The sequence below is a fragment of the Hyalella azteca genome, unplaced genomic scaffold (assembly GCF_000764305.2).
Source record: "Hyalella azteca isolate HAZT.00-mixed unplaced genomic scaffold, Hazt_2.0.2 contig8696, whole genome shotgun sequence".
NCBI classification, from domain to species: domain Eukaryota; kingdom Metazoa; phylum Arthropoda; class Malacostraca; order Amphipoda; family Hyalellidae; genus Hyalella; species Hyalella azteca.
Window position 1 is genome coordinate 239,376 of NW_025938782.1, and position 72,089 is coordinate 311,464.

Here is a 72,089-nt window from a genome sequence, read left to right on the forward strand (position 1 = left end):
GGCATGCGCTGCTCGAAAATGAAGTTTTTCTAACTCCATTAACAAGCAGCATTGTTTATTATTAACCATTGAAGCGATAAAAATATTATATATTTCCTTACGTAATGTTTCAAAATGAGTACGCAATTTAAATTTTTCTCCAACTCTTGATTTGAATCTTCAAAACTGATTCATACGAATAAGACATAAGAGTGCGACATGCATGAAACGTAGGCGTATTTCATCCCTCGCGTTCACATCAGCGGTTGTGGAATAGTGATTCAGATTATTAAGCATTCACACTGAGATTAAAACGATATTATCAGGATTTCAATTAGTTATATTTGATATATTATATTCTATATTCATTAATGATACTTAAATAGATAACATTGTTTAAATGATACGTGTCGTACATGACTCATACGTGTCGTATCATTTCATACTCGCGACTTACCACAAGACATAATATCATTCATATATTATTTCAGGTGACCAAGCTCAAACATCGCTCGTTGTCCAGCTGCTACAAATACCGCCGCTGTATGGTATTTAAATCTAACACTTGTGCCGAGCGTCTGTGCCACGAAGTCAACACTTTAGTTTATAAAACTCGATGCAAATGAAGTTCAGGTCAATAAAAGAGACTGACATGGGCCCCACAACCTCAACATTGGGACACGAATTTCAAACAAAGCTTCAGACAACAGAACTCTTGCATCGTAATTATCTGGGGTCGTTCACTTGTAAGCAATTCTTTCCATTTTATGCGTGTAATTATCAACCGGATAAGAAAGCGATTAACCGCGATAAGTATAACCAAAGACCTCTCACTGGTATCTTTGAGTTATTTTTCTAACCTTTCTACAAGAAATTTTTTACATTTTTGATGTGACAACAATGCACTACTTTTTATTTCAAAGATGCACAGTTCACTTAGTTTTTCGGCAAAATTATTGAGTTATTTATCTTACTCATGAAAGTTTGTTTTTATTCCTATTTATCACAACAATTTTGTGATTTTCCTTAAAAGCATTAAATTATTGATGTTATAACAAAAATTTTAGACCGTAGAATTTACCGTAAATGAACTGACGGCAACAAACTTTAACCTAAATGTATACAGCCATGAGTTCTCTTGAAAATGGTCATTTTAGCTATAACTAATGGCTATAATATGTCCTAGTGATTTCATGGTTGTCATACAAACTATCCGCTATCACAAACGTCAATCATAGGTCGAGGCATGCAAAATTCCGGAGACGGGCCGACAATGAGCTTGTCGATCCGATGTGAAGCGCTCTTCCTTGCAACATCGACTGCGCCTGGTCATCTTCTAGCCATTGGCAGTCTTAAAATGTGTGAGTATTTTTAGGTATAGTTTACGTGGAACAGAGCGGTGTTCGAGCCTCACACTGTCTTGGGAAGCTTCTCTTGTTTTCAAGTGGCGGAAATGAGGACTGCATAGGTAACGTTTACTGTATGATTATTAATAATCATTGAGCACTTTATCTGTGATAAACTATTTAGAAATTACTTGGTTATATATAATGAGCAAAACACAATTCCAGCCTATATGTTTAATTTTAGTGTATATGTCTGATGATATTTTATATCATCACATATAAAATTTTATGTCATCACGTACAGATCCTATATAGTAGGTAAAATATTTGATGTTGATCAAATGAAATCTTTGATAAAGATCTCTTGAATAACGATAGTATTCACTGGCTCTCGACAACAATTTCACTCCAGTACAGGAGCTACAACGTTAAGAATGCGCCTGCTTCTCTGCGACCATGTGAAAACCGTGAATGTATTTTAAATAATATACGTTTAAAAATTACTTTTTAAAGACAACACTTCTAAAGAATCCAGTGTCTCCAATGTTAAAGATGTACAATGAATTTCTCATTTCATTTTCGAATATTAAAAAATAAAATTTTCTTTTTTTTATAATTTTTTTTTCAAAATAATTTATTTTGTCATTTGATTCGTACATTGCCTCCGACTTCACACAAGTGTGCAAAATTTCAGATCAATTAGACAGGTAAAAGTGTCTCAAATATCAGTTATAAGATTTGTAGCTGACAAAATTTGTTCTCCAATTTTTTTAATATACATTTTTTTTTAATTTTTACAATCATTTATTTTGCCATTTGATTCTTCCATTGTCTCCAACTTTACGCAGGTGTGCAAAATTTCAGATCGATAGGATAAGTAGAAGTGTGTTAAATTTCGATTATAAGAATTGTAGCAGACAGACAGACAGACAAACAAGAAGTGAAGTTAAAGAGAAGTGTTGTAAAAATAATTTAAACATCTTCTTGTTGTCTATTCGGATGAATATTCTTAACTTAATCCCAAAGGGAGTAATTTGTATTCGAACCCACAAATTCGTCTTGCTTATGACACTTGCGAGTGTGGCAAATTCCTAATCTGTATTTCACAGCGTTAATTCCACCCTGGGACGAAATGTAGTTACGCAACATTGTGCGCAGTCATGCTCGCCTCATTGATCGAACGGCTCCGCACTTTGTGGTCAAACGATCGCCTATTTCTTGAGCGCTGTTGGTCGATCAGCTGTCGAGCAGCACTGCGGGGCACGAGCTCAGAGCGGCAGTGGAAAAATTTGGACACCAAGAAACTTTTATACGTTATGAGATATGCCAAACTTTGGAAATCGAGAAACTTTTATTCGTTATGAGATATGCCAAACTTTGGAAATCGAGAAACGTTTACTCGTTATGAAATTTTCCGAATACGTAATTCTGGTCTCTAAAATTTTTGTACGGCTGATGTTCATATCTAAGAGACAATCATTTAGTTGCACTAATTCATGTCACCCGCTGTCACTCCAGCCGATGCGACCAAACTAAGTTTCAAAGAAAATTTCGTTTCAAGCTTGAAGAAATATTGATAATTTTAACTTACAATTACTCTTATTAAATAAGCAGACAGCTTAAATTTGAAGCAGCCCGCAGAAAAATGTAATACTATTCAAGTTACTAGTTCTTGGATGTATCAAGTAAGAAATCATTTGAACTTGCAATCAAAAAATGCGTGTTTCAACTCTTTCTAAAATTCGTTCAACTCATATTTCCTCATTCACAGAAGATTGCCAACTCTTTTTATGCACAGACCAAGAGCAAGCGTGTGCGCAAATCTTAATGGCATAAGCCACGTTTTAGGTCCAAATCCAAGGGTTTAGCGCAGGCTCAGTCGCGGGCATGAAGCCATGGCAGGCCGCAGGCTGGAGACTGACAGTGCTCATGCATACAGAGAGACACCGAGATCCCGCTTGTCGGACGTCTTGACAAATGGCGTGGCGTTCCACTATCTCCACAAGATTGTGGTGGGGGGAACGAACGCGACCATTTACAGCTTTATAAGGCCAGTCTCAGACATTTTAATCATAATTATGTAATTTAAATGCAAGATGTAACGCATGGGAGGGATTCTAGGATTCAAGACTACACATATATCTCATGTCGACTTTTTCAAGTCACATAAGCTTGTTAGAAAAATCATATCAACAATACTATTAACTCCAAGTCGTTTATGTCTTTTTTAATATAAGAATAACCGAATATGCCTCAAACGTCTATTCTAACAAGAAATTTACGCTATTTATGCATTGTGGTTGACAAAAAGCCCAGCGCAAATATTTCGAGAAACGACTCTGAATTTATCAATGGTTTAGTGGGAAACCACCGATAAACCTATTTCAATTTGATGAAATGTGCCCCCGATTTGAAATGTTGCTACAAATATAGACCAATAATGACGCATGAATAATGTTTCCAGAATATTTGAACGTCATGAAATTGAGGGTTGTGGATGGTGTGAAAAATTCGCTTAGATTTCTTATAGTTCGAGCTTTTAGTTCTTAGCATGACATCAACAATGTTATAGTTATTTTTAATGATTTTCGTTTTATTGAAAAAGTGGTGCTTCGAGTCCTTTCATTCATAAATTGGAAATTGGAATCGAATGTTCAAAAAAGTGGTTCTTGATGTCATAGTCAACAGATTTTCTTGTTTATATTACCCTATTAGAAGAAATATTCGTTAAACTCGACTTTTGACATAGGAACTCATCGAAGTACGCTCCACAGAGGATATTATTTAAATGCTCTGTTATATTATGTAAGTAAATTTTCCTCTCTCTCCTGCGCAACATAACTTTTTTCGCCATTAATACGGTGAAGATAATACGGTGAAAACTAATCAAGGTTCCCTTCTAAATTTCTAAATAAGCGCATATTATCGTACAGCACTTGTGTAACCGATTAAGCCCCAACAGTCGCATACAAAGGAAGTTTGTAAACGATAACTATATTAAAGAATATTTGTTTGACAATACACTCTCCGCACGTAGCAGTGATACCCACTTTTTCGGGCTGAAGTAGGTTCCAATGACCCACACCGGGTAAAAAGTGCATCACGACTTGTACAAACACCCACTTATTTCACTGAGTGCAGGGGGCGCCACTCCATTGGATTGACTGCTTACATTTTGTTAGCCGTTCACGGGACGGGCTTCTTCAATTCATCAGCTTCAGTTCGAGGCTACAGGAAATTATAACCAGTCACAGAGTTAAAAGCAGTCGACGCCGCCATAGTGGATTATTGTATTATTAAATGAAATTGAGTTTTCCATAACAAATGTGAGTCTTCTTTGTTTGGCGTTTTCAATATTCATTATGGTAAATTTTCATGTTAGAATTAATTTTTTAGAGTTGATCTTAGCAATACGTACGAAGAGAACGCTTCGATTGAGAGAGCGATTGTTAGTAGAACCGAAACCCTCGCACGAAAACCGCACTGAACATATTTTTTGCAACTTCAGGCGTTCAGAAAGTATTTTTATTAATTATAATTTGATAATTTAGGTTTTTGTGAACGAATTCATATAGGAACCTTCATAATCTGGGTTAATTACATTATATCGTATGGTAATTCCAACAAACCGATTACCCATCGAAACTAATTGCAACAAAGGACTAAAGCGTATGTATTGTCTCTTCGTGTCTCGAATCATCGTCCAACAGAAACTGCATCAATAAATACAAATTAAATAAATACAAATCAGTTTTAAAAACTGGTTGACTATTTATGTAGAGCTGGCTGATCGATAAAAAATTTTGAATATAGAAGCTGATGAGCTAGATTCGGAAACTTGCATGATTGCAATATACGCAAATCCGATTTGAATTGCGCTTGTTTTCTAAACATGATTATCCGTGACCGATCGATCCACACCTTAAAAAAGTGACCTCTTAAAAAAATAAAAAAAAATAAAAATAAAATCCTTCGTGTCTCTTTCCAGTCAACATTCATAATTCTGGCTACTCAAGAATATTTACAAGTGCTTTAGTTAATTACAAAATTTATTTCCTGATGTCTGATGACCTTAACCAAAAAAGATGACAGGTAAATTAGCAAATTTTTGTTGATCCAGTCTTTGCCTCTACTATTGCGACAAACATTTGAATAATCTAGGTATGTCTCGTATGAATTAAGCAGCGCAAAGATGATCTTAATTAATATTAAAAATATTCAGAATATATCTTCTAGTTAGCCCCAAAAGGAAACTGTCAATCATCAGTTATGATGATGAAATTATGCGGTGACGGTTGGGACCAATATGCAACTCCAATTAGTGTAATAGATCAATGCCTAATAATAGAGAAAATAAATTCATAATCATAAGAGCACAAGCGACCCTCAGATATACTTCGCACGGCGAAACTTTTGGCCCAAATCCAGATTTCGATCATCGTATTTGATCGTGGATCAAGCGTTCGTGCTTCTATTTTTGGGGCAACTGCCTTTAAAATTAGTATTTTTGTGCAGCGAGTAACGGGATTCATGGCAGCTTCAACAGCCTGGGTTCATTGTATTCCCGAGTTTGGTCAAAAATTGGAGCCTGGGCTCGATCTTGCAGGTCACCAGGTGTAAAAATCCTCCAACACGTAGGAGCTACTGCTCCAGGCTGGGGTACGCCACAGGTCCCAGATAGTTTTTTAAAATCTTTTTTCGACCGCGATCCCGTTTTAAAACGCACCCAAGAATCCAGGTTAGAGATCCGCAGTTCACGAAGGATCGTGAAAAAATGTCTTCGACTTGTGAACTGCACATCGATTGCCTCAGCCTGCAGACCATTGACGAGCGCTTCTTTGTATAGAAAACTTGATTAATTTTTTCGTGCTGCTTGAACGGTTCAGGATGTGGTTGTGAGAGGTCGAATTGCGCGGCCTCGGGGCATGAGAAAGAGACTTTCGATGCAGTCTATACTTTTAATCTTGAGCCCTTTGTTCATTATTAGCTGAAAACATCCAGTTATTTAAGGCGAGTGCGTTTTTTTCTTTTTCATGAACAAAATATTATTTAGGTGATTAAATAATAACGACTAGCATATTTTGATTCGCTATTTGTGTGTCAATAATCTACATCAATATGTATTTACACAACACACTGGTTGGCTCGACAAGGAATACAGATACTTTACCTATATTGATATTCGCAGCACTCTGTCTCATGCTGTTTTGCTTTTATACCTCATGATTTGATAAAAGTTTATTTGCCAACAAAATATTTATTAATGGAATCATTTGGATACAAATAAATGAGGCCAATTCTTCTGTCCTGATAAGTAATTCAATTTGATAATCAACAAATTATTTTAGAATAATTCATGACATGAATTTTTCAATTTATGAAGATAGTCAGAATATATAAAAAAATCCTATTACCGGCATACATAAGTTCAAATTATTATACTTAAAAATAAAATCAATGTCCAGCGTCCATGAGAAAATTTCCAGGAAATTACATAAAAGCGGTACCCAACTATCAACCTACGGGACTTATTCCCAATGTGTGAATCTAGTGGGGTCAACGATGGACCATCTAGTGCAGTCAATAGCCATATGGGAAGAGGTCAGTAAAGCCATTTGTTTAACCAGCCATCAGACATCTCGAGGTATACCACAAATGATTACCGAAAAACAGGTTCCGATTCGATGTGCACATAATTAACACAGAGATTTTAGGTTAGCAGCCCGCAGCTTGTTGTCGAGTGCCAATTGTAAAGTCAATTATTGTGAGTTGGTTGTTATCCACAGTCCTTTGAATAAACCATTTATCTACATCAAGGACACACGAAGGCACCGAAAACAACATCGAATTGTAAGTAGATCTCCTGTTAAATGCAAGCCAGTAGACAGCTATCGAGTACGATGATACATTTAAAATCAAAATAAGCTTTATTTATCATTCCACATCATATTAAACTTCCCACTATAGATATTTTCCAACCTACGTTAATTTAGTGCATGGCTTCTGTGTCAGCAGCCAACTGTTGTTGAGGTCAGCGAGCTCAACGGTGGGTAGAAGGAGGCTCTTACCTTGCTACTTCCCACCGTTAGATTAATGAACTGAGACAGCCAGGCCTTCCTTACACTGTAGCTACATAGCCTCACCTCGAACACATGAGTACGCACTTCCGGACGCTCGAATATCCTACAATCATTGACGACCTGAGGCCATAACATGACGCATGGTTGGCCACCGATGACTCGGCGATAAATTTTTCTTATTATAAACTCCATGCCGTGCCTCAGTCTCATCTCCAGCTCCAACAATACAGGAGATAATTTGTTGTTTATTATGTATGGATTAATTTCTAAACCTTAGAATTCACACTAAAAGAATGACCATGAGTGAAAATTCAATAATACATTTTGCGATTTCTGAGTTTTTTCATTCTTGACCTATACTTTCAAAGTCATTAATTATGCGTGGTATCTAATAGCGTTAACCAAAGTTAAGTTACAATTGATATACAAATCACAGTTAATTCAAAATTTACCTGACTTGAAGAAGAATTCCCCGTCAGTCTGGGCTTACGGGTTCAAGAGAAAAGTTGATGTAATTTTTTCGTCGACGAATGAATGTTTTTGAACATTAATCGATTCGATACTGAGTCGATAACTTCAGCGCTGAGTCGGTAAGCAATGAGGAAAACCCAATAATTTCTTACACGAGAAACAGAAAAAAATTGAATCGATTGTTTTTTCCGACATGAATGTTGGAACATGTTTGGCATGAATGTTTGTTAGTGGTAAATTAAAATTACCACTCTTGAATTAACAATTCAACAATGTAGAAGGGTAAATATTATGTGCACAACTTTACCCGGCGGCTTGCCCTCCCGTAGAATTGAATTCATTTCGTTATAATTCTGATCTTGAATGAAAGCGTTATTGAGATAAAGTGGGAAAGTTCAAAAGAGTGTTCGGTATTAGGCTGACTAAAAAAATCAAAATTGCTTAATTTAATTGATTTAACAACTAAATTGAAAATCCAAATTGAGTAATTCTCAGTCTTAATATCCTAATATGAAATATTGTTATATTTATTACTTTAATAATTAATTCAAATTTTAAATTTTAATGCTAAGAAGTGAAGTGAATTAATCTGATTTAATAAAAACATACAGTTGAACAGCTCAATAACAGTTATATTAAAAAACTCAAGGGTCACATACAGATCAAGAACTGCTCGCATTGGCACATGAATCCTCGCAGTCGCAATATTGTTGAAACAAATTTCACAAGTCATGTGCCGATTGTTTCGTGCATATTTTATGCTAATATTATATGCTATATTATTATAATATTATTATTATAATATAAAAGCAATATATCATCTCACATTGTCATAGCATGAGTTTGCTCTTTCAAATCGTAAAAATTATATATGTGCCATAACTCTCGACAGAATTTTAATTATCATTCTCGTTTTAATCGTAGACGCGATCGTAAAAATTAGACATAAGCGTTGGTTTTGCTCTTCATCATTTAATGTTCTGTTAGAAATACATCAATTATTGTTTTCATGTTTACATGTTAGTTTGTCAGCACAAAAATTATATCCACAATATAAATGAAAAAATATTGGCTTATAAAAGTCTCATTAGCTAATTTAGAGCCAAATTTTACTCTAGACGTCGAAATTTGCCATTTGAATGACTTCAAAGCATATAGATAAGAATTTATTTAATATATTTTGCCGTGGAATTGAATAGGTTCGCGATGTGTTTTTAATAAAATTGTATGAAGAGTATAAACCGTTATCAAAAGCAAACAAAAGGACGTTTAGCATGCTTATTAATATCTACATACAAGTAAGCCGAGAGAAAAGCCGCCAAATATTTTCTATATGTGAGTCTCGAGAGCGACTTTTTATTTTTAGCTATGAATACAGTTCTTTTACATGTTTTTAACGCATCGCAGCTCAAGAAGGTTCTTTAAAAGAGTCGTTCCCGACTAGAGTCTGGCGTTTAATAGTAACAAATGATGGCCGTGTTCAACCATGTGCGTTAGAACCACTAACCCTGTATATACAAAACTCGTCTAGTGCAGTACTGCTTTTAAAACTTCATTGGGGCTTGAAGGGCTCTGTTATGAACTGCTACAGCGATAACAGAAGATGATAGGTATACACTAATAGCGATAATTATCAAAAAGAAGACACATTATATTAATGCATTTTTTCCCTTCTGAAAAAATAAACTAGCAATGTAAGTTATCCATATGAGAGGAACACACTTGCAGTGTAAATTTGCATGAAGCCGGGTCCAATTTTAAGCACTGGGGATTAAAATAATTAAGATACACTACTTATTTTATCTCAATAATATTAATAAGGCCACTTGCATGATGATCCTGAACTCAATGAAACATTTGTACTGGTGGCCAGTAATGAAAATGAAACATTGTACTTTACTGGCCAGTGAAATCTTCAATCGATCTGAAATTTCAATTTCCGCGATGTTAACAGACAGGAAGTTTTGTTTACTCATATGCGCGATGAATGTTAAGAGGGAAATTTAATTATATAATGTAAACAATAAGGAAATGATGTGACGTAAAAAAACGAAGATAACCAATTACATGAAAACAGAATTTAATCTCAGTGTATTAAATAAGAAAAATGAAATATGAAAGACTAAATTTTACCAAATACATAGCGGGTACCAAATACATACAAGTACAAAATAATTCATACTCATATAAAGTTTCCATTGAAACCTAAAACACAACGACAGTTGATAGAAAGTTTACGGAACGTCTCCGGTATTTTTAACTACTTGAAGTCTTCAAATGGAAGTTAAAAAGTAATAAATATATTAAAGTGTGGTTTATACGTCGATTTTAATTAATACTTGAAGTCTTCAAATGGAAGTTAAAAAGCAATAAATCTATTAAAGTGTGGTTTATACGTCGATTTTAATTCAATTAACCTAAAAAATTCAGTGAGCAACAACATGATTAACACAAGCAAGAAATTATTTTTGATTGTTTATGAACAATCAGCGACATAGGTGAGGATGTGTAATCAAAATTGGCGAAGAACTACTCCCGTGACATGTTTAGCATTATATTCAAGATTTTCTCGATAATTGAAATAAATTTGTGTAAAAGAATTGCATGGTCGCTGTTAAAGGGCAAATTCTTCTAACTATATTTTTTCAAAAACAATTGAATGGTTCATAATTCTACATTCGTGATGCAAAATCACGCAAATACCTTCCATCATATGACCAAATTATAAATTACGGTTCTCCGGTATGTTGCCTTACGGTTTACGTTCATCTGACGTGTTTAAATACATATTAAAAAATAAAATTACTTATAATAATATATAAATAATTTTTTCCAGTAAACAGAGAATAATGGGACAAGCAGCGCAGCTCTTCTAGAAAAAGTGGCTATTACAATATTCAAGAAAAAAGGGAACTACCGTATCACATTTTCAATACAAAATGGAGAAAATTCATTTATATCTCGAGTTGAGATCTAATTAGTTTAGAACTTTGCTTCATATGATTAATTGCGTAATTGCAATAAAACCACAAAATTTGAACTATTGGAACGGCAACTGGAGCTGGAGCAGGAAGAGAATTGAGTCCTAGGCGTAAACAGCAAGCCTGGCCTTATAGATGCACCAATGCTGAAAGGAATCTCAGGTTACTTTCAAAGAAAGCTGTAATTTTCCTTCTCAGGTCCTTTCAGGAGAACTTTGGGACGTCCACAGTTATTAATGATGTCTTTAACGGCCCGGAATTCAAGGCGCTCGAAGAAGAGTATCCATGCAAGTTCTTCATTTTGAATTTCACTCAACAGAGACGGAATAATTTTAAGGCTAGGCTACATATAAAATTCAGTAAGTTCACGTTGCCTAATTTCTTACTTTTTATATTCTCCGTTTGAAAAAATTCCAATGAGTTCTACTGGATACAAATTTAAGCTTTTAATTGTCATTTTTAGGCCAAGGTGATATATATGTGGATATATGGGCCAATGATATAAGTGATATTTTCACATTTTTAAGTCAAAGTTTAATCAATCAGTCTAAGTAAGTTTTTGAATTATATTTAAATTAAAAATATTAGGTCGAAAATTTTCTCCACGAGATGAGAAGCAAAAACCTGGAAAGTAAAACTTGATCTTAATTCAACAGGTTAATTTGTTGAAAATTATTATCAATGGAAATAACTACAAATGACCAAGGAAATGGATTTTCCCAGGTATGTTGGTTAGCGCTTCTTATCTCTTGCAGGTCAAAAATTGTCTTTCACTTCAAATACCATTAAAAAATATCAAATAACCCACGCAGTTGTTGACCCAGATGCTTTTAAAATTAAATCATTCCTGAAAACAAATCATTAATATTTAATTTTAATGACATGTACGAATTTGGTTGGTGGGTTTGGTTGTAAAACACTTACTTGCCTTAGAATGCAATTACGCGTGAAAAAATTTAATCGATCTAGCAAACGGTTTTTAAAGCAAAAGCCATTCATCCAGACTTGGTAAATGTTTAGTTTATTTTGCAATACTATAAAATAATTGTTAACAACGCAGATGATGAGATATGAGTATCTAAGATGCGCTGAAAAGATTATTATTCAATTTGAAATCCGTCAAGGAAGAAATGAATTCGCTGAGCGAACTGAAAATTCAATTTTTGGACATTTCAAAACCCAAATAAATTACCTATTACTATAATGATGTGTACAAAAATGAAATTATTATCCAAAATATTTTAAAAAATTTGTGCAATGTAAAGCCATATGTTTGAGCTCGAACAGAGTTCGCTGTATATACGCAGCGAGCGCAGTTCTACTGAATAATGCGGTGCTCAACCAATGACCCCAAAATGTGCAGCCCTCACTGAATCTTAAACATAGTGTAGTAAGTTTAAGTTGAACCGTCGTGCGGTATTAGCGGTGAACATAAGTTATGTGTACTTTTGTAGAGCAAAAGCCGAGTGTGCTATGAGATGCGGTATCGCCAGACCAAACCGTCTCTCCGAACGAACAGGCGCACAGACGCAGCTTTCGAGCGACCAAAGAAATCTTCATTTATCTCTCGGAGCCTCCAAGGCTGCTGATGTTGCGGACTTTTTCTGCAAACTTCCCAGACTTTTTACGCTTCCTTGAGTTTGGTCACCAGCCCTTCGCATGTGTGTTTGGGCGCTCGAAAATCGTGAAGGCCTTGCTCAACTCAAAATTTTTTTCATTTATATTTCACAAGTTCCATGAAAATGAAAAAAATTATGTCTATGTGAATTGAAAAAGACATTAAAGAATTAATTTCTTTGACCTTATATTCTTCAAATTTATTATTCCCAACTGTAATTCCTTACAATTTCGTCAAGAAATGACTGTTCGTGAAGCTTGAACATATATACAAAGGCACATGTATGTATTCAATTATATCCGTAAAAAGTCTTTATTGAGTCAGCATTCCTGATGAAAAGACTAAGGAATTTTACTCTACGCATACACTATTTCATTGATAGCGCAGAATCTCACCACATCTTTTGAAATTCATATAATTTTGTTCTCTTGGGGAGAAATTTGTTCTCTTGGGGAGAAATTTGTTCTCTTGGGGAGAATTTGTTCTCTGGAATATTAGACCATGTGTCGGCGTGTCCCCAGAGGCGATAAATATCGGATTGCACACCCCAGCGTCTCGAGAAGCTGCGAGCCGCTATGACCTGGTCCCAGCGGCCTCTATTAAGCTTCACACTCCAGTGACGCACGCTTCTTCTTTCGCAGACGACATTTTTTAATCAGGCCTGTTTAATTGAAGCAAAAGATCCCCTGGGAGAGCCTATAAGAAATTAGAGGCGCTTCTATAATTAATCACCCGACGCCTTCTTTCCTCTTCTCTGCCACTTTTGCTCCGAGGTCCGGAATTAGTTTTGGTGGCGCTTCTGCTGCCTAAGAGGAATCTCGGCTTCATAACTTCCCCCATTTCCTAATTAAATGATATCACTTCAGAACTCGCTGGTACGGTACACGTAATTAGAGAATACCTAAAAGCTTAACGTTTAAATTAAAGTTTCTTCAAGGGTAAATCCACTTACATTTTTATGGAAATTTATCGGCATGTATTTTCTACGCAGAGTTTTTTTAGATAGGAGTAATTTTATGTTCGTAAATCTGTAGCAGGAGATTTTTTTTGAGACTGCCATGCATTATGAAACTTTCAGAGCCTGATAAAACTTTAGGGCAATATAAATTTTCAACGATGTTTCCGTAGTATATAAACAGCGGTTGAATATTGTTTCAACTGTGTAACTCATATTTTAATATTTTAAAATATATAAGCATTTTTTTGCTATCTAGTTTGTCTAAACCACTCCGACAATTTTTATCAAAAAATTATAGCAAGTTTGCTAGTCACGGAACAAAATTTCAAACGTAGTATTTCGCTCTATAAATGAATGACGATAGATTGCAGCTTGACTAACAGTTCGAGAAACTCCTATTAAAATACTTTAAAGTTTTTCGTATAATTATAGTTTGACAGCGAATGATGCATTTTTTCGTAATTTAACCATATACAGTTCAAGTGTTGAAGAACATTTTTGTGAAATTGTTTCCATCTTATACTTTCTTTATTAAATAAATCAAGTTGTTTTGAAATTATTTCGTGAAATCACTAATTTTTCCCGGTTATTAGTAAGGAAAACTGAATATTTGGTCAGTATCTTTTAATCAACAAACGCCGTTGTTGGCCAAGCTAACGAGTCTTCGTTGAAAATCCATCAACATAAAAGATGAAGAGAAGGAAATAATTAAGAAAAAGTAGAATTGTTGAATTGCTTTAATAAGAAGTGGAATGGCTGTAGAACTGTAGAATTGCATTAATAATAATGTTGCTTAAATTACTTAATTCAGTTTACTAAACACCGAAAATGTTATAGGATCAACCTGAGTCATCTACAAGGAAAGTGATTATTTTTAAAACCATATCTCTTTCGCATTATTAGAAACCCCAGTGAAATCTTTATCCGATTCTTTAGCGTGGAAAAAGCAGCTTCCTGTTCGTACTGCGATACCTCAAACATGCTAATTATCGCTCGTATCCTATGGCTGGAACACGAGTCAAAAGTTGTCGACTAGATCTTTAGTGTCGATGGACGGTCTGTGAGTTGGAAAATTAATCGTCTTGTTAGTTGCCTTTTCCAAGAAGATTGGAAAATAACTGAAAAAATATTTCAACGAATGATTTAGTGCTCCTAATCAGATATTTTGTTGTGCATGATTTACTGTTTAAACCAACAGCCTGCCTGTCTTCCCGTATCACTTATTATCATCATAACAGCGATGCAATTAAGTGTGTACAAGTTTTTGTGCATCTAAAAATTCGTAGAAAAATTCATATATTTACAATTTAAATTTTCATAGGAAAAAATGATACCGTATATTATGTGATTATTTACATATTAATGAGGTTTAGCAGAATATTAGTCTCATTGGTTAATGTTATTTATTTATGTTTTCAGTATTTGCTGTGTAATATCTTAGTTTCTAACTCTCATATGTGTGACCTAACTCGCAGAGGATAGCCTGATGGGAAATAGAAGCAAAATTCAAAAAATGCCCACCAATAGAATAAAAACCGTTAGTTAATATCCAGATTTTCATCTGCAATTCTCATACAGGTTTTAAATATTTTTGAACACATTATTTGTAAAATTTCATGGTTTCCAACGTTTTGAGATTGCAATAGAATACAACTCAATTAGAATCTTATTGAAAAGTTCGTCTGTGTGACTGGGTGTTCCTGTACAAAGAATGAGCCTGATCATGACTGAACAGTCAAGGGGTCAGTCTCTGTTCACTTCTAGGAATTGCTCATGCCTAGTTAAGATATATTTTCAGACTATAGAGCTCAATTTAATCTCAAGGAAAATGTAAACATATCAATTATATGGGCGAATAGTTTACGAGCTTGTACATAGAAATTTTACTGGAACCATACGATTGAGCCACAGTGTCGTGGGTATAGTGGTAAACAAATTTAAGGAGAATAGAAATTATTAATGAAAATTAATAATGAACAAAGTTTAGAAAAACAAATAATAAACCGTGTGTTCACTTAGCCAAAACTCATGTCCATTTAACAGTGATCTAGTCTCCGGTTCGGAGCCTTCCTGTGAATACATAAATTAACAAATTAAGGACTTTTTTCCTTCTACAATGATAAAGTAAAATTTTTTTATTTACACAAATAATTAATAAACTGAGAATAGCAACTCATGATGTCTCATAAAAACCACCACAGAATTGGTAGAATCACAATATGAACGGACAATTAATATACCGAGACCTACAGGGTGTTTCAGAATTAAGTAACCCTTTTAATTTGTTCATAAATAAAAAACTAAGAACGTTATGAAGTTGAAATCTGTTTTATTTAAAAGAAGAACATTTTTATGGTAATATTGTATCCTAGTTTTTATATATAATATATTTTAAATGCCCACCACAATTGTTTTGACATATATCATATCTTCTAGCTATTTGTAATAAAAATAAATATTGCACAACGTCCCCTAATAACAGCGTGTCATGTGGAAGAAGAGAATAATTTGAAAAAAATGCTATTCATTGATGAAAACAAATCTGGTAAATGGATTTCAATGAGAAATTAATTTTTCTAAGTAAATGAGGATATTTTCTTACATAAATTTCTGTCTTTGTAGTAAAATTTTTTGTCCAGACCATAAATCACTCTCTTCAAATTCAATATTTGAAATCACCCAATGCACTTGGTTAGTGTATAAGTGAAATTGTATAAGTAAAATTACAGAAAGCCAACAACTGCATGAAATAACTTCAATAACTTCAATCGCGATGGTAAATCGCATTATATAAATTAAATATTCGTAAATGCCAAAAATTTTTCTCCTGAAGACTTGAAATTTCCACAGCTTCTACCATTCGAACAATAAGTCCATATTCCTATGAAAACTCTTTAATAATGTTGTGCGTATGAACTCTACCATAAAAGAAAATGTTTCCAGCTCCAAAGACAACTTTGGATGAAATAAAACTGGAAAACATTTTACGTGGAACAGAGCGGTGTTCGAGCCTCACACTGTTTTTGGAAGCTCCTCTTGTTTTCAGGTGGCGGAAATAAGTACTTCATAGTTAACGTTTACTGTACGATTATTATTTTTATTTCTTTATTCTTTATTCACAGAGGAGCTCACAAAAATATACATAACAAGAGACCATCTAAAATGTAAAGAAAAAAATACAAAATGCTTCCTTGCAAATGCCTATATAAGCTAAAACGCTTCACAGGCGGCCTCTCGCTAATAATCATTGAGCAATTTATCTGTGATAAAATATTTTAAAATGGCTTGGCCATATACTATATAATGAGCAAAACACAATGCTTGACTATTTTTTTAATTTTAGTGTATATGTCTGCTGATATTTTATATCATCCCATGTAAAATTTTATGTCATCATGTACCTATAGTAGGTAGAATATTTGATGTTGATCAAATGAAATCCTTGATAATGAACTCTTGAATAACGATAATACTCACTGGCTCTCGACGACAATTTCACTCCGGTACAGGAGCTACAACGTTAATAACGAATGCGCCTGCTTCTCTGCGACCATGTGAAAACCGTGAATGGATTTTAAACGTATGAATGAATGTATTCTTAACTTAATCCCAAATGGAATAATTTGTATTCGAACCCACAAATTCGTCTTGCTTATGACACTTGCGAGTGTGATTGACAAAAAGCCCAGCGCAAATATTTCGAGAAACGACTCTGAATTTATCAATGGTTTAGTGGGAAACCACCGATAAACCTATTTCAATTTGATGGAATGTGCCCCCGATTTGAACTGTTGCTACAAATATAGACCTTTATTAATTTATAGATATAGACGCATGAATATAGTAGACGCATGAATAATGTTTCCAGAATATTTGAACGTCATAAAATTGAGGGTTGTAGATGGTGTGAAAAATTCGCTTAGATTTCTTATAGTTCGAGCCCAAAAATTCTTAGTAGCACATTTTCATTGACGCCTAAAAATTTTGAGTCAAGCCTATGAAAGAAATTATCGCTAAATTGCAAAATCCAGTCCGCTAATTTGCTAATCAGACATTTAATTTATTCGTACATGTAGGAAACTCCATTGCCGGGGATAAAATCTTATGCACTTATTCGACGATTTGTTATAATTAATTAGAGCTCTAAACCTTTCTGAAAAAATTTCAGGATATACTTTCAGCCGATGTTTATATAGAACATAATTACAATGATATTTTTCGAATTTTTCAAGAGTTCATTTTATAAGGCCTAAAACTTTCTTTTGTGAGGGAATACTGAAGCAAGGGATGACGAAACGGATACAGGGGAGGCCGAATTAATGAATTAAAATGTAATTTTTAATCGGTGCGTGTAAATTTTATTGAATAATTAAAATTTAGGTGTCCTTCAAAGATCAAAATCTGAGTTGAATTGAAGTTCCATACAAAATAAGGGTTTGAACTTTGAACCAGTCTTCTCTGACTTACTGTATTTCTACAGGAAAATAATAAACATGATCTTGCAGGATGGCAAGATTTATTTGACATGATTCACAGCGACGCAAAATAAAATTCTGATGCTGCAGTACATATCTATATATAAAGCTGGACTAAACTGAGATTTTAATATATTGAGCGATTATTATCATTCGAGAGTACAAGCCATTTGTCATCACTCACTAGAATATCAATACCAGGAATAGGGTTCCATGTGTACATTGTTCAACTCTGCGGAAACAGGAACCAACATTTAACTTACCGATTTGAAATTCTGCACTAAATTTTGCTCAAGACCATAAATGTTTAATATATTGTGGCATTGGTAACATCTTAAACTTGGAAAAAATTCTTACAGAAGGGGAGAAATATTTCACTTCTTTGTTATTTAATTTTAGCTACCTATGGTCTGAATTATAAATAGATTCATAATTAAGGCATCGTTGATAATTTTCTCCCTTAAATTCAGGAAAGAATTATTGATAATAAAGCAAGTCTTGGTCAGTAAAAATAATCCAAATTTACTCTTTTGACATAACATTACCGTTTTACCCCGATCCCGTAAATTTTAAACCTAGATTAAGAAGTCAATTATTCCTTGGCCATGCCTGAATAAGGATGTATCATTGCTCTGACATGGACAATTATGTAAGAAATAATTTATTTAGTTGATAAAAGTTATTGTTAAAAAAGCATCTTTCCTTATTACTTCTAAGCTATCGTTCGGAAGATCGAGTTTACCGTGCAAAGTTGATTGGTAGTGATTCGTCAGTCAGCCGAGCTATTTGCATGCATATTCCGAACTTTTAGTGATTCAGTAAAAATAGATTGTTCACCGTTCATTTATAGGAAATTACTTCCGATACTAATATTATCATTATATGTATATTACAGATTTATATCTTACACTTTTTTATTGAATTTCATAAACCGGCCAATATGCATTGCAAAACCACATATTCATTCAATGGCCTTCACGATTTAAGGAATCGAAAACAAGATTCTTTACAGTTGTATTTAAAAATTTGCTAGGGGGCCATTGCGAACTAAAGAAGAACTTCAGAAGGAATATTACCCAGTTTTTCTTGTAAAATATCAAAATACAATGCATTCATTGTTACATTTACATAATTACACATATTGCAGTCACATAATTAATTACAATTTTAAAACATCAATGTCGTTAAAACCTTCATTACTCAAACTCATTCACTTTGTTATTAGTGGAAGACAGCCATTAATAAAAATGAGAATCTTGAATGTTTTCTGTATTAATAGTTCAAGCTTTCAATGAGACCTTGAATAGAAATGAGAACCTTGAATAGAAATAAACAAGGTAATAAGCACCACGACCAGTAACGTCTGAGAAGCGCATGAAAGCTAACATCGCTTCATGGAGACTGATGACTCCGAGGCTCCTGAATGGCTTCATCATTTGCTTCAGTGGCTCAACCTTGTTAACAACATCCAACCTCTTCTCAAGCAATCAAACTTCCAACCTTTTATAATACAATTTTAAATGTAATATGCTTTAAATCATATGATTGATTCTGGGTTTCTGTCAGAAATCACGCATTTTTATTTGTTATTATTTAGCTTACTTATTTGACCAAAAACATTTTTGCCGTTGTTTCTGAGTGAATGTAATTTCCAAGGCAAAAAAAAAAGCTTTTACGAATGGGCTTGAAAATAAATGTTCAATTTATATAATAGCGCATTTGAACCAACAATTTCCCCCAATTTATCACCTTTATAATAAGTTTAGAACAATTCTCATGAGTTATGAGCTCTAATTGACATGACACAGTATAATCCTAGCAACTTGGATAACAACTTTACACGAAATAGATTTCTGGTTTTAAATTGAACCACTTCAGAATTGTTCGCTTGAGAATCATGTCTGAAATAAATTAATTATTCAATTTTGAGCCGAAACTTTTTTTCTTGTTCATTCGTTTTAAAAGCCGTTTGAAATTCCATTTTCAGCTGCCGAAAATTGAAAAAGATATCAATCATATCTCAACTTCTGAAGTCAATCATCAATAAAATCATGTAGACTTCTACGAATTCACGCTACACTTGGCCTAGCAAAAATATTTCTTTGAGCTTAAAACATATTCTTAATTCGTTACTTGCTGGAGTGTACAGTATCAAATTGAATTATTTTTTAGATTGTTAAATATTTATCTAACTAAATATTATCGTCCTACGGACGTATTATTCTCTCAAATTCTACATAATTAATCACCAGTTATCAGGTCCAAATCACTTGATGTCAGGTCACAAAATCAATCTTGGTCATCTAGACTAATTTTACAAGTGGAAATTCGAGTACATTTTACTGCTCATAAAGCGAGTGATTTGTTTCGCTTGGGATTGGCTGGAGTGCCAGCCAATCCCTTGTGGACTCAGAATTCAGGCTTTTGTGAGATAATTGTCTAATGAGCTATGGCGGCAGAAATAACAAAATAACAACAATTATGCTCAATCGAGCAGGTAATTTGCTTCAGACGAGGAGAAAAATAACCTTGTCAACGGACATCCAGGCAGCCGACAGACGCCATTGATATAAGGGTCTGTGCAGAGGGCCATTCATCAGCTTCAGTTCGAGGCTACAGGAAATTATAACCAGTCACAGAGTTAAAAGCAGTCGACGCCATCATAGTGGATTATTGTATTATTAAATGAAATTGAGTTTTCCATAACAAATGTGAGTCTTCTTTGTTTGGCGTTTTCAATATTCATTATGGTAAATTTTCATGTTAGAATTAATTTTTTAGAGTTGATCTTAGCAATACGTACGAAGAGAACGCTTCGATTGAGAGAGCGATTGTTAGTAGAACCGAAACCCTCGCACGAAAACCGCACTGAACATATTTTTTGCAACTTCAGGCGTTCAGAAAGTATTTTTATTAATTATAATTTGATAATTTAGGTTTTTGTGAACGAATTCATATAGGAACCTTCATAATCTGGGTTAATTACATTATATCGTATGGTAATTCCAACAAACCGATTACCCATCGAAACTAATTGCAACAAAGGACTAAAGCGTATGTATTGTCTCTTCGTGTCTCGAATCATCGTCCAACAGAAACTGCATCAATAAATACAAATTAAATAAATACAAATCAGTTTTAAAAACTGGTTGACTATTTATGTAGAGCTGGCTGATCGATAAAAAATTTTGAATATAGAAGCTGATGAGCTAGATTCGGAAACTTGCATGATTGCAATATACGCAAATCCGATTTGAATTGCGCTTGTTTTCTAAACATGATTATCCGTGACCGATCGATCCACACCTTAAAAAAGTGACCTCTTAAAAAAATAAAAAAAAATAAAAATAAAATCCTTCGTGTCTCTTTCCAGTCAACATTCATAATTCTGGCTACTCAAGAATATTTACAAGTGCTTTAGTTAATTACAAAATTTATTTCCTGATGTCTGATGACCTTAACCAAAAAAGATGACAGGTAAATTAGCAAATTTTTGTTGATCCAGTCTTTGCCTCTACTATTGCGACAAACATTTGAATAATCTAGGTATGTCTCGTATGAATTAAGCAGCGCAAAGATGATCTTAATTAATATTAAAAATATTCAGAATATATCTTCTAGTTAGCCCCAAAAGGAAACTGTCAATCATCAGTTATGATGATGAAATTATGCGGTGACGGTTGGGACCAATATGCAACTCCAATTAGTGTAATAGATCAAACCCCTTTTTTGGCCGTTTTCTAAGAATTTCACGTTTTCTTTCATTTTTTTCGAAAAATTCACACGAACAAAAATGTCTTAGAATTCTGTTTTACATATGTGTACCAAGTTTCAGAGTGATCCGTTCGTAAATAGCCGAGATAAATTTTAGGGTAGACGCTCCCCTTAAATTGTCATTTTTGTTTAGAGTTTACTGAAGGCTAAGTGCGGAAGGAGGAGGTGATAAGATTATTCTGTCGTGGAAAGCCGGAGCGGAGGTATGTACTGTGTTAGGATGTAAAAAAATTAAATATATATGTGAATGAATTAGATGCGGAATAGATTTGTGAATATTTAGGGTTAAGAAGTTTGTAATGTTTGTTTGCTATCGCTTATTTATTTATTTTATTTGTTTATTTTTAGGAAAGCCTCAGATCAATAGTTCCTCACAGCAAGAGTTAGTCTCACGAGCAGAGCATCCAAAATGAAGTAGTGAAGTGTTAATGTGCTGATAGTATTATTTATCGATTATTTAAATGTGTTCATTTGAAAGTGTGTTAATAAAGTGTTTCAATAACCATTCATCAATATCCAGAACCTATACGATCATGTAGGCTAGTTGGGTGTTCTGAGAGCCACAACAAAATCATATCGGAGCCAGTATAATCTTGGTTAATTACATTATATCGCATGGTAATTCCGACACAAACCGGTCAACCATCGAAATTAATTGCAATAACGGACTAAAGTGCATGTATTGTCTTTACGTGTCTCGAATTATAGTCTCCCAGAAACCGCTTCAATAAATAAAAATAAATAAAGAAAACAATTATTAAGAGTTAAATTTGAATACTTTTGATCACCGGTTTACTATTTATTTAGAGCTGGCTGATAAAATTTTTACTACAGAGGCTGATGAGCTAGATTAAAGAAATTGCATGATTGCAATATACTCGAAACTAATTGGAATTGCGTTTATTATCTAAAATGATTTTCCGTGACCGGTCAATGTAAAAAGTGAACTTCTCTTGAAAGTTCTTTCGTATTTTTTTAGTTACCATTCATTATTCCGGTTACGCAAGAATATTTACAAAATCTTTAGTAAATTACAAAATTTCTTTCCTGATATCTGCCTGGGCTTGAAAAATTTACGCACAAATAACCAAAAGACAATAACAGGTAAATTCGCAACTTTTTATTGATCCAAACCTGGCCCCCATATATTGCGATAAACATTTATAATATATTCTGTGTATGTCTCGTATGAATTGAGCAGCGCACTGATGATTTTAATCAATATGAAAAATATTCAGAATAAATCCCCTAGTTAACCCCAAAAGGAAACTGTCAATCATCAGTTATGATGATGAAATTATGCGGTGACGGTTGGGACCAATATGCAACTCCAATTAGTGTAATAGATCAAATTTCGTAATTTAACCATATACAGTTCAAGTGTTGAAGAATATTTGTGTGAAATATTATTTTACTCCATCATTTACTTTCTTTATTGAATGAAGCAAATTGTTTTGAAACTATTTTGTGAAATCACTAATTTTGTCCCGGTTATGAGTAATGTAAACTAAATATTTGGTCAGCATCTTTTAATCAACAAACGCCATTATTGGCCAAGCCAACGAGTCTTCGTAGAAAATCCATCAACATAACAGATGAAGGGAAGGAAATAATTAATAAAAGTAGAATTGTTACAATAATAATGTGGCATACATTACGTATTTAATCGAGTTTAAAAAACACCAAAAATATTATTAAGTCAACCTGAGTCATTTACAAGGAAAATATTTATTTTTAAGACCTTATTTCTCTAGTAGTATTAGAACCCCATTAAAATCTTTCTCCGATTCTTTAGTGTGGAAAAAGCAGCTTCCTGTTCGTATTGCGATACCTCAAACATGCTAATTATCGCTCGTATCCTATGGCTGGAACACGAGTCAAAAGTTGTCGACTAGATCTTTAGTGTCGATAGGACGGTAAAACTTAATTGGAATCAATATCTTATTTAAATGTTCGTCTGTGAGACTGGGTCTTCCTGTACAAAGAATGAGCCTGATCATGACTGAACAGTCAATTGAGTCAGTCTCCGTTCACTTCTAGGAAATGATCATGCCTGGTTAAGATATATTTTCCGACTATAGAGCTCAATTTAATCTAAGGGAAAATGTAAACATTTCAATTATATGGGCGAATTGTTTACGATCTCGTACACAGCAATTTTACTGGAACCATATAACGATTGAGCCACAGTGTCGTGGGAATAGTGGTTAACAAATGAGAATAGAAATTAAAAATGAAAACGGTAATAATGTACAAAGTTTAGAAAAACAAATACTAAACCGTGTGTTCACTTAGCAAAAACTCATGTCCATTTAACCTTGATCTAGTCTCCGGTTCGGAGCCTTCTTGTAAATACATAAATTAACAAATTAAGGACTTGTTTCCATCTACAATGATAAAGCAAAATTTTTTATTTATTCATATAAATAATAAACTGATAATAGCAATGCTCGTGATGTCTCATAAAAACCACCACATAATAGACAGAATCACAATATGAACGAACAATATACCACGACCACCATCCGTGGGGGATCATAGAGCAATGACAATGTAAAAGGTGTTGCTAAACGAGGTTATGTTACTCATATGTACGTGACTCAGAATCGAAACTAGAAAATATATTATATCTTCTAGCTATTTCAGCCTATTTGTAATATAACCAAATATTGCACAACGTCCCCTAATAACAGCGTGTCATTTGAAAGAAGAGAATAATTTAAAAAATGCTATTCACTGACAAAAACAAATCTGGAAAATGGATTTCAATGAGAGATTAATTTTTCTAAGTAAATGAGGATATTGTTTTCACATAAATTTCTGTCTTTGTAGTAAAATTTTTTGTCCAGACCATAAGTCACTTTCTTCAAATTCAATACTTCGTAAATCTCAAACCTAGTTGGTGCACATTGTTCCATTGAGAACTAAAATTTTTCCAATCAAGAATGATGTAGATACTAAATCCCACCCAATGCATTTGGTTAGTGTATAAGTGAAATTGCAGAAAGCCAACAAACGCATAAAATAACTTCAATTACTTCATTCGCCATGGGAAATCGCATTATATAAATTGATTATTTGTAAATGCCAAAAATTTTGCTCCTGAAAATTTGAAATTTCCACAGCTACTACCATTCGAACGATAAGTCCATATTCTTATGGAAACTCTTTAATAATGTTGTGCGTATAAACTCTACCATAAAAGGATACGTATCCAGCTCCAAAGACAACTTTGGATGAAATAAAACTGGAAAACATTGAACGAAGAAGTACAAAGAAGTTGCCGGGAACTTAATCAATCAAGAAATGAATTCATTAGTATTTTCTCAGGATCACCAGCTGTTTCACTCGTTCACAGACAGTTACTTAATAATTTTTCATTTTTTTCCCGTTATTGATTGCTTTTTTCTTGCTTTTCTATTTAAGTTATTGTTATTTTCTTGCTTTTCATTTCAATTTATCATTTTTCAATTCATTGATTTTTCTTGTTTTTTTTTCAAGTTGTTGAATTCACACCTGGCAAGTATGGAACTTGTTAGCTACGAAGGAAATAACGATCCGTTTCACAGCAATAACTATTCTACTGTTAATTTTGAACGATATAAATTGTAAAAAAATGATTAATTTAGTGAGTTTCTGTCAAATTCACCGCATGAAATGCTAACACGTTATTTTAGAGCTAAAATGTTCTTTAAATTTGCGTTTGACTGCTAACATTGTCTCGTGTTCCTTAGAAAATTCGGCAGTCTAACACTGTCTCGTGTTCCTTAGATAATTCGGCAGTATGTTATGGAATTTATGCGAATAGTAGATATGTCGTGAATGTGCAAAAAGGTAAGAATCCTCATCATTGAATGTCAAATAATACCGATAAATTGTTTAAAAAATCAGTTAGGCTGGAGTCATTCACATGTATGGTTATGTACAAAGTCAGTATATTGGCACAATAATAAACAATCAAACGTACTGAATTCGATGTTTATTTTTTATATTATTATTTTTTTATGCAATGAGTGGAAAATTTGCAATCTTTAACCCAGACATTATACTGACGGTTCTTCAAAAATAAAATGGTTCTTTGAAAATGTGCCTGTTCAGTGTTTGAAGCCGCGAAAGCAACGACGATTTAATTTACTTGATGCTGAGAAAAAACTTTCAATTTTCGTTTCATTCATTTTTTAAAAAATAGTTGTAGGTTGACGGATGTTTTGTCATATATATTATAGTGTCATCGTAACCCGATGAATGGAGGTCAGATGCTCTTTCTGAGTAAGGAAACAGGGTATGCTATCGATATAAATTTGCGAAGGGTGTTTCATAGATAATATGGTAGTGTACTTCATATATAATGTGAAATATGAAGGCAAATTTAGTTTCTGAAGTTTTTAAGTGTGAACTCAGAGCCCGTTGGCTTCAAATTGTAAATAAAAATACGAGACATAATAACTTAGCAAGTGAATACGTCGAAATTGTAGACAAAATTTATCATAATCATAAAGATGAGATTATTCATGAATAGTAGAATAATATATTAATAATGCAATATAGAATAATAATAATTTGAACTTGATTTTATTTTTTGAATTTAAATACTCCAAATTTAGCTTAAAAACGGCTAAGGTGAGCATTAAATCGAATACAATTCCGATTTCTTCCCAAATTGGACAATAAATTTCAACTTAAACTCAACCAATGTGTACCGTTTTAAACTCATTGAGTATCTTGCGTCAAAGATTCTTCAAACAATCGATTTATTATAATAGCATTTCGTACTTGCCGTTGATAATCGAAGATGGAGGAAAACAAAACTCCAAATGGATTCGATTAATTTACTTCAAACTTTATTCACAACTAAACGCAATCTTTCAACTTTGTACAATTTATGAAAATTTGAATTCTGTACAGATGCTTAGAATGAAAACATCCTTAGAAAAAATAGAATGAAGAAGTTTAAACTCTTCTTCGAATTGAACGCATGCAAATATCGACCATTTCCTCGCACAATAAAACGGAAACAAATTAAAGACCAAGAAGAAAATTTCGATTTGAATGCTTTATTTTCACATTGTGTTAGCGTGCCGCTTGCTAGCAACTCCATTTCGAGGATTCATGATAATCATGGTAGCGGAGGACGAACTGAACCACTAATTGAATAGCATTTAGAAATTGTCTTTCACCATTTACAATACATATAGTGAACTTGGAATTTCTGAATTCAAAACCATACAACAAAATTGATAATAAAATCAAATATTTTCTCCTAATTATTTATTTCACATTTTATGAAATGTAGGGTAAGTTATAAACATTAGAATAAATAATTATACGATGTAGTGCTATTTACACATTTTTCAATGATTTTTGTACAAGGAGAAAAAATAACTATTGGTGATGATATATACATTAGAATAAAAACTGGCCAACGCCTCTATGTATGACATATGCATTCCCGAACCTGTAGACCAGTGTTCGCATTAATATAGGCATTCTAGAAACGGCATTTAATTATATAACAAATCCTAAAAATTGTGTTACTTTTTTAAGCAACGAACTATCTGTGTCTACGAACATGCCGTAGAAAAGATAATTCGGCATAAGGTAAATTTTAAAAACTTGTTCGCATGAAATACATTGCTATTTCAATTATTACCTGCATGCGACTTTGTGTATTTCTAGGCTTGGTATTTGCGAACCCAGAGATTAATAAACACAGTAGATTATTTCTACCAGAAATGCCGACAGCGGATAGATTTTAAAGAAAAAATATCTTTATTGAAAATGTTTTCTATTTTTTCTCATTTTTGGCCAACATAAATCGAAAAAAATATATCTATTGTATGCATCAAATCATTAGGTCGATATTAAAGTTAACTGACAATGCTCTGAACAAAGATTATGTCAGCCCAATTATCAGTGATAGTTCCATGTCGGGCATTTATCATTTGGAATAAAAATACTAGGGCCAGCTCACACTTTTATTTATCTCATTGATGGTTGCCACAGAGATTCAAACTCAAATTGAACATCAACATACGTGTATTTTAAAAGCAATGTATAATTTTCTATAAAGTTTGATAGCAATACCCATCAAGCAATTGCCTGAAAGTTTGTTCGTCGAGTTGATAAGATAAAGAAATTAACTTTTCATTTTCAAGATCTAAGTAGAATAATAGTGTTAATTGTTCTTTTGCACAAATTTGAAGGAATTATTTGTTACTATCAAACCCATATTTTGAAATTTACATACGCCAGTCACAATAGTTTTCGACTTCTTTTATTCTAATTTTTCTGATGATTAGTAAGTGAGCAAAATATAAACAGCAAATCAGAGAAAAGATAGACGACAAATTCTGTTTGCTATTTGTTATTAAATATAAAAATGACGGTCAAATGGTCAAATTTACTTCTTTTCAGGGAAAATTTCATAATTTTCGATCGGTACAGTATAAATCTTGCTACTTTAGGAGTGTCCATGCGCAAATGCACGAATATTTCTTCAGAAGTCGATCATGTACATGAGGCAGGTATGATTGAAATGAAAGCTGCCAATGATGGCTGACTTCAAAAGTTTTAATTGGCATAAACACACAAGAAAGTGCTATATAGTAAATAAGATAGGTACACTTAGAATCGTCCAAGAAAGAAATGAATGCAAATTACCGATCGGATCACATCAGTGCGCATTAGAGTTGCTTAGTTTGGAGTTTTTTTTGCGAACGAATACGGAGTCAACTATTTAGGGTTGAAATTTAGGGTTGAATTTCAATTTTTAAAGTTGAAATTTAAAGCAATAAAAATAGAGTAATAGTTTTGTTATTTTAATTGCCATGAAATTCGGTTTAATTAATTTTATATGGTTCGTAATTGTTCATGAATGAATTTTTCTCGGAAGAAATTCCTTAGTAAATATACCAGAAAGAACATATATCCGACATTATAAAAATACTGAAACAATTTTACCTGAGTAAGATTTAAGGACGACATTTAGCAGAGACGTCAAACTCATGGGAATTGCAAAAATTTAAACTATTTAATAATTGAGTAGAGTCGTCAATATCATATCACGCATATAGTGCCATAGGCTGACATTCGCATTTTACACAACAAATCAAAACAAAATTTGTAATCAAAATGACAAATTCCAGGGAAATTTCTATTTTTATCCAAAATTTGTAATAAAGATTACAAATTCGAGGGAAATCTCTATTTAAATCAAAATTTGCAATCAAATGACAAATTCGAGGGAAATCTCTATTTCAATCAAAATTCGTAATCAAAATGACAAATTCGAGGAAAATCTCTATTTAAATCAAAATTCGTAATCAAAATGACAAATTCGAGGGAAATCTCTATTTAAATCAAAATTTGTAATCAAATGACAAATTGGAGGGAAATCTCTATTTCAAAGCTTACAGGTTCCCCTAGGTACCCCTGGAAATAACTGTTAGAAATAAGGTTCCCCTTATAATATTTTCACTGGTAACCTAATTTCTAACAGTTATTTCCAGGGGAACCTAGGGGAACCATATTTTATATCCTATACATTATAAGGTCGTTAAGCCGTAATCGGGCTTCATGGCTCCATGAGGGTAAGGTGCTGCAATACTAGCGAGGTCACCAGCGGACATGAGCCCGCCACCCAAGTGAGGGTGATAAGAGTTATGGGTCTGCAAGTGAGGTGGTGGTTGATTGGTCGCCTGATTAGGTGCAGAAGATTGCTGCTGTAGCAGGGATGAAGGCGCCCCGGTCGGTTGCTGAGATATCTGTTGCTGGGATGGCGCCTGTTGCGACTGAGGTTGAGATTGCTGCCCTGGATTTTGCTGGGAATTCAAATCCTGAGATGGATTTTGGCTCTGTGAATTGTTCTGTTGGTTTTTGGGTGTGATCGTTGTGGTAACACCGGCAGGATTTGTCTTTCTTCGTACGTTCTTAGTGTTGGGTAGCTTATTATCTTTTTTCCATTTCATTCTTCGATTTTGAAACCATATTTTGATTTGTCTTTCAGAAAGACACAATGAATGGGCTATTTCTATCCGCCTTCGCCTCGTCAAGTAGCGGTTAAAGTGGAATTCTTTCTCTAGTTCTAGTATTTGATGTCGCGTGTATGCAGTTCTTTGGCGCTTCGGCTCGCACCCCGGCTGGTATTGGCCATTCGCTGCGGAGAAAAAAAATTATTTATTAGGACAGTATAATTACCTATCATATTCAGCCAAACATTACAGCTAGAAAGCATATAAAATAAGCATAAAATGCAGAAGACACTAGTACGTGGTATTATACTGACCAGGAAAAAACAAACATTGGTGTCAGTCTGGAAGGCAGGCGGCAATATAACTGAAAGATATTTATGACGATAATCACAGACTAGTTTGATTAAAAATGATGATGATTATTGGATAAATGAAATGTTGGTTTAGGGTAATAAAACTTTATATGCTAATATTAAATGAAGGGTAGCAGGAACAATGGAGAACTACAGGTTTCTTTGAAATCTATAATTGACAGGTGCAGACTGAGAATCTGCAATGAGGCCATTTAAATTTAATGAAATTAGGAGAAATTTACCTGTATAGCCTATGATTCACTATGAATGACGTAAATGATTTACCGAGTAACAAGTAAACTTTCAATGTTCTTATAATAGTTGGATTAAAAATGAGCGATTATGCTTATGCGAATTACAAGTTAAATTTAGTTTAGTCTATTATTTCTTGCATAAAAAAAATTACTGACAAAAATTGCAGTCATTGACAAAAATATTGACTATTATCGCTGATTTTCCTCTAGTTAATTATAAAACATTGCTCAAAATTTGTTCTCTAGTCCACTGAATATTTGCTTCGTGTTAGCACAACACATTCTTGCCGTGCTTCAACAATATTTTTAAAGCTTTTTTTTTGCGACATATGCACATAGTATGTGCACTGCAAATGTAAAATTAACTTAGGGTGACTTTCTTGCCGCAACCGCAACACTGTGGCGCCTGAAGGCTGCAGCTCTCTTAGCCCATCTGACGCTCCAGCTGCTCCTGGCCGCCATTTTCTTTCACTTTTGCGGATAAAAGCGCGAGTAAACAGAGACGCTCCGGCGGCTAGAAACCCGCTTAAAGATTTCCCTCGGCTGTACAGTTGTATATATATATATATACGGTGAATTCTATTTTGTTTATGTGTTGAAATTCGGGATGAATTTCAATGAATCCATGAATCACATCCCGAATTCCAATCATAATCATGAATCACATCAATCACATCCATTTCCATGAATGTTGAAATTCGGGAATATATTGGAAATTTTGTTCGGTTTGAATATACACTAATAGTTGAATAACTAATAAATTACATGAATCATTCATAAAATTTTCATGCATCATGAAAACTTAGAGATTTTAAGCAAAATAGCAATGAATTTTGATTACTAAATTATTATTGAAAGATTAATGTTAGAAAAACTTTCTGAATTAGAAAAGTATTCTTGCTGATATATGCCGTTTTTTGTGCAATAATTCGATAAAACCTTTAATGATGTTGCCGTGTCTGCCGCATGTCGCTGACACGTGAACACATGCAATGACATTATTTGCTAGAAATGAACTCATGATCAAATTAAATAAGGTAAATAAAATTGCAGTAAACAATTTGTTAAACTAATCCGAACCCAAAGCTGCAATCATTTTAACAATTTCAAAGAATCCACCTGAACCTTCATGAATTGAATGAATAATAACTATATTTGAATATGAAAGTTTTCAAATTGTTGACTTTCAGAAGCTACCGAACATGAGACGCTTGCAGATATATATAAAATTCGTATCACAAACGCAATATTCAGTACGGGAAAATATAATTTCAATCGTTCAAGAAAAAATATTGATATTTTTTAAACCACCAACAAACATAAGCGATTTTTTTTTAAATTATGGATAGACTTTATCCAACTTCCTACGAATTCTTTTCTACGAATTCTTTTCTATGATTTTTTTTCTTAATCGGAAAAGAATTCATTTTCCTACAACTCAATTTTTTTCGTCATTGACATTAAGAAACTTTCGCTTGTGACGTTGGGACGTGATTATAGACGACAGGAAGACAAGCGATGACAATTCAATTTTTACAATTTGACTTCCGACTACGGCGATACACGCGGCGTTAATGAGACTGTCTAATGGACGCCGCAAAATTTCGTTTTTAATGGTTGCAGAGCATGAAAAATTTCATGTATTTTGTAGCAAACACACTGCACAACGAACGACGTTGCCTCGCGTCCCCATGCAATAACAGCGGCGTTATTATACGCAATATTCGCAGAAGCCACCCCGAATTCCTAACATAAAATTGAAAATTCCAGGCCAGCTTCAAATTCGGCAGTGTTTTATTCCGGTGACACATTGCAGTTGAACGGCAAAATTTGGACTTATTTGTTCACAGAAATATTTTAAGAATCAAAGTTTTAGTTCAACTGGGCGAAAATAATTTTATACGAGGTGGACATAGAATATAACGGCTATTATAACCAGGCTCCATCAATATAGTTAATAATTATTCATGTTAACCAAATGATCACCACATCCGATCAGCGATGCTTAAGAGTAGTTTTCAATAATATACCTCTATATATGTATAAGTTTCGATTTTCCATCTTAAGGAATATTTCCTCATCGTCAATTGCTATGACTCATTGCGTTAAGAATTGATATTTGGTTAGAAGAATGGTACGTTAAACAGGGATATTCGTTTCATCAAACGACCTCAAAATATCCAACAATTTACGTACAATCCACGAAAATCTGACGTGCCTAAAAATAACCCAGAATGTCCTAATTAAATGAAACCTTTTAAGAACAATAGATTAATTGGAGTTCGAAAACAAATCGATAAAGAGAAGAAGCTCTCTTAATTGCAGCATGCGTCTCGATCTCGCAGTACCAGTGCTAGCTATAATAATGAACAAACGGGGAAAAGAAGCAACCAACTCTTCTTGTGTTCCACTGTATGTTCTCTTCAAGAATTGATCGCTTAATTGATACGGCCGATTGTGTTGGATTGCGGCATCGATCGATACCTGACTATTTATCTATATCCAATTGTAATATATTTATGATTGGCCGAGAAAATGCTTTTCAGTGACAACCAAAATAACGCCAATGATTTTTGGATATGGAAAGCGAGTTTCTCGGTGCCTCAATAGAATGGCGTGCCCTCGGCCAATAATGACTCAGCAGTATTTTTAATTCACTCCATGAATCAGTTCACGATCGATCCAGAGTGCGCTATATATACTCATATGAAACTATATGGGAGTAGTGGAAAAACTCCACGCAGTGCATTAAACGCGAAAAAAATATTATGAAACCTGTATTAGAATTTTGTTATCCGCATTCGATGGAAAAGACAGTAGAAAAGGAAAATTAGCTTCAAATACAGAATAATTATTAAAGCGCTCGAATAACAAGTGTTGCCGTCGCTAAGCAAGCGATAATTAATGTCCTGCTAAAAAAATATTTTTGAATTAAATACTTGAATGAATAAGAAAATTATAAACGCCCTTGTTAGTTTTCCACCTTTGAACAACGAAATGCACATGAATCAAATACTTGGCTCACCTCGTGCAATTAACGTTTATTATAGACACCAATTATATCACACAGCATAATATTTTTCGGGGTTACACATAATTCCCTTCACATGTAAAATTTGTTGTCCATTCTATTTTAGAGGTGACGTTTCTACAAAAATTTCCAGGCGATTGTTTTTCATGATATAAGAAGCCTGTTAGCGTAGCTGTCTTTCCCAGCTAGCTATTTTTTACGCTTGTCTACATGCAACATAACATCTAAACATGGTTCACTCAATTTTTTCACATATTTCCATATGGATGCCAGAAAAAAACATTCGTTATTTCCAGCGATTCTCTGGAGTTCGCCGTGCGTCGGGAAAATGCAATCAATTCTTGGTAAGTCCGATCGAGTCTCCCTCTCCTCACGAGGCTCCCTGCCATCTGCCCACCAAAATCTACATCCCATTAATCAATCACCATTAGAAAATACCACCTTTTCAGATTTGAAAAACGATGATAACACTTTACTGTGTGAGTACTATATCTTTCACATGGGCATCAATAAATTTCAGCAGCTAATAATTATTAATAAAGTGATTTAATCCTCTATAATTTGCACATACATTCTCATTTTTGATCAGAAACTTTTTCTCACCTAAATAGTCGAATAAAATTTGTTCGGTATTTAAAAATAACTCATAGGTTACATAATTTATTTTTAGGCCTATATCACTCGAAATGAAGGCTCTGAAAATATGGCTATATTACTATAGGCCTGCATTCCTCGTGCGTTATACATGAGCCAACCTCGCTGGGTAAATCAGGAGTTCCACATGAAAGGAAAAAAGCCGATGAAAGCCGGGGCTGTTCCCCATGCAGCCAGCCAGGCTCGTTCTCCGACCAACCAAAAGGCAAGCAGACTGACAGACGCGAGGCGGCGGAGGGCGAGCGAGAGGAGGCAGAGGCAAGGGAGCCGACTTGGCGCTTGATAAATGGTTGCTCTGTGATGTCAGCAGGCGCTCTGGTCGGCCGAGTCTGCGCGATGCTGGCCGCGTAAACAGAGACCAGGCGTCTCATCCACCCTTCGGGCGGGCATGGCCATGCGGGCGCAGCCATGAAAACATGTACGTACATCCATGAAAAAAAGCCGATATTGAAACAAACCAATACTTCTGGCCGCGTAAACAGAAACTAGGCGTCTCATCCACCCTTCGGTCGGGCAGCCATGCGGGCGCAGCCATGAAAACACGTACGTACATCCATGAAACTAAGCCGATATTGAAACAAACCAATACTTCTGGCCGCGTAAACAGAGACCACGCGTCTCATCCACCCTTCGGTCGGGCAGCCATGCGGGCGCAGCCATGAAAACATTGTACGTACATCCATGAAACTAAGCCGATATTGAAACAAACCAATATTTCTGGCCGCGTAAACAGAGACCACGCGTCTCATCCCCCCTTCGGTCGGGCAGCCATGCGGGCGCAGCCATGAAAACATTGTACGTACATCCATGAAACTAAGCCGATATTGAAACAAACCAATACTTCTGGCCGCGTAAACAGAGACCACGCGCCTCATCCATGCACCCTTCTGTCGGGCAGCCATGCGGGCGCAGCCATGAGAAAACGTACGTGGATACATGAAAATAAGCCGATATTGAAACGAACCTAGAATTATTACTATTATAATTTGATACAGATTTATTAACACAATCGGTTAGGAACGAAGGAAAAAACGAGCAACGACAGCAATGATTGTATTGCATATGTGGTCTTGATGGCGCAAAATTGAATTACAAAAACAAGCAAGTTAATACGCGTATTATTCGTACACTGCAAAGGCGTGCATGGAAATAATACGAGAACTGGTATTGATGGTTGGTCAAAAGTGTAGAGAAGTGAGAGGGCGTTAATAACTGTCAATAATAACGAAATGCCAGTCGCTATATCCGTATTATATATCTTCCATACAAATCAAATTGCATATATGTACTAGTATTTTGAACTTATTAGATACTGTATATACTGATGTGTGAAAGAAAATTCTTCCTCAAGTAACTAAACTTGAATTACGTTGCAAATACCTATGAATATCCTAAGATTATCCTACACGACTATATAGTTAGTTATAATGACATCGAGATAATGAACACGATTTACAAATTGAAGAATGGAATCACTTGGAGAGTAAATCTTAGTACTATTTTATGAAGAAGAAGTTTCCTTTAAATGCACTTATTTGTGAATAATAGTGCGTATCAATAAAGGTAAGAGAGCGAAGGAGAAATGGAACAGCTGTGGATGGATAGTCAGATCAGAGCTTGATTTGACAAAATTCGAGTTCATTAAATGCATTTAAAAGGAATAAGTGGAAGGAAGAAATGCAAGGAAAATTGCGTGACTTCATTTTTCGAAGCCACTGCGTGTTTATTAGAGAAATTTTGCCTTATTAACTCTTATATTACCCTAAAGAAATTGAATTCAAAACAAATTAATGAAATAATTTATTATTTAATCAAATAAATTAATTCTTAGCAAAATTCATCGAGGCACACATGGATGGATAATTATTGAGAAACGAGTGCAATATAAATTATATTCTGTAGAATTTTAAAAAGTTTCAAAAGAATAATATGTATCCGCGAAAGAATATGTATGTAATTATGTATCCCAAGTACTGAATTTCTCATAAGCCATATTCGAAAATAGACGTCATTTCTAGAGCACACATTACATTACAGCTTAATTTCTCATGTTAAATGTCAGCTCAAACTTCCAGATCTGCAAAGAGACGCTTGTGAAGTAGGACATTGATGCGAAAGAACTTAAAAATGAAAAAAAAACATGAGCAAATTTAGTCAGGAAAAAAGACATTGATGACAAAATATTTTCTAACAATCGAAGTTTTCAACCCTAAACGATGTAGGTACACATCCAACTTTTCCACAAACATTGCCATCGAAGTTTCATCCATGCATGCCTTACAGAGTTTAGTGCATGTTTTGTTATGTTGAGATTGTATTGATTTTATCAAAAATTAAATGTCACTTGTCGAACAGTGGTTTAGATACATAAGAATTAAATTCTTAGTCCATGATTCTTACATGACAGAAATAATTATTATTATAGCACCACATCTAAAAAGTACGAATGATGATTAATGTCTGCCTGAAATATGAGAATTTCGGCTCACACTATATATTTTCATACCTACATTTTTATCAACTGAAAGAGATATTTTCCCGGACGTTAATTATTTTTTATCAGGGTCACTAATAGATATTTAGTACGTACGAACAAGAAGTTTTCAAAACTTAATTTAATAGTTCCAAAGAATCTAAAATTGGATAAATTAGGTACGCTATAAAATCGAAAAGTGAAAATTTCGGTCTTGTTTTAATATTTTCTTACTCAAGTTTGCACAGCATAAACTGCACAGACAGGATTCAAAAGTCGCAGAATTTCTTACTCCGTTAGAGACGAACTGAACGCAGAGTTGAATGCGAACGCTAGCAATCAACAGCTGGTCGTGTGGTCGGTGTTGGAATGTTGTGCACGACTAAAAAAGTCTGCACTTCAGCTCACTCTGGAATTTATGTGCAAAAAAGGTTATTTATTATTTGCGACGGACTGTATATATATACCAGCTGTACAAACTTAAAAACAGTATCAACGTTGATGCGTGTTTAAAAAATAACAAAACCAATAAATGAAGTTTTAATTCATTATTGAGTCAAAAAACTCTCCAGTCATATACTCATTGGAAAATTGTTTTGTACCGTAACCGATCTTACATGTATAATGTAAAATTAATTTTACATGCAGGCAAACGATAGTAATAATTCAGTTGCAGTGCAATACAGAGCCGCTAGTGCATGCTGTAAGAAAGCTTATTATTACAACTAAGAAAGAGCTTATTATTACAACTACCGAAACATTTATCTGAGTATTACACTGTTCAAAAAAATTGAGAAATTTATGCATTTTCAGTTCCAAATCCACATTTAAGGCTTTACCATATCAACAAATTAGTATGATGGAGTTTCAATAAACTGAAATTAAGGTACTCCAACTTCGAAATCATACGATAATATCAATCAATAGCAGAAAGAATTACGAATTTCTTAAAATATCGTCCCGTAGAAAATATGAAAAATTTTCATTCGTTCTGAATCGTAAAATAATTTTCCGCAAAAATATTAATCTCAGATCTACGAAAAAAAAACAGGTGGGGCCCGTGAAATGAATCCGACTGTATAATGAGCTCGCACGATCGTCCCTATGAGGGGACGTTGGAAGCTTATAGCTGAGCTACGAGGAAAATAGAGGGAGATGGTGGAAGCTTAATTGCTTTCTGCCGAGGTGAAGTCTCTCCCTCCGCTTCTGCATATAACCAAGTTAATGCCACCCTTAGAGGGCTACGAGCAGCTGAGGGCTGTAAGGGTTGGGTGAACTCGATGCTCTGGTGCAAGTTTGGTACTATGATACATGGGTGCATTTATTTAATAATTTGAAGAATGTCACATAGAGCTGCACAAGCGGAAATTTGGTCTTAGTGAATTAACCGTGTACGCTGCGCAATTAGGAAAACTATACCTTAATAAATTCAACGTACAGATTCAAAGCAGGAATTTTATTCTACTCAGAAACGAGTGAATGAAATATGCGACTTTTCCAGCGTCCATAATAACGATTACATTGAAGTAAGCATATGCTTGACATCAATGCCTCAATTACAGATGAGCCCCAATAGATTATGGCGGAATAGTCTAATCAAGAAAATTGTTTGTAGCCGAGTCACAGTTGCAGTCATGTACATGAATTCTGAGTCAGTGTTAAAGGCAGTTTCTCAAACTAGAGACTGAAGTAGAATGTGTGGAATGAAGACGCTAAATTAAAACTGCAGACTGAAGTAGAATGTATTGAATGAAGACGCTAACTTATTCTCAATGCATGATTTAAGAGCGGCTAGCTGAGTCACTACATGCATAAAGAGAAGCTCTACCTCACTAGCTGGTTCGATAAAGAGAAGGAGCGAGAGGGTCAGAGAGAGGGAGGGCTTGAGGGTTTTAGAGAGAGAGGGTTAGAGAGAGTGAACAAAATGGTGATCGAGTTTGATCGCTCCACAGCTATGGCCTCGCAACAAAGCTCGCATGCACATTTAGTTCGTGGAATAACTTTACCCATTACAAAAAATTAACTCAATTTTTCTGCAAGTTAACTCATTTACATTTAAAAGTAATTTATTTGAGAATTTTGTTAGGTTATCCATTCTATTTCACTCATAAATTACTAGACTATTTCTTTTTTTGATTGAATATTAATTAAATTGATCGAATAAATGATTAAATGATCCTGATTTGCATTGTTCGGATATTAATATGAAGTGCTATGTTCGATGCTATTGTTTGCAGTAGAAGTTCCTGCATTATGAAGCGCTATAAATCATTCTTGGATCGATGCAAGTGTCAAGATTTTATCCTGATGTACATATCTTCTATACGGGGAATTCAGTTCGAATATATATTAGCTGATGGTGCTGTGATAAGTTTCTTTTCCGCTATCTTTCGAACTTTAATTTTCAGCAAAAAAAGCCGTCTGTCCAAGGTTTACGCAAGCCACCATTACCAAAAAGGTCAAACGAAATCGTAAATTCTGAATACAAGCTAGTATATATAGAACTACATTCAACAAGTTTTTTTCGTAGGCAACGAATTACTGCATACTCAAATTATGAAATTATATGTTGTATAGTTTCAATTAATCAAATTCAAGCAATGATACCATCTAATACTTCCAGAAACGCCGATCATTAGACTCATCAATGAAGAAATCAAAGGAAAGAGTAATTTTCGTACGTAGTATCATTATAGAGTAGAAAACTGCATGGCTAGCAGAGGGCAGTATTTCACTTCGTGGGAAATTTCAGGCAATAAGTTAATGTGGTAAAAGTAACGAAGAAACAATAAGCAGCATAACAAATTTCATGTTGCGCACCCTGGACAATGGATGATGCATGGCAGGTATATATGCGTGTTGGGTTAGGGTGAATGAACTACGTAGAGGAATTAGGTTAGAATAGAATTTGTAATGGTAAGTTGGTTTAAAACGGTGTAGTATGTGTGTGAGACGCGATTTTTATCGAGAAAGAGCGTAGTTTACACACACTACACAGTTTCAAACTACGCTGAACTTCTTTCCCGAATCAGAACAATCGTATCAAACTTTACTGAAATTCTTTTCCGAATCAGAACAATCGGATCAAATTCAAAATTTATAAATCCAACACAAATTATACACCAATCAACACCGCTATCAACAATCCACCAGTTAAGATCGCAAACGTTTTTCCAGGCAATCACAGCATTTCCTCCGCAAATTCGGCAAGCAGTCAACGTCGCCAGCTTGCCGAGATTTACACGCTCGTTTCTTCGGCTGCGAGGTGGAAAATCCTACAAATGAGCCTTGACGGAATGAACGTCTCGCTCTGCTCACAAGTGCTGGCTGAGGGATAGACCTCAGACATTCTCAACATTTCGGCACTGACCTCAGCTAGTCCGTAAGGGTACGCACACACTGTTAGAAAAATGATCGTTAACGGTATTACTGGCATTTCAGTGGCCGGTCGGCACATGAAAAGAAACACCGTTTCACCGTTTTTATTCCAATTTAACACCAGAAATCCGTAAAACATCTTATAAAAACGGCGAAACAGTTCATTTTCACGAGGCGACCAGCCACTAGGATGCCAGTGGGACCGTTTTTTCACCGTTTTTACTAACAGTGCACAGTGAAAGCAGGTTGCCAGCGTGCTGGTTACCTGCTGCAGGCTGGCGCCCGAAACCATAGAATACAGAAGCCTATATTCGTACAGGTTTTCACTGTGAACACTTACATTATTATCTTATGTTCATTCTTGTGGCAGGTTGGAGCAGGTTGCCCGGCGGGCAAACCTGCTTTCACTGTGTGCGTACCCTAACGTACGGACTTTCTCAATGTCAGTGCTGACCTCGGCTAGTCTTGGCTGTATAGAACATGGTTAGAGGGCATTATACTCAAGTTTTTATAGTAATTGATATCGGCCCAAATCTTAACCGTTTGGAAGTTCGTAAATAGCCCTACTTTTTTTAAAAAATATATAGCTCAGTACTCATTGCAGTGGGTGACAGAGAGCGCATTTTCTCAAAATCGACGAAAACGTGAAGTCACGGACTGACGGACGGACAGAGGGACGGACAGACGGACGGACAGACGGACATGACGAGCATAATATGGCATTTGTCCATAAATGAGAAAGTGCGCTAATAAGAAGCAGATTCTTCTCAGTCCTATGAATAGTTAAATTCAAATATAGTAATAAACGGAATTTTTGCTTCATTAAATAGGAGACAATTTCACTTAGCTGATGGAAACTATTTTCAAATTAAGATTGCCAAAATTGTGGAGCGTGATTTAAAAAAAATTGACATGAATTAGATCATAACAATTGCTAGAAAAACTTCTCCGGAGTTCAGGGCACTAGAAAAATTACCGAAAATAGTTAATTGGAGCTAGAATGAATAAAATTCTTCAGTCAAAATCTCAAGAATCCCAACGGGGAGACAAAATACCAAAAAATTTGATTACTCTGTTGTAAGTTTGACGTTTTTATTTTTTCTACGGAGGGTGGTATCCGATATTTTTGTGAATGCCTAAAACGAGTTCGAAAAAAATTGAGACTCGAATACAGAAGATATTAGTCAATACGCTATCTGTGAGAAGTGCAGGAATAAAATAGTGTCGAACATCTTAAATCTATAGCGGCACGTCACCGTAACGCGTACATTTAAATATAATTGTGCTCACCTAGTCAGAAATTGCCGTAGCCGAGGAGCTAACCACGAATGAACAATTGAACAGAACATGCCAGTCCCAACAGTCGCACCGGCGCAGCCCCAATGCAGTTAACAGGCCGAAAATTTCAAGCTATCGGATCGTAACATTCTCGCATGTTTATGATGAAACGTCAGGGGCCTCCACCGTGTCCGCTCGAATCGTCCACATGCAAACTGTGGGGATGCGGCTTAGAACCGTCACTGCCAGTCTATAGTTCGACCTGCTGGCGAAGGTGACTGCGCCGAACGGCTTAGGTCACGGCGACAATAATATTTAAAATGGGTAGTGAGTGTACCATCCTGACATATTAAGGCATGAAACGTGCCACTTTGACAGATATACGCGGGGGACGTGTCATTATGACGTATATAGTCAGGGAAATTACCACCCTGACTTATAATATCCATTCACAGCTGCCATCCTGCAGGTTTGACGTACTCGATCGTATATACGGAAAGAACAAGCCGCCATGACGTATAGAGTCAGAGACATTAACAACCTGACGTATATACGCAAAGAACAAGTCACCATGACGTTTAAGTCAGGGACATTGACAACCTGATGTATATACGGAAAAAACAAGCCACATGCATGACGTATATAGTCAGGGACATTAACAACCTGACGTATATACGCAATGAACAAGCCACCATGACGTATATAGTCAGGGACATTAACAACTTGACGTATATACGCAAAGAACATGCCACCATGACGCCTAAAGTCAGAGACATTACCAACCTGACATATAAACGCAGGTTACAAGCCATTACGACTCACTTATAATCCAAGGGACGGTTTCAGTGCCACGGGAAGAGCCACGCGAAGTCGTTAGCCTAATGAGTCATTTGCACCTCCACCGGCCCAATTTTCGTCTCCCGTGCACCGACGTGGGAGGTTAAATACTTTAAACATGAAATGTGAATAATGTACCATCACCAGGAGTTTATTTTAATTTGTTTCAGCTATACTTTCTTGTAACGTTAATAATAGAACTCGTACTGGAATAAAAAATAATGATTGGGGAAAAAGGAAATTATTCCTGTTCTAAAAGAAGACATACACATTAATGCGGTTCAGTCATTTTTATTAAAGATAAATGAAAATAGAAATAGAGGATACATTGCACATGGGTCAACGAACGACGTAGTAATTTAAAAGTAACTCTAGCATCTATCATCAAATAAATCATTATCATTCACAAATGATTTACAAAATGTTCGCTTAATGACTTATTACGGGTAAGGTGCATCATATTTGTCATAGATCGAAAAATATTTTGCTTCAACTCCAGGTATTACGATATCACCGGGAATATTTTAAGTCTTTGCCAAGTGACTAACGCCACTTAACATATTTTAATTTCTGTTCATTTACTCGTTACGAGTTTTAACATAATATTAAAGATCAATTTTCCTTCCTCGAAGCAAATTCCAATAGAAAAATAAACCTAAAGAATCTTACACAAGGTCAGCATGAAACTGGTAATTAAGTATATAGGTGAGGGTAATCCATTTCATATAAGTAAAACTAATTCATCAATTTAATTTGAATAAAATTGATATGGGTTTATCAGGCCCAAATATTGTGCTGGGTTATCATTAAAGAAGTTACTTGAAGAACAGAATAATTAAAGCAAGCAATTCAAAGTAAAATTATAAATGCTTGTGTAGAACAAATTTTGTGGTAATATATTAAAGAGCGCTGCATAGGCATTAATAGAAAAACATGCGCAAATATCCTTCAAAAATTGGCTTTTTGGAAACGAAAAAATTAGCTTTTCTCACAATTTCAAGTGGTTTAAATCACTCGATTTTTCAACCAGATTTAAAACTTTTATTTTTCCTCTAATCTCTTTTGACGCAAATTAATTTCCAGTTTCACCTATTCTAGAACGAGAAGTCGGCAATCGTTCGTTTTCGGTCAAAGTTGAGGATGGTCAAAAAATACAAATATTGACGTTCAAGTCACGCTGTATTTAAAACGAGTCTGCACGGAGTTCTTGACGCTATTGAGATAACGATAGTTAGTCTGCAGCAAAAAGTTCCAGTACAGCAGCTGGTACTGATAACAGATGATTAAATTCACCCTCAAAAATAACTTCAGGTATTGCGGAAAGCGCAAAATATAAGCTTATTTTTCTTTACATCTGTTTACTTGTTTTCAATAAGAAATTTAACCTAATTAAAAGTACAGGAATTGACTTTCAAACTGTCCATGCGAGTAACAATATTTTAATGAACATGCGTAACGAGGTAAAAATCTCACAAGTGTCAAATTAGTGAACAATAAACCATAAAGAATGTTCTTAAATTAATCGACATAGGAGTCAATTTATAGATCGTAAAGTTGATTGAAAGTTAAAAGATTGCAGCAGTTCAAAATCGAAAAAAACATGCATGTCAATTGGACTCGTGCAATTATTGACAGGGTGAATGTAACCGTCAAACTCTTCCTCCATTGCGTTTTATTGATGTATTTCTGCGCATAGTTCACATATTCTAAGCCACACCGTCCAGTTTTGACCAAGTTATTTCAGTTATAAAATTAAAAAGCACATTAATTCTGCGCAGGCTAATCTATTTGCTCAAAGGCTTAAAAAGTTTCCATCCATAATAATAATTAAAAGATTTCCATCAACAATGCTACCACAATTTTGAACTTTTAACTCAAGCCTCAAAAAATGCATGCAATCTTCGTCTCTAGACTTGGCCGTGCCGCGAACCTCCAGACCGATGTTGTGATTGCAAAAGAACGCCAATTCCTTATCTGATCCGGGCCTGAATACATCATCCTCATCCGTACGCGAGAGGCTTGGCTTCCTCAGAGCTACTTTCGTCATGTATAATTAAATCAAGATATAATTTCGTAGGTAAAACAAATAAGATTATGGAATTATTGTCACTAAATCTCTCCGCGAGGAGCTTGTTCCTTAAGTGCTACACGCGGTTGTTCTGCGCTGTATTATAGGCCATTTTTTGCACAGCTGAGACGGAAGGGTGAGTTCACTAATCCTCTGCCGACAGATCTTGTCCACAGAAAGAAAATGAATGGCTAACAAAAGAGAAGACAAGGCGCTGCAAACACTCTTGATGACTGTATTAGTCGTCACATAATGGCTGGGTCTCTTTTTCACGAGAGCTGTTGACGCAACGTTGACTTGCCGCCTTGCGTTCACTGAAAAGTGATTCGGACGCACTAGTATCAACCCTCGACAACGTTTCGAGTTTTCGGTGAAAAATTGTCAGAAATATTCGTGCGCATGTTTAAGTGGTAGGAGTTTCCAGGATGCAATTTTATGTTGGATTGTCAGATATTTGAAACACTCCGCATTGCATGTATTATGCTGCATGCCACCACAGAGCGTTATCGCACACCCGTCAGGGGAGACTTGGCTTGTTTAGACTGCCTCAAGATAAGTCAATATTTTGTGTTCCATAAGCAAATATTTTCTCACGAAACTCATTTTAGAGGAGCATTATAAATAGAAAATTCAAGTTTCAAAATTCTAGTTTACTCGAATATTTGTCTTTTAATCCTTTCCTATTGTTTTTCCTTTTATAGAAAGAAATTCAAATGAAATAAAAAAATAATGCTCCCCGAAATCATCTTGTAATGATTTCTGATGAAATAAACATGATCCTAAGATTTGAATAGCTTAATTAATTAAAAAATATTGGGTAACGTGCAATGGTACTGGATTTTCTTATCATTAACTCATTCTAATGCAAATTTACGTTACAAGAATACTTTAGTCTACACATTTCATTCTTCACCAGCCTCCTGTAACTGTGATTCAAATGAAATTGACATAAAATAAATATCAAATAGCCGGTTATTCCAACGAAGATAGTGAAACTTATTTGTGTGTAACTCGATTTACCTGCGAATGTTTTTTCCAGAATATGCATCGATCGGCTCAGGAATACGTCAATGTTACCAGTACATCAATGTTATCAGTACAGTACATGTATACGTCGTGACATATGCGTCGTGACTTGAACTCAATACAAGTACATTCAAACACAATAAAAATATTGACTACAAATATGAAGCTTTTACTCCGAGCGAGTAACACTTGTTACCGTGCCATATTGAAAACAAGGGATTAGTGTATGGAGTTCATTGCATTGCTCAACTTCAATGGAATAAATATTTAAGCTTTGGAGCATAAACTGCACAACGTGTGCACCTCCAATAAAAGGAAGTCAATGAGACTCAAAAGAGCACTTGTGCAGGCCATTCTTACTAGTGAGACTTGTTCCTAAATGAACGGTTGGCTCCAAAGTGTGGACGTTGACAATTAAACCTCAGCTTAGAATATTGAACCATAAAGTTTTTTCACTCTTGTTTTGATTGATTCTCTTGCAAAACTCAAAGCTTTTGATGTATTGATACAAGTTTCGTCCTTTGACGTGATTAAGTACCATGAGTACAGGTATATGTATCCGGTGTCAGATTATATATGTTCTACATTGTATAGGTCGCATTATTTATACTATATAATTATAAGTGGCAACAGCACATATATAAAGTGTCAACATTTTCTTTATATACTCTACATTACATAGGAAATAACCAAGTGTTTATTTTCAGAAGCTTGTTTGGTTGTTCGTTCGTAAGTTCAGAACACTTATGAATTGATCTAGCGAGTATTCACACTACCTATTGAGACGGGTTATAATAGCGTAGATAAATCTGTATTTCATTAAGGTTGACTCATTCGGCGATAAAAAAAAAACAGAGGGAAAGTTGAAACAAAAATTATAATGTTCAGCAATGATTTAAATATAATATCTGCAGAAAATTCAAATTTCTATTGAAATTATAATTTCGAGCTAAACGGAAGTTATTTCTTTGATGCTGAATTTCACAGGCATTTATTTTTTACAATTACTTCAGTTTAAAAATTTTCACGACTTTCGGGAAAGTGGGAATTCTAATTCCATGGATTATAAATTCTGAGCCACGACGGATTTTACCTTAGTTAGTAAGTAGATTTACAAAAAAATATAACTCAGTACTCACTGCAGTGAGTGACAGAGAGCGCATTTTCTCGTCGACGAAAACTTGAGGTCACGGACGGATTGACAGACAGACGGACAGACGGACATGGCGAGCACAATAGTGCATTTTTCCATAAATGAGAAAATGCGCTAAAAAAATAATTTCTATAACCTGGAGCAAATGTGGGTAAAACATTGCAATAAATGTTTCATTATTTTTCCCTGTTATTTATAATAGCAAAGCTAATATTTTATACATCACGTGCCATTGATCTGAATAACTTGTGAAATCCCCAGGATGGTCAATATTAAATGAGTAATTTATGAAAATCACACTTCGTTTTTGCTTCTGGCAATGGTGGAAGCAAACAAATCATATTGGTTTCGGAATAATGTTGCTTTTATGTACTTATCTAAAAGTCGTATTTAGATTTAGCAAGGATAATTTAAAAACAGTGGAACACTTTCGGATTAATTGAGCTTCCGAAAGTTCAGAAGTTTCACAAATAAACTAATAAAACAAAGTGACATTTATTATTAGCTAAAAAAATGTGCGTGAAATTGGCCAAAAAACTTCGATTATATGCAAGATGGATGATTATTCTACATCAAATTTCATCATCGTGAATTTATTGTCCTCAGTTTTAAAAAGTTTAACATTTAAATTGGTTTCGCAGTGATAATTAGATTCGAGTTTTAGTTTTTAGATCACCTCCAAATGTCATCTCATTAGGAACCGATTAACTCTTTTCAGAGCCACGCATTTGACTTGCGAAGTAACAACTCGTACGCAAACGCTTAGTTTCAATCCAGCTTATGTAATCCGCTATTTATGTAACTGAACTTCACAAATAGATATTTATTCTCAAAGTAAAAGATGTCTTCATCCAATTCACACGTCATTATCTGACTTTAGCACTCTTCTTTAATAATTAATACGTACAATTCCATTATCAGTATTGGAAAATGAAGTTGCGAAATTTTTGTCTTAGTAAATTGAAATTAACGCCGAGCTGAAAGGACGACAACCCATAATTTTTTGCGCCGAAAGCTGGAAGCGGAAACTGAGGGAGGCACAAGCAGGTGGCCACTGCAGGAGTCGTGGAAGAGTGGAGAAAAAAACTTCATCTATAGTTGGACCGAAGAAAAAAATGTATCAAATCCCAACTAAAATATTTTTTTTAAATAATACCGTTAAAATATTTGAAGCTGCAACGCTAAATAACTCATTGCTTTTCATAGATTAAGGAGACCGGATAACTGAAGACTAAAAACTAATTCTCTGCTACAAGATGCAAATTTGACCGTATAATGATGTAAAGATTCCTTTACAGCGCCACACATCACTATATAAAATAATTAAATGCAATATATGCAATATTATTCCTCCCGCCAAGCTCCCATGTAATTGTTCACAAATGAATAGAAGCCTGGCCACAGTCCAGGTCTGGACACACTTGGTATTCCAGTGCAGCACGGCCAAGGCATCCCCTGTGACCACTAACGCTGGTAATTCCGACAAGTTGCTCCAGATCATCCCTACGATTGCAGCTCTCACGCTCCTAATGAAGAATTAGCTGCAGCTAATCCACAAACGCCTGGAATTTCGGTGACTGCTTGGTTTCAGAAGACATATCACGACTTTTATGTGATACTGTTTCACTATCTGCTGATACGAGAATGTTGCGCATTGGTTAAATATGGTCTTATAGCAGACTTGTTATGTGAAATAATTCGGTTTTTAAAACAGTATTTATCTTATATGAATATACTGCTACCGGTGGTTGTTCAGATTTTTCATCACACAAAAAATTAAATAAATAACATTAAATTGATAGGACGCTATAATATGAATTCTACTAGTTGAAGGCCTTGATGGAAATGTTCTAAGCTTCTAAAGAAAGTTCAGAGTTTTGAGAGAATGTTTTAGAGCTCGGGAGTAAGGGTTTTGGGAAGTTCTTGAATTTTTTAGGGTCAGTCTTGAATGAAAGGTTTTGGATATTTTTGTAGGATTATCTGCTCTACGGATTTAATTTAAGGACTATCCTCAAAAGTTCCATTACAATTATTGCCTTGAATTGTTTCAATTAAATTCATTGATGCAGCACCATAATGTTCTAACATTCATGATTTGGTTACAGCGAATATAGTAAGATTTCCCAAGTCCTCGAAAAAGTAGTTTCACCAAGAAGACAAGTAAGTGTAGGCCACATTTGCATTTAAACAACAAATTTCCCTATCCACACGTTACGCTAATTATGTGTTAATGTTTCTTACTCTGAATTGTCGCTAGTGAATCATTTTTGGCAACAGCTAAAACCTTATGCTAGTAGGAGAGTCCAGGGAGATTTTTAATAGATTGGGGAGGCCAAACTGCAATAAAACGAATCGTGAATTTTATGTTCGTTCGATATTAGTCTAAATGATAGAGACCGAAGATATCTCCGTTTGTGAGGAACACCTGTAGCTTGTAAATTACAGGCAATCGAATCAATAAATTTCAGCTCCGCTCCATAACTGCTCCATAAATTCCCATGAGAAAAAATTCACACAAAGATTCCATATGATGGCTAGATGTGATTATGAGGGTGAAACAAAGGGCTAAGGAATTATATTTTCAGAAGTGCAAATTTTTAGATTAAAATTCATGATCGTAAGAGAAATGTGATCGCGCTAAAAATGACTTAATTATATGACTAAAATTAGACAGCATAGAATTGTAGAAAAATGTGTTAAATTTTAAAATAGACAGCTTACTCGTTTAAATTTATTTCATAAAAACTCAAAAAGTATGGTAAAATTACAGGCATTCAACTGAACAATCAATAATGAAGAGCCTAGCGAATTGTGTTTATTTAACAGCGTTTGTTGCGCGTCTTTACCAATTTAATATACCTGCCACACTTAACCAAATTTCAACTCACTAATATTCTTGGGAGTGGATAATATGCGAATAAAATTTGCATGTTGTAAGCTAATTCGAATATTCATAGGGATACACAAAACATGCAGTTTCGTTCGCCCGCTATATACTTCGGCATGTATGCTGCAAAAAACCGGCAGTAGTTTTATTTAGTATGACCGCACCGAAGACTGCGGTCGCTACCATGCAATTTACTTTCCGACTAGCGGAAGTAAACGTTTGTCCTAAAAGCTTTGCGGATGTGACAGAGAATTTTTACAGTTCCCTTGTCCGGGCACCAATGATATTTTCAACGGAATGATAGTATACCGTACACTCTCAGGCATATCCTAGCAGTCTTTACTGGAAAGAAGAAAGGTTTTAGCATACGGGAAACATATAGAGCAAAAAAGGTAATTGCATTCATAAATGCACTCCAAGTCATATGGAAGTCATGTTACAAATTAAAAAATTATCATAAGTAAGAAATTAAAATTCCAGTATTTTATTTACACGAGCAGTTAATAAATATGACTGAGATTTGTGCCCATTATAAATTGTAATTTAAAAAAATTATTGAGTTGATGATGAAGCAGGTCTTCGAAATGTTCTCAATTATGAAATAATGAATTAATTCGGCTTCTTATTTGCTTTGAAATTTTCGGAGAAGATATTAATGTAAGTATTTTCATAAAGAAATTCTGTGTAAATTTTCAATGCGGTATAAAATTCTAACATAGAATTTAACATGCATAGCTTTATTGTTCCGAAAAATCTAAATAGGAAAAACTGGAATCCTGCGAAATTGAAGTCGTAGCGACAACGCAATCCGCTATACAAGTAAGAGATTAGTAGCGATAAATCATAATCGGCCAGGTGAAGACCTCAGCTCATATATCTTATTCAACTGTCAATCTTCTCGTTTTAAGCTCTTTTTTTGCTATCCTTCAGTTATCTACTTTAGTACTTTGATTCAATTATTCAAAACGATAATTATTTCGTTCGAAAACATAAAAAAGCATCAACCGCTGCAATTGCACTTCATCTCAATCCCACAACCCATCTTAAATCACCGTGACTTCCTGTGTAATGAAGGAATCGACAATCCGTCGTATACTCAGCTTCTTCCATACAATACTTTCAGACGAAACACCTAACTCGAACATCCATTCATACTTTTCAGCATGTTAAACGAGTTGAACAAAAATCAGCATGTTAGATGATTAAAATCTCATGCCATTAATCGTAAATGAACCAGCTATTACTGTTCTTCGAGCGACATTAGCGGGGCATTTCAATTATTCTTTCTGTACTTCTGTGGTACAGAGGTAATATATGAGCGTGTAATTTGCTTGGCAAATACATTACTTGAAATTTCAGATTCTCCTGCACTAAGATAGCAATTCACTTACAGATTAATATACGTATCTCCTAGCATGGCATGGATCATTTAGCTATACAGATAAAGTCGTTGTGGACAGCCGTAACTATTTAAGATCAGATAATGTGAATAAAAATCCTCTGTTTACTGGCTGAACATATTTTTAAAATTTATAAAAATTTTACAACAATTGAGATGTGTTTCCCTAAGAAATTTATGCATCATATTGCAAACCAACATTTTGGTAATATCAATTTCTACGTAATAGGAAAATCAATTTATATGTCTCCCAATTACCGATTTTCAATTGAAAGAGTCTAATTCTGTGTTGCAATGAAATTTAGAATTTTTATGTCACGAATAACATTTACTACACCTTGCGACAATGGCAAACTCCATTGTAATAAAAAGTGGTAACATGTACCGTAACTGAAAAAGTATGATATATAGTGGATATCCAGCAAAGTATTAGAAATATATCAAAATTTTTTATCCCTACATATAATGAACAGCGAACTGTATAGCCAAATTGAAGTAGCACCGTAAAATGTTACAAAAAAGAGAGAACATAATTTAAATGTCAAACTAAACTGTTCAAAACTCTGTTTTCTTCCTGCTCACTGCTCTGGGTATACACAAATTATTAATTTGTTTTATACGTTACGCTATAGATAATATTTTTGCAATTATATAGCATATTTGAATATTCTCAAATAGTTATTAATTTAATAACAGGAAATAGACGAAACCCAATTTTAATCAAAGCCCTAATTTATTTCCCGACAATAGTGGAAAAAAGATGAGTTACAAGTCTGTAGCATGATAATATAAAAATTTCATCAATATCCCACCGGGTGTTAAGGAAAATAGATGGTTATATCTAAATTTTGAAACCTAGTTAAAATTATATTTTCGATGCGAGTTCTGCATGCATCCAGAGTAAAACGCGTTAGCTTTCGGGATAGGAAAGCAGCAGGAGACTAAATCACGGAATCAGATTGTGGTCTGTGTTGTTGCTGTTTGTGAGTCTCACTGTAACTGTTTGTGCTCACCAACAGAAAGGAAGCCCGTCTGTTTGGAGCGGAGCCATGTGCTGCTGCGCTAGGCGGCCTTGATTAATGATCTTAAGGTTATTGAGAAATACCATTGTTCGAGCCATAATCTCGAACCTACACTAGGTCTAGCAGATGCTCATTCCCGCACTAGTGTAACTTTTAATGTAGTTAACGCATCAATTCAAACCAAATTTAAAACTGTCACTTATAGAATTTGCAAGTAAACCCGTGTAAGAACGGTACAACTTACAATTTTGGTTCTAACAAGAGTTTTCCAAGAATGAGTTTTTTTAACATTCGTGTGATAATTTTCACACCTCAAAAACTAACAATGCTTTCTTCATGAAAGGTTTTAAGCTGGATGAGAAGGCCAGGCTCGTCTACACCGAGTCCCAGGTGGCAGTATTATGGGACAAAGAACCTTTTGTTCTTATAGCAAATCCACTGCATGGCAAATTGCCTTCGAATTCAGCATATCTAGATATCATACACATAACTAATGCGGGAAATTAATCCCTAATACTGGGCACTCCATATAATATATTTTCTTAATTTCAATGGCAAATTTTATTCCGAGATGCCAATTAAGATTTGGTGATCAGAACAGAAAATGTTGGTAAACTTTGATGACTGTTGGTATTTTGATTTTAGGACTTACCTGCACTGAGCTGAAGAATATTTGACTGGCATTTCTACAAGACTTAGTTTCCAGTTTGGTTTTCTCGGTTTACTACACTTAGTTTTCATGTAAATAACCAAATGCGCTGAACATGTATCTCCATAATTAGTTAAGTTACTGGACGTGAAAACGACACGAATTCCTGCCGAACAAATTAATTTCCGAATTATCAATTCAAACTGACGTCGAGCAGCTGTACGTTGCTGACAGTACGCACATAAATTAAATTATCGCCTTGGAATCCTACCCTAATGAAGCCATTGCAACAAATTAACTATTAACCTGTAGAGTAACGTAAAAATTCACATTCAACGAACATTGGTTACAAATGTTTGCAAAATTCTAGTTGCCATTCTGTGTCAGAGTTTGTACTACATGTATAAAAAATATTCTTCGTGTAAGAATTGACTGAAAATTCATAAACTTTCATTCTTATGTATACGAAGAGTAAAGAGACCTAGAGACCTATTAATTGAACTAGAGGCCTATTAATTGAACTAGAGACCTATTAATTGAACTAGAGACCTACTAATGAACTAGAGTCCTAATGAACTAGAGACCAAATCTCTTCAGCACGAAGGCCTTTACCGTACCCAGTCCTCACAATCTTGACAAGAAAACATTATAAATATGAACACTGTTGATGCTTAAATATTATAATAACCAGTGACTCACCTACTCCAGCTATGTGAATTTTCTTCATCCATGGATAAATGACTGGTTGTCCATTAGCATCTAACTCGGTGATATTTTCTTCAGATGGCGAGCCTTCCATGAGATGATTGCCCATCATTCCTCCAGTGGACCCGATGTTGGGGTCGGGGGAGCCTACGGGTGACCGCTGGTTCATATTATGCTGCTGGATTGGACTTGGACACTGAGCAAGCTGAGGGCTCATATGGGCACCCATGGTCTGATGTTGGGGCATGATGCATGGTTGCTGGTAGTATCCACCATGCCCGTATTGCATACTTTCACGACCATAGGGCATTACCTGACTTTGGGGCAGTGAATAGTGCCCATAGTGGGCACTTGTATTGTAATAATCAGCGTTTGATGGCATGTAGGAGTTTTGGTACGAGTCTTCCGGGGGTGGAAATTTGGGGTCCACGTATGCCCCGGGATTCATGATGTACGATCCCGAACTCATGGTAATTGTCGTCGGGAGCACTGAGACACCAAAAGAAAATAGTCACTCACTGTACAAGCCCTAAATTCAAAAACACGAGCGCAGCTGAACGTATTGCTGAGCTGCACCGACACAAACTGACAACTAAGACTTAAGCGTTTCTCACGTCACCATGATTAATGGGTGGAGCGTGCAGAACAGCACTACTATTGGGAGGAGGATCATGAGCTCTCGCACAACACACCTTCCAATATTCAACTTGAATCAAGAGGTGTTCAAAAATTACGCAGTTATCGTGCAACACTGAGACTGAAACTTTCTTCGGAGCAGTTGTCGGTTACCAACTTATGAACTCTTGTTGGAAGCCAAACAGAACTTCACCGAACACTTCTAGTATCAGAACACAGACTGACTGGGAGCGGAAACTGATCTATGTTCTATGTTCGCGTGTGCTTCGTCCCACTGCTAGACAATGATTGGCGTTGATTTACAGCCTTGCGACCAGACCCCAAGTGTGTGAGCGGCAGCGGCGCACCTCCACTGCGCAGCTCCAGGAAAAGAACTTCGATGCGCCTCCCATCGCGTAGCCCCCTTAACGTGCAAACGACAACCCTTTGTGACTTGCCATTGGTTGAGGGCTCATCCTTGGCCCCCTGCACTAGCACTAGTCTCATGTGGGCAGTCATTGAATTTACGTCATATGGTCAATAGTAAAGTCTTGGTCAGTCTTGAAATTCTTGTCAATAGGTTCGCCTATCATACGAGTTCAGTTCACAAGGCGATCTGAAAACGGGATTCACGATGTTGAGGCCCTGGGAAAACAAACCTAGAGAAATTGTTACTTAGGCTCGGTGAGGTGCATGTTCCAGCTTCGAGATTCCGGTCCGAAGTGAGAATTTTTCCCCCAAAGGCTTCAGGATTTTCCGATTCCCATGGGAACACTTGAGAAAGCAGGAATCACTCGGCGGAACAGGGCCTAGCTGGAATGGTCTTCTGACTAATTCACAAGAGGCAAAGGAAAGTGAGTTTCCATAAATATTTCTGGTATAGGTGTATTGAAACATTAGAATTGCTCTAGATTTTCTCACGCAGTATTGTTTTCACTGATATTGAGCGCTACTTACCACGTTTAGGGTAATTCAATTCTCCTAAGCCAAGTTTCAATTAATTTCTTGTGGTGGCAATAATATCGAATAACTACCGTTAAAAAGAATAACATTAATATGTTGTATCTGCCTAAAAATTAAATGAAAAATTTAAATTTCATTAAAATTTTAATGAAATTTTATAGGGCATGTAAACCTTACTACGAGCTAAACAAAACCGTATTCGGTGTATAACAGAATCAGAAGAAGGGCTTAACATTGGGCTTAAGCTTAACATTACATTGGGCTTAAGCTTAAATTCGGATCTGAAAAACGTTAATGGCAAATGAAGCAAGTGAATTCATTCCAGAGAAATTAAAATGGTTGAATGAATTCAAACTAAAATCAAATTATGCAGTGATGATCATGAATATGAGTTGAGGTGGTAACTATTACTTTGGTAATTTACGTTCATAATAATCTGATAAACCATAATTCATATTATTTTCTTAGAAACAATTGAACCAGAGTACAAATTACGTTTCGTAATTATAGTCAAATAATTTATCAGGCAAGTAATCTAAGCTAAATAACAGAAAACACGCATTGAGTGTTATACAGTTATTTTTACTAAAGGTAATCTTAACGCATATATAGGGCTAAAAAATTGGTATTTATTTTTTTTTCGCCAAAATGTTCAAAATTTATCACTTTCAGAAGCTCTTAAATATATATTTGATTAGACTATTTCCCAGTAGAATGGCAATTATGTAAATTGAAACTTATATCATCTTATTTCTGCCTTATTTTTTACTAATTTTTATTGCGTTTACATTCTCATCTCAGGTTAATTTTACGGAATAATTTCCTAAGAAGGAATCTTCTTTCAGAAAAAAACCTTCGAAAACGCATAGAAGCTACATAATAAAATATTTAAATGAATTTGATGATCTATTTTGGTCTCGGTCATTTTGTTTTCAATTGTGTTATTTTGTATAAATAATTTACTTGCTGTCTTATTCCTCTTAAATTTACAGTTAGTTAGTATTGATATTTTTGCAAGTGGTAATCTTTCTGACTATTTCAAATCGCACAAATACTAATTGACCAAAGACTTTTATTATACAATGTTCACACTATTCAGTCAAGACAGTGGAATCGAATGTTACAGAAAGCGTCTTTATACTCGTAATATTGATATAATGCATATGGGCAATGTCCAACACGTTATGCATGTGAACATTCTGCTTGATGAATTGAATGAATTCCATTTAATTTGATGAGCAATTATAAACTTTATTATAATATATTATTGTCAGTTATTCAAGAAGAAATTACCTTAATCTTATTTTTAAAAAATGTTTCAACGTAGTCGATGAAAATTTATTTCATCAAAAAGTAAGTCAATATTGAATTAAATTCTGAGTTTTTTGTATTCTGAGTTCTTATTGTGTTCTAAATGCACGGTTTCATATAATTGCTCTTCTAAAATTAAAATATATTTATTTAAAATTTTAGAGCAGAATTTATCAAAGTTTGGATTATTAAAATTGAATCTAAAATATTCATATAATCTATAGGAATGACACCTCCTAAGTGCTCATTCCCATCAACTACTTCATTCCTATTGGCCGGGATAAATATCCAAGTCAAATTGGATATTTAATTTAATTTAAATATATTCAAATTGGCAGGGATAAATATCCAAGTCAAATTGTATATTTAATTCAATTTAAATATATTCAAATTGGCCGGGATAAATATCCAAGTCAAATTGGATATTTAATTTAATTTAATTAAAATATAGTCAAATTGGCCGAGATAAATACCCAAGGTTACTCCGGAATTGCCAGAGGCAAAAAATTATCCTTCAGACGAGATATGATAATTCAATCTTCCCGAATCCATTCATCCTGAATCCAGTTAGTGATTTGAAAACTAATATGGTGTGTTAATTTAAGAAAACGTATTCAAACCCAAAACTACTTTTCAACTCCTTTTATTTGGGAAGTAAACTAACCATAATTATTTTAATTTCTACTAACAATAACACCAAAGAAGTTCAATATACTTAAATTTACTTTCCTCATACTTACTAGAGCAGAAATTAAAAATAACATCTCTATTTTTTATGCAATTCTCTTCCCCTAGTTGTTAATAAGTCGTGATTTCACGTTTAAAAATTAAACTTGATTTTGATGTAATATAGCGACAGGATCCCAACCGTTTTATGTATTTCTAGTATTTCAAAGAAACATAGAAAATTTTGCAAGATATAACAGATTAATTGATACTGCGTCATCATGCATGCCTTCCAACAAATATTCTACACTAGGCACGAAATTTGTTTCGATTGTCGTAAAAAGATTTTTGATAATATCTCTAATTTTTGTAACACCCAAAGAAGGAGAAGAGCTACAAAAAAATTTCCTAGTTCGCAATAGATAATATTTCACACTAAAGAAAACATCCAAATTCGTCAAACTACTCAAGTTACTAACTGCTGAATTTTCTTTATATGTAACTTGAAGCAATCTTTTATAACACTTTTTTTTTATTTTTTTTTATATTTTATGTTATATATTTTAATTTTGATATGTGTTCAATAATTCTTACACCCACTAGCAATAAAAAGGAGTCAACACTAATGAATTCTTTTTAAATTCCAAAACATTATTAATTCAGTTACAACAAATAAATCATAATTTATGCCCGCATGGAATTTTACCTATTAGCTTCGCAACGATCAAACCAAAAAGATCATAATTATTCTTTGCATCATCATAGTTTGCAGCACCGACCCCATGAGACGAGACATAAAATTTCACCAGGAATTTTTCAGTTACGAATTTTTAGCATTAATCTGCAAAATTGACAGCAGCGATCATAAATCATGAAAGATCTAAAATCTTCATTTACGAATTATATGTACCCGTACATTGAATCAATAATAATTTTCACTAATAAAAAAAAACCTGCAGACGTATCGAGATAAAAAAACTTTGTTCGTCAAACTCATTCAAGTAATGCTACCAAATATCAGTCCTATAACTTTCATGGGCTTATATTTGGTTTACTTCATAAAAAATAGATGTACAAATAAAATTGCAAGCATATAATCTTCTCCACTAGTTTCTAAATATTCTGATTTACACAATTATTAAGCTAGGACAGGAAATCTTGTCTTAAATAAGAAAGGTTTATCGAGATATCCGCGCCCTCAGTTTCCCGACAAACGGCCACACTTAATTCAGAACACGGCGCCTCTAAATTAAGAGGCTCGGAGACGCCGAAAATCTTGCCGCACGGTCGCGCCGCCACCGATCACCGCGACGGACGACGTCTTGTGCCGAGCACTTTTTTGTCACCGCCTCTAAACAAGCCAAATTTGTCCAAGTCTAAACCGATTTTCTGCTCGTGATTTTTAACGTAGGAGCCTACAAGTGGTTGCTCGGAACAAGACTTAATGCAGTTCCCGGGAACTGGAAGGAAGCAATACAGTAGCTGCCGATGTCGAGGGCTTATCGCTCAGGCGAAGCAGTAGATTTAATAAAAGTTCCTGTATTTAATTCTACTCACGTGCCAACAAAAATTTGCTTCGGAAATTTTTTCCGAGGAATTTATTAGTCTGTGATATAACATTTTCGAGAGATGCTTGTGAAAATCATCAGGATAGTTTCTCAATCACTTATATTTTGTAATTTTAAGCACATCTAACCTTGTACCGATTTTCAATTATCTCTAAATTGAATCTTGGTGAATACATTTTATCTAATAGAAAATGTTTTTTTTTGTTAAATCAAGTTTAAAACCAATGTTGACAACTTACATATCTTCGTAACATATAACAATGCTTTTTTTCCAAGTGCAGAAAACGAGAAGAGTGGACGCTCAGGAGGTCATCTCGCAGCTGGTCCTTCAAAAATGTACACAACAAAATAAATGCATGTTTGATTGAAGACCAGAGCATGCTTTTTACTAATAATTTTCTTATTCGTTTTTTCAATGAGTCGAACAAAATACAAAAAAAAGATGCCAGCTAAAAATTTTGTTCCACTCATTGAAAAAACGAATAAGAAGATTATTAATAAAAGCATGCTCTGGTCTTCAATCAAACTTGCATAAAAGAAAAATTTCTGCCGAACTACACCAAAAATTGAATGTATATATATAATACATGTTCAGAATAATTTGATTGCACTTAAATGGAGTAACATAATATTTTGTATTTTTTATAATTAAAAAAATATAAAACGGAACTTTTGATAACAACACAAATTGTATCCTGCTACTTATTGCATCTTTTCTTAATGTGATTTCTTTATCAAATATTTACAAGGTGATATATAATACGCGCAATTAAAAATGATGAGAACTTATTCAGATTGACAAATACCTCACAGCTGTCAATATAAACAATATAATAATAATAAAATGTTTATGCAACAATTCGCGTCAGTTTCGTTTTCATCTCAAAATATTTGCCTTACTCTCACATTAGATGAAACATGTCTAATCTTTTAAATTCTGTTCAACTGATTAGTTGATAATTATTCTCATTTCATAAGATATCAGAAAGAATGGGTAAGGCATTTTTTTAAATGGATTTCTAGACCAATATAACAACAATAAGTCTCAATATATAGAGATGGAGTCTTATTGGTAATTATTTTATGGAATAATTCATATATAAAATTACACATTACTTTGTATTTTAATTGTTTTTTTATTTGCCGAGTTCTATTTAAGATTATATATACATAAAATGATAATAGATAATGAAAAATTTATTTCTGCATATCTATCATTACTCATATATCTCATTTTGGAATCATTACGATTATTTTGTTTATGATAATAATTAATTTGCCGTTTAAAAATGTTCAAATTAATTATAATAAACTCACGACAAGTGTTAAAAACGTAATGATGTACGAATTCAACTATCTTATAAATCTTTAGCATTCGAACTTTTCATTAACTGTAAATACTCGAAAGTTTTCAGACGCACTGCATTGTTGTAAAGTAACATCACTTCAGATGTTCGAATGACTGAAGGTGTGTTGCACGCATTCATATGGGAATTAGCATAATATAAATTGATATAAGTATTTATGAACATTGTACTGGTGTAAAGTAGTATCTTGTAAAATGCTAAAAAAAATGTTCAAATGCCTTGCATCATCTTGAAGTATTATTATTTTAAAAAATTGAGAGACATTATTAATTGTGTGTCCATTTCTTTTTTTAAATAGATTTTGTCAATATACATGTATTTTTTTTCGACGATGAAATGTGACATTAAAAATTATTTATATATAATTAATGTATCAACGCTTTCTTAATGAAATAATTTCGATGATCTCATATGATACTGAGGTTTTCTACAAGAGAATTTTTCTGATTTATTTTCCTCCTATTGGCTTGATCATAATTCAGCAAAATATTTAAAATGTAAGTTCACCTTTGGAAATGAATTCAAGCCGTGTTTTTACTTGTATTTTGAATTAATTTTAGCCGTGTTTCTTCATCACCAGTATTTTTTATTCACTATAGTTTTTAGCCACCTTTCTTTATCTTGACTTCTTTTACTAAGTATATTTAAGTTTGTTATACTGATGCTATTACCATATGTATTGAACGATTATAGGCCTATTTTTACCCTCAATATTTGTTTATGTTAGATAATGAAATAATGCTCATGTCATCCATATTATAAGCCTATTTTTTAAATATTTCAAAGTTTAGAGAGTTGTAACACTTCAACTCAGTGAAAACTATGTAAATCGCAGTGAATGAAAAATGTTGCCACTTCGCTCCTAATTCTATTTGTTCCTATGAATGCAAGTCTCTAATGATTATTTTTATATAAAGAAATTAAAATTTCCAGTTGGCCACTTACCAGAAGCGTGGAATTGTTCTCATAATTTAGGCTGTACCAATAGTTTTCAGCTAGCGACCTACTTTTGATGGCAAGTGTTCTTCAATTTTTAAAATATATTAAATTTATTAAGCCTTATTTCAAAACTCGTTTCATTTGACCTCATTCAATAGTTTTAGGAATCAATTAAAGTTTTCAATATTGAACTATTCATTCATGTTGAGCAATAAATAATCAGAAACCTTAATATAAAATATATTCTTTCTTCCTTTTTATTCGTTTTGCTGTCGATCAATTTTGCCGGACCAGGAAAACTGTCAAGCTAATGAACTGAATTAGAAGTCACCTCTAAATTTGAGCGGAAAAAAAGTTACTAGATTTATGAAGCAAATAGCTTTCAAATTTAGCGTAACCTTGCTTTTTGTATAATAATAAAATTTCAGCCAATTTATAGATATAGACCAATGCATATGTGTAGAATTTTCCCATTATAGCAATGCTCATTGAAATGATGATTGAAATTGTTACTAGATAAAAAAATACAACAATGAATAAAGTCTAGTTTCAAATTGACTTTAATTAAACACAGAATGAATACATAAAAAATGCACGAAAATATTGTAAATATTTCATGTTTTCGTATATCCTAATTGAATTGGAACTCCGGACTGAAATTCACACGTAACAGCAGAATGACATAGCGCAAAATATTCCTGAGAGTCACGTGAATCGATAGCTAATTTCCAGCAGGCGCTGCGGTAAATCAATGGACTGTATCAGCTACGTCTGTCAACGGGACTGCTGCCGTGCCTTGTTTATCCTATGCCATGAAAAGAGTTTTTGTCGAACACCTTCAGTGCAAAACACGGGCTATTGATTAGCAGCCACTCAATGCCAGGCTGGTCATGTACGCTGCAGATTCTGAAATTAAAACTTGAATGTACGAGAATACGACTGGGGTGAATGGCTCATTTTAATTGATCATCTAAATAAAAATAAAAAATAAAAGTCTAAGTATAAATTAAGCAAAAAATTCACGCTGCATCGAGTTTGTATTTAATTGTTGAACATTTCGATGTTAGCTGGTTTGAACAAAAAAATAATATTTAGATGCGATGACTTAGTAGATATAATCTTTAGACAAATTAATTTATTGAAAATATGATGAATTATATAAATTAAAACCTTAACCATAAATACCTGCAAAATTCACATAAAGTATATTAATCATTCATTCGATTTTAACTACAATTACGAATGAAATTCACACAGTATTCAAACATAAATAATTCAGTTTACATTTTTTCAAATATGAATACGCTGAGACGCACAACTGAGCTAGATAGAAAATTTCATCACTAAAGAATTGCTGAGATTTAATATTTTAATTGGTTCAGGTGTAGCACCACGCAACATGAAGCTGTGTCATCTCTCTCAGTTTCTGTTAAAAACTTAACCGATAACGTTTAAATTCAGGAATCACCATTTATAACTTTTTTCATTTGTTACATGAAAGCAAACCACCGCTCCATCCCAGTGCGAAATTTTCTGAGCTTTATAAAATTTATCGTTAAAACACAACAATCAAATTCAAATTCAGGAGTCGCCATTTTAACATTTTTTGCATTAGTTACATGTAACCAAACTACTGTTCAATTTCAGCACGGATTTATTCTGTGATTTATGAAGCGAGCAGGTACTATCGTCTTCGTCTAATATTACATCGTAAATAAGTTTTAATGAGGAAAATGTAACTCAAGATTCAATTAGACCGGTGCGCTAGAAAACATTTTCACTGAAAGTGCTAATTTCTAACACCTTTAAGAAAGCATGTTTTTGAAAGCTGGCGGGAAATGCGTGCTTAATGCATTTGCCCACGCATAAGTTCCGTTTCGAATGACCTCACCGGCACAAGTCATAATAGGATTATTTTTTTGCGTGCTTCTTAGCACGTGTAGAAGAAACTTTTACTCAAAACCTCTGCCGAATAATTATTTGGTAGCTCATGAACCGATGGTTATTGAACCGATGGCCTACGGTCGGCCGCCGATCTTCTCATATAACTTTTACCTGAGACTGAAATTACAAACAGATAAAATTGGACTCGCTTCTGCTTCTTCCCCGACGCCAAAACAAATTTCAATTTTTAACGTATGGTGCGTGCCTATCTGCCTATTAAGCTGCGACTTAAGAGACTCCCATGAGACACGAGACCAAATAAAGCGTGAAACACGTGGCTCATGATCTTGTTGTTGTGAGAAGAATTAGGATGGCTCAGTCATGGAGGCTGTGTTAATTTCTCATGGTTATGTATTTACAAAACTTCTCTTTATTAGAGGTGACAAAAATGATAATAAGCCTGTGTCCGAAATGAAAAAATATTGTTAATATGGTCGTTCTCAGTCAGAATTAATAGTTAGTTTTATATTTAAATGGTATAGATGACATTGATTTGATAATTTCTAAGGACTAAACTCAATTAAAATTTGGGTAGAGCACATGAACTTAAGGAAATGGGCTATGGATACTGTTTGATATTATGAAAAATTGGCCTCAGATTAAAGTTTGATTTTCAATTTATGCATTTGCACATGTTTCCAAAGAAAAGGGGCTCGACAAATTATGTAATTGCAAAATTTATGGAAAAATTTGATCTTGGGTTACCTGTTGCTGCTCAAAAAAAAATAAATTTCAAAGAAGGAAACGGTGCAAGCGCCAACTGAAATACTGAACGCCACGGTGTTGAATTAAATAAATAATTGTATGTTTTTTTCGGATCACACTTGCAGAGGAATCTTCTACCAAAGAAGACAATCGTGTAGCCCGGGATCAAAAAGATTCTGCGCCGAGCTTATCTCATGGTATATAATTTTTAGAAATCAATTGCCCAGTGCAACCTGAGCAGTGAACGTGAGTGATATTGATCGGTAGAGAAACATAATAATATCTATAATTATTCAATATAAATTATAAAATCCCAATCGTTTTCACGCTCACAATAATTAACCTTTGTCGACAATCAAGAAAGCCACAGTAAAAACTAAATTATTAAAAAAATCAGGGGACAAATAAATTTCTTTTTACCTGCACAAATTTTCATCACGATCGCAAACGCATACAACTTCAAAAAATAAGCTTGCCGCCGAAAGGATTTGCCTTTAATGAAGATTTACTTTGTAAAGTCTACTTTACTTTTAGGCTTCGTTATGTAAAACAAAGCCACGCCGACCACATAAAAACATAATCAAATCACCGCGCTTCTACTGAAATTGTGGACACAGAACCGAACTGCACTAAGTACAGATTATAGCCCTAGCAAAATGACCACAAAAGTGAAAAAAACACATTGAATGAAGCAAAAGCATTCAATAGCAAAATTATTCAGCATTCGGAACCAAAATGAAACCTTCCTTTCTTCAGTATATTTTTCAGGTATAACGTGTGCCGCAAAAAATTGAAACATTTTTTACAATTATAAATAGCACAAGGACATGATGGATATAAGCAAAATAAAGAAAATTGGTGCACATCATTATTATATTACTATGAACTTTCAGCATATCTAAAATATTTATCTCCCGTAACAAAAAAATCTAAATCTGCTTATCGCATAACAAAAGCCAGTCGAAACCAAACGTAACCCATCACAAAGGCGTTGGTGCGTGGAGAATTGAATGGAACAATAAGAGATTATTGCGTCTAAAGCCTTTCTGTTTTTGTGTTCAGGTGAGCACAAATACGCTAATGAACATTCATTATCCTGTCAGGACCAGAGAGAAATTGATCTAATTTGCTTAGTCCATGAAAGAGATACCGTACCAAGAACATCTCACGTGTCACCGTGATAAATATAGTCTTCAGTGACCTCCCTGGCCCGCCAACCGCACTTCGCTGGACTTGTGATTCCTTCACTTCCGTCGCTCTGCGTACGGTAGCCACATATGGGGAAAAAAATATTGGAAAAAACTTCAAACGAGTCTTTAACGAAAGCGTAAACAGTTTTTTTGCTGTAAAACGCGTGTGGACGGCTAAACTATGCCGAGAAAACTCGGGTCATAACTAGAATTGACGTCAGAAAATATGTGATGGAATCTGTATCTCGGTCCTCATCATTTCCACGATACCAGGGACGTTCTTCTCAACCCTCCACCAGTCCGTTTAGAAATAAAAAAAATGGTACTGTTTTTAATTGTGTAAAACATTTTAATGAACTGCCTGATGATTTCAGAATAAACTATACCTTATCCATTTTAAAGACAAAATTACGTGATCGTATTCTTGCTCAATATCAATTTAACTTTGTTAATCATATAGTTTTTTTTTGTGACAATTCACTTATGTACTGCCTTTACTTTAGGTTGTGATATATTTGATATATTTTTGTTGTACTTGTTGCCACAATAACATTCATACTTGGCACCTATTGCGCCCGCGAATCTTTTTAGCGCATTTTCTCATTTATGGAAAAAATGCACTATTGTGTTTATTCCTATTGAGTCGTGCTGTGTTGCTTCTGTGTGTGAAAGAATAAAGAATCTTGGAAAGAATCTTGGAAAACCGCAGAACATGGCTCCGTTGTTGCCCGGGTCAATGAATGTGACAATTTAAACAAAAAAGTAAGCATTTTAATTTATTAACATGAACTCGATTGTACTTTTCACAATTTAGACACAGCACATCCACGTTTTTTTTTTGATTAGGCATTAGTATATTAGCCTTAAATCTCATGATTCATTGGGAGACAGGAGATTAAATTTGTTAAAAATTTTAAATTAAAAATTAATTTAAAAAAACAATTCAAAATTGTTTTTTAGATTCATAAATGAGAGTCACCTTATATTTACTTATTTTTTATCTTCTATTATGCCAATCTGTCCCAGGAAATTACTTCCATTGACAAAATTTTGGAAGAAGCGACACAAGAGCTATTCATGGACTTTAAATAAGAGCCCGAACTTTAGCCTCATTTGATAATTCTGAAATTAAATAAGCCATGCTCATCATCATATCATTATTGTTCTTTTTTTTTACTTTAATTATAGATAAGTTGCAAACATTCATCTAGAAAACACACGTTTTAACACGAAAACATATTATTTTCGTGTTTTAAATGAAAATTTTTAGTAGAAGTGCTAATCGGAATTCAGGTTTTCTAGATATGCCTGTCTGATGTTATTAGTTTGAAGTACACGCTATCTTAGAATATTGGCGATTCATCCATTGTTCAGCAAGAAGTACATAGTATAAAAGAATTTGGAAATTACACATTGGTTGTTTATTATCAGTAAATATATATTTTTTCATTTTAATTGCAAACAAAACTTTTCATAAGCGTACGCCCCACTTAGCTGCAGCTTCATGTTCTTCAAACTCAAGTAGGACAACCCAGATAACTCTACTAGATCACTTATCTTGACCTGGAAGTTTTAATATTTTGAATTCATTGCGTTTCTAATAATCTCTTTTCGTTTATTTCAGTGTCTTACTGGACTTTTCAATTGAAAAGAAATAATAAGAACACATAGAATTGACACTTCATTGAGTGTTACTTTTAAAAACTATGCTGATTTTGGCACTTCAGAAATATACATACCTACGTACGTGTGTACCAAAATTTAGCTCAAAAAGCCCGACCCATTAACGCACCGTTTATACATCATTCACGCTGACAATAAAAACGTAAATAAGTTGCTGGGCGTAAGTAAGTTTGCAGAAGCTTATCCCGAGGTGCTCAGGACTGTCCGGCATCATTCGCACATTGTTCTCGGTCCATTAGGCAGATGACACCTCCGTCCAAACATCATTTTGTCTTCTTCACTCAACATCTTCATATCTTTTGAGTGCGATAGCTTCTGTCCATTCAAGAGTGACTCTGACAACCGAGCTTGATGGAATGCAACGACTGTACTTTTCACACGCTACCTGCGCTCGGTGCCTGTGCTAATATGTGTGTGTAAAGCTGTATTTGGATTTGAAAGAATCATTTTTTTATTTTATTATTGTTCTTTGAATGAAGATATTAAATTGAATTCACGGGTTTCGTTATTTGCGGGATTAAAAGTTTATACTTTTACCTTCTAAAATGTTCCCCTCTTATGGCAAGCATTATGTTCTTCGTGTAATATTGTGGTTCAAAAATCATCGTATACAGTTTACCAAAAATCTTCAGCTAAATTTTAAGCATAAAAGATATATCTATAGGTAAGCTATTCACAAAGCAAAAAATCTTAATTTACCTGCAAGAGTGTGTCATATATATAAAAGACGAATTCAATAAATAAAAATCAAGCCAACACTTCGGACACCAATATATTTTCAGAGCATTCTTCAAATTAATGGGCGATGTTCAAAGGCTTCAAGTTTTTATCAGACTCGAGCCACCTTTTTGTCTATGAGAAATTGAGGCGTCGCTAAGAATTCGTGTTTGTAGATGCCAGAACCTGTGAGTCAATCCGTCATAAGCGTCAAAACAAAGGCTCATTCAAGTGTTTCTGTTCCGGATCACGAGAAATTATCTCATTAACGACAGGTTATTTTTAGCCAACTCTCTAAAATTCTTGGCTCAATATTTTACAGTCAATTCTTCAAACAAGGGATCTTTTGCGTGCATTTTTAACATTCCTCCCCTCTTCCCCTCTTGATCCCGTCTCAGTCTTCAACCAAGGAGTCAAAGATGCTCGAGGATCTCTTTTGTCAAAAGTGAACTCATCCACGTCACTTAGGGAGCACACGAACACTGAGTGCATTAGTTCAAGCGGCGCATAAAGAGCTTACGCTACCTTAGAGCGACGATCCTTCATGGGTGTGTTGGTTTCGGTGTCAGAATCGTTCCATGCTCGATTAGTGGACTTGACGTAGTGGGTGCTGGGCAAGAACAAATGGAGTGCCGCTGAAAATGACGCCTGGTGAAACTGGATGCAGAAAAACATTCTTCGTTTGTACCTGATTTTTCGTCAACGGTATTGATTTCAATAAGATTGCAGGGCTTTGCCCCATTACAATGTAAAATGATTGGTACATAATCACAATGAAATAACAGCTGTATTCTAAGGAAAAATTGAAGTGAGAATAAGTCACTGTAAGGATTCTCATCGATCACCACACTTCAAAACGATGTCATGGTAAGCGATACAGCGATTAGAGGCTCTCCTAATGGTGACCGATGAGGAGAAGTTTGGCTCGCACCGATTTGTTGAACTCTACAAGCATCATACTAGAAATTTGACCCAACGATCTACAATTGCCAGTCTATTGCCGCTGTTACATTCCAACGAATGAAATTCGTGAATTTGTAAAATATATGAATCTATTTGAAATACGAAAATCTATCTATACGAAAATGAGACTGAAATAATTTTATATTCAAAATTATCTATGTATCAGAGGATGCTTGAATTCGTTTATAATAACAAGTGGTGTGTTTCATGATAATTTACATTTTCATTGGAACTAAAGTTACATGAGATACCCAAGAGAAGAAGTTAATTAAGTAGGTTGATTTGGCACATATTACGGTTGATGAAAGTATTTCAATTAATAAAGCAGTAAACGTCTCGATTCAGCGAATAAAAGAACTAAGAAGTCTCCTCTATCCCAGTATCTCATCACATCTGGGGGCCATGAATCGAGCACAAAAGAGAAATAGTTAATTAAGTAGGTTGATTTTGCACATATTACGGTTGATGAAAGTATTTCAATTAATAAAGCAGTAAACGTCTCGATCCAACGAATAAAAGAACTACGAAGTCTCCTCTATCCCAGTATCTCATCACATCTGGGGGCCATGAATCGAGCACAAAAGATTTAGGCGCTGAGAGCAGCAGTAACAAATCGGGCGACGCCGCGGCGCTATCAGCGAGCTCAATAATGCAGCCCTCGCGCGGCCTGGGGGAGCCTCGCGATGCCAGGCCAATTGTTTGCCCTATCCTTGTCTGTGTAAATGCTGGATTTATATTGGAAATATTTGGAGAAAGTATTTCTAGCTGGATTCTTAAGCTATTTAATATATAAATTTATTTGGAAATATAGAATAATCGCTGAAACATCAAATTGAAGCTGTGAGAATTATCAACGACAGGGGATAAGATAAGATAGAGCGACGGGTGCAATAAAATTGTGAATTATTAATGAAAAAATTTTTTCCTTTAAGGGAAGGAAAAAGTTCGAAATAATTCGGTACCTTCAGTTCTTTGTTAGTTAAATTAATTCCGTTAATTTTACTGGCTTCTTTGCCTATAGTAATACGACAATCATTGACGTAATGATATATTAGTCACATTTATTTTTGATCGAATATAAGATCAATTATGTACTGATAACCTGATTATGACAATACCGTTCATTATTAAAATTTCTTATCAGAATAAATTTTTCTCTATACCTTGGATTAACGAAATACGTCCAAATCAAAAGTCTTCGATGAATGCGCAATATTGCCGGGAATTTATTACATTTCCTAAGCCTAAGTTAATTATATTTCCTAAGCCTAAATATCAGCCGTGGCGACGTTCGTTGAAGGTGCAACAACTGCTCCTATATATATACTTGAGAGATTAACTGAATGGTCTCATTTGCCACGCAGGGGAGATTATTTGCGCTAAATTAATCTTGTAATAATTGCAAAACTCATACCGTTATCTACTTATATATTTACGTGGGTGATGGGTGTGCAAATTCACAGCAAATCTGACTGTTTGGGCCTCGATCTCCTCATGAAAACGCGTGAGTGTTCAAATATCCTTGTTGTTTATGCCGTGAACTGCAACTTAATTATAGATTCTGATTTCTGTTGCTGATGTGTTGTCATCAGTTAGTTATATTTTACCAAACTACTTAGTGAATGCTTGCGTGTCAATTGTGAATTGAAAATAATAAATAATATAAAAAACACACAAGAATTTATTCGTAAACTATAACAAATAAATTATTTATTTGTAGGACTTCAAAGTACTGCTTGAATATATATGAAAAAATGTAGTTTCACTGAATTTACACCGGTTATTTGTAGAGAGTACAAGATTAAAATGTGTAGATAAATTAATTACAAAACAAAACACAATCTCCTAAATGTGTTCTAGAAAAATAACAGTTATCACAGAGATGTCGAAGGGGTTAAATCAAAAATGCAATATCATGCGATATAGCTTGGGTACTTGTACAGAAGCAGAATAAAAGTTGCTAATAAATCCACTGGAACAGCTAGGCAACAACTAGTGTAGCTCATTAGGACTTGTTCGTTGACGTAGGAATCTCTCTAATGGTATTTTAAACACAGAACAGCTTTTGGTTCACTCAAAATCTTCTTGTGCTAAGCGTTGAGGAGGTGCAGACTGCCATCCAGAATGTCCCCTTAAAGCTCCCAAAGCATGAATTTAAACTCAAGAACCCTATTTTCGAGGCGTAGTCAGCGTCCTTGACAACAGCATGATATTTAGATTAAATAAACTTCTTTTCTCAAAAATATTTTATCCCATTGAGACATTCAATAAACAAGATCTTAGCCTATGATTTGTACAAATGTTGACGAATTAAATATTTTTCAGTGCAATGCAAGAAAATGACAGAATTTTGGTTGAAAGTCACCACGGTCGAAAAGTAACAATTTAAAATTGAAAAATGTCGAATAATGGTCAATTCTTGAGATAACTTCATTGAATAAAATTTTCTGATTTCGTTAAATACCTTAAATTTACTGATAAATATAAACAATAGGCAATTTTTCCCATAGAAAACGTGTCAACACTCACGGCTAAATGAGGAGCACACGAACATTCCTCCGTTTCCCGATCTATTTGTTATGCTGAGCTGTCAAGGTCGCTTGTTGCTGGGTAATTAATTTCTTCAGCCCCTACACCATGTTCAACTTTCATTGAAGCCTCGTAACGGCATCACAATACTTGTTGGAAATCTAACAAGCAAACATCAAAGTTGACTAGACTCCAATCTTTGCCAAATGCCATTGGGATCAAATCTATGGAGGTCCGGTTTTTACGCAGTATAGAGACATTCGCATGAAATGAGGGATGAAGGCAAACAATGTAAGAAGCATGAATGTTATTGTCGATGCAGTTACATTTAGAATGGTTGTAGGCACCCCACATGCGTATGGCTCTCTTTTAGCCCGTTGGCCCTTTGTCAGATTGTGTGCATATTGACAAAGACTCTCTGTCTCTAGAATCATTAATAATCCAAGGCTTGGCAGTAGCCCCAGCTCTTGGGAAGCTACAACAGAGGCTCATGAACAGAAATCGTCTGCAAAAGAACTCCACTCGTTCAGGCATTTCGGCATAAGGGCTGAAACGCCCTAGAACTTCGTCGGCGGCCCTCCTAGTCCTCTGCTATCCGAAGCGTATCTGTCCATCAGCGCGAAGACCATTAATCTTTGGAGGACCCAATCCTTTGGCCGGTGGTGTTCGAGAGAACTGTGCCGGCCTCGATCGTACTTCGTGCGTCCTAGCTATGAAGCCTCGTTCTCATGTTATGTGATGACACAAAATATCGCTCCTCTTCTTCCATGACTCAGAATATGGATGAGTCGGTAAACACAGTTATCAAATTGTAGAAATTCTTTCTCTGCAAAGTACAAAATTTTCAGAGAATTGGTTCCGTTCAGTTAACATCATATAAGCGGAATGCTTCGTTGCTTCCAAGCCGCAAAATATGCAGAGTTCTAACAATTTTTCAGTCATAATTATTTTCTTGTTCTTCTAGATTCTCTCTTAACAATTGCAGTTTTATTTTTCGACTTCCAGTCTAATATGCGTAGAGCATTGAAAATCGATGCATAACCATTTCAAGCATAGTTTCAAGTCCAGTTAACCCACATTATTGATAAAATCATTCAAAATTCTGCAGAAAACAATTTTCTGCTTCTACAAATACACACACTAGCCATTGAACGAATTAAGTACTGCATGAATATACAGCGTATTACTTTTTATCAAGTTCTCTTACTCAAATCCTTATTCTTCGTTTCGCTTCATTGTTCCAAGTCGAGAATTTCGAAGTTGAAGAATCGAATTAGTCATCATGAGTTTTATTTCTCGGTCCCATATCATACATATGATGTTCCACAGAGGAAAAAATGTATTTTTTTCTTCGAAGCGACAAAGTCTAATCCCTTATAATGATCTCCTGTAATCCACTCGTCGTCGACTCTCGAACCGAGTGACAAAAATCAAGCCTAGAGAATCTCCTTTGGGAGATCATTGCCGCAAGGAAAATTTGTGATAGGATATTGTTATGAACGTTAAAGTCTGGGATTGACAGAATAAACTGTAACAAATTGTAAAGAATCTTCTGGACGTAACATATATTTTTCATGTGGAAATTACGCTGGCCCAACAATTCATAGATCGATATATTTCCCCTATTATGAATCAAGTCGTACACAATTCATATCTGTAATTAATTGACAGTGCGAAATGACAACACTTTCATTGATATTGTATATATTTTTCATTTTAGTCACTAGCACCAACCAATTTTTCCCGATTTCTTGATCATAGCGCATTGAATGCTGCTTCATTTCTTTAAAATTTCTAACCGCATTTTTGCTGAACACTATTTTTGGTTCGCTCCATTATTGAGCAATATTTGCTAAAATATTGTTTGCATAATTTATTACCGCTTTTCCGTTGAATACCTACAATTTCTCGTTGATTAATATCGTGATCAGTGTTATCACACATTTTTTGCGCGATTTCTAGGCACTTTTTTTCGCGTGAATGCCCACATTTTGTCGGTTTATTCCGTAAGCAGTGTTTTCAGAATCATTTTTAACAAGAACTCTGAGCGCTTTTTTTCGGGTGAATACCAACAATTTTTTGTTCGCTTAATTCGTGAGCAGTGTTTACC

The 72,089-nt window shown here is 34.6% G+C and overlaps 1 protein-coding gene across 2 annotated transcripts; it reads right to left on the minus strand.

Moving 5' to 3' along the window:
• Nucleotides 1-28,516: 28,516 nt before the first annotated feature.
• On the minus strand, nt 28,517-53,908 carry LOC108671905 (homeobox protein Hox-B4a). 2 transcript variants are annotated; one of them, XM_047881710.1, is made up of 3 exons: nt 52,814-53,908; nt 29,216-29,837; nt 28,517-29,094 (listed from the first exon to the last, which is right to left on the minus strand). In XM_047881710.1, the coding sequence occupies exons 1-2, from the start codon at nt 53,286-53,288 to the stop codon at nt 29,227-29,229; spliced, it is 1,086 nt and encodes a 361-aa protein (XP_047737666.1). In that variant the 5' UTR covers nt 53,289-53,908; the 3' UTR covers nt 28,517-29,094; nt 29,216-29,226. The 2 variants fall into 2 exon arrangements, with proteins under 2 accessions (XP_047737666.1, XP_018014991.1); XM_018159502.2 differs by lacking the exon at nt 28,517-29,094 and having other exon boundaries at nt 29,167-29,837; nt 52,814-53,907.
• Nucleotides 53,909-72,089: the final 18,181 nt, after the last annotated feature.

Bases quoted from the DNA above. Each gene is read 5' to 3' on its own strand.
- LOC108671905 (XM_047881710.1), bottom strand. From the start codon at position 53,288: ATGAGTTCGGGATCGTACATCATGAATCCCGGGGCATACGTGGACCCC. The intron at 29,838-52,813 runs GTGAGTCACTGG...TTTTCTCCGCAG, and splicing joins AATTCACATAGCTGGAGTAG to CGAATGGCCAATACCAGCCG.